The 72,089-nt window shown below is 39.4% G+C and overlaps 1 protein-coding gene and 1 long non-coding RNA gene across 2 annotated transcripts; one reads left to right on the top strand and one right to left on the bottom strand.

Annotated features, from left to right (window-relative positions):
- Positions 1 to 15,903: 15,903 nt before the first annotated feature.
- Positions 15,904 to 25,566, top strand: 1700041A01Rik (RIKEN cDNA 1700041A01 gene). Its single transcript, NR_126428.1, has 3 exons — positions 15,904 to 15,943; positions 21,942 to 22,107; positions 25,404 to 25,566. It is a non-coding gene; the product is annotated as an RIKEN cDNA 1700041A01 gene (long non-coding RNA).
- An 8,525-nt stretch (positions 25,567 to 34,091) lies between these two features.
- On the bottom strand, positions 34,092 to 48,008 carry Gm7714 (predicted gene 7714). The gene is made up of 3 exons (NM_001110779.1): positions 47,926 to 48,008; positions 39,796 to 39,862; positions 34,092 to 34,626 (listed from the first exon to the last, which is right to left on the bottom strand). Exons 2-3 carry the CDS (start codon positions 39,847 to 39,849, stop codon positions 34,285 to 34,287), a joined length of 396 nt encoding a protein of 131 aa, NP_001104249.1. The 5' UTR covers positions 39,850 to 39,862; positions 47,926 to 48,008; the 3' UTR covers positions 34,092 to 34,284.
- Between the last annotated feature and the right edge of the window lie 24,081 nt (positions 48,009 to 72,089).

Raw genomic sequence — 72,089 nt, 5'->3', positions numbered from 1 at the left:
CCACATGGCTAGATTTATGTATTATATCTGACATAAACAGTATGAGTTGTTTTATTTGTGAAGCCATTTATTTTGGAGGAAGGATTTTGAAGAGTGGGAAACTAAAAAGGTTTGAAAACAGCAGAAAGACTTTGGTTGTAGGAGATGAAAAAAATCAATAAAAGACATTGTTAATTAACCTTAATTTTATATTCCATTCCTAGAGGTATAACTTTACTTAAAGAAAGTATGCACACCCATTTGAGTCACTGAAATAGATAAGATGGGGATTACTGTACACATGTTTTTCTGTAGCTAGTGACAGTTTTAATTTTTAAGCATAGAAAATTTATTTTAGGTTCTGTAAACACTTGCTATTTTTATTATCTGAAAAAGATGAATAGATCCAATGCATAATAATCTCTGCAGCCTAAGAGAAGGGTAGTTACAGAAAAGTTGCCTAATCCAACTTAAATTTACATTTAGAGATCATAGCATTTTACACAATTTTATGTTTAAAATAAATCCAGGTACTGAAGGGAGGTAGCCATATGCAATGCAGTCTGCTTATTTGGGAGAAAAATCATTTTTTGCTGATTGTTAGACTTCATTCTCCAACAGCTTAAACCTGTTTAGCCCCACCAGAATAGAGATTATCCTAACCAACTCATGAAGCGTTAGCTCATGTGACCTTGTAACAACCTCTCTAAAATTATGGAATCACTATAGGAAAGAATTGAGTTAGAATTGATCTTTAGCCCCACACTTCCCCTGACTTGCTGGAGCTTTGCTAATGGGAAAGGTGGCATCTGGAACTCCAGCAAGGTTGCTGGCTTGAAGATTGTTTTGCCCGACCTGGTTGTATGTTTCCATGACCTTCTAAGCCAACACTGGGGATGTCCCGAACAGTGTGTCCTCTAGTCACAAGGCCATTTCATTAAAAAGATAAAAAGCCCTTCTTTGTGCTTGGTGTAGAAATTGTTTTGATGCCTGGATACATTTTCTGCCAACTGTTTTAAAGTGACTTATGATGGTATGGATCACTGATTGTGGAGGACATAGGATGAGTGCTGTCAGATTGAAATAGTTTCTTCATGGGTCACAGGAAGCAAAAGATTAGGCAGAACCACACTTTTATTAAAAACAAAGGCCATTACTCAAAAGTAATTTTAATTAAAATTGGCTCTGAAAGTACAATATTTGTAGTGGCAGCTGCCTTTAGCACAGGAAAATTCAAGCTGTTGATAAAGTCTAACTGTTGTTAGTAAATATGATCAGTTACTAGATAACTTTTTTTCCCTTATAAATCTGAATCAACATCAAGTGAAACTTGATTCTTTGGGCAAATTTTTTCCAATATAATTTTAACAGAGCTTTGATTACTAATAGCTAACAAGACTATCATAGACTGAATGTGGTGGAGGGTCATTTGACCAGAGATTACAGCTCCTCACTCCTCTGCTTATGCCCCTCTCTCAGCTATACTTAATTCTGCCCCAGCTGCATGTGGTCTTCTTGGGAGGTGCTAGAGTTAAAGGGAAAGTCCACCTTTCTTCTCCTTCTCCTTCTCCTTCTCCTTCTCCTTCTCCTTCTCCTTCTCCTTCTCCTTCTCCTTCTCCTTCTCCTTCTCCTTCTCCTTCTCCTTCTTCTCCTTCTCCTTCTCCTCCTTCTCCTCCTCCTCCTCCTTCTTCTCCTCCTCCTCCTCCTTCTTCTTCTTTGACTCAACACTCTTCTGTGTAAAATTTATGCTTTGAGAATTGTGTCATCTAATTATCAAAAAATAAAAAAATAAAAAGTTCTAATGATGTGTTAAGGAAGTTTACAATTTTGTGCTGAGCTCCATTCATAGTTATCCTGGGGTTCATGCAGTATGTTGAATGCTGGCTGGAAATGTGGAGGCGGGTAGAAGGTCCACTGAAGGGAGAATTCCATCCATGCGGCTTTTTGGTGCTTGCTTCAGTGAGGCAGCTAGAATGAGTTGGAATGACTTCTTTAGTTTGTTGTTGGATGTTCATTTCTCCCCAAGAGTAGGCATGAAACAAGCAGAATGGAAGTTACTGATCAATTATTGCTTCTCTGTTTTAGGAGCACCTTCTCCACCTCTTGTCTATGTGTGCTTTATGATATCAAAGAAGAGGTAAGGCCTCAGCACAATTAGGTGTGCTAATTAATATTCCAGTTGTGATGATACACCAAACACCAAGGAGCTGTCAGAAAATAATACAGGGATATTTCAAAGTATCCTTCTTCCCCCTTTCCTGTCTCTCTTTGAAAAATTCTTTTCTTTGACCAATATTTTCCTGACTTTAGGAATTTACTAAGGTCTTTGAAGTTAATTAGTAAGCATTTCTTTAAGAGTTTCTGTGATATATGCTCAGAAAGGATTTTCTGGACAGTTAAAAATTCCATAACCACTCAATCAGTATGATTCCTCAAGCTGCAGTCATGATTGGGGCATATGGGAAATATTCTGAAGCCACATCTGATCTGGTTTTGCTACATCTGTAACTGGTGGTGATAGCTGATATCACAGTAAACATAGCTTCACAGTGCTTCCATTATGAAGCAAATGTAACAAGGGAGCATTGAGGATTAGGGAAACAGGAATATCAAACAGGAAGCTTGGTGAGATCAGTTTTCATCTTTGTGAATAGACCCAAGAAATTCCTGTGGACTTTGATTTTGTAGTGAGATACAGGAATGGGTACACACAATGTCCTCTTCTTTGTGAAATTCCATTCCGAATACAATTTTATTTTTATTTGAAAGTTGTATATTTTATTTGTCCATCATAATAATGGGTGACCTTTAATTTTGCGTTTGAGCTTCCCAGGATACAAAGAACAGGAATGCTAACTATAGAAGGTGCCAGGGATATTAGTACATCAGCTTGCTTAGACTCATGGTTTTTTGCAGAAGTGTTTGTCTACCTGGCTGTGTTGTCTACATGGGACAGAGAGAGAGCAGGTGAGGCCTGGGGATGGGGGAATTTAATTGTATAAAAATCAGTGTGAATATGCTACAGAATTTTGGTTTTGTGCCAAGAATTTGAGTACTGACTGTGGATAGGCTTGAGTGATCATGTAGGCCCATCTTTAATGAGGAGCTTGTACTAAGTTACTTTATTTATCTGAGCCTCATTAAGAGAAAATAGTACATGACTTGTAAAATTGTTGATACATCTAATATATTCATATCCTAAAATTGTTGATACATCTAATATATTCATATCCTTCTAGAAATCTATGTCCTTTTTTATCTTTTACTTTTTAATGTGTTTATTATCTAATCACCTTTAAACAGAGAACAGTGTCCAATAGCTGTTAGTTGTTGCTACTCAATTTGTGAATTTTTTATTATTACTAAATATTTACTAAGTGCTATCTCTAAGTACATGTTTCTCAGCATGAGCTTAGAGGCAGAAAATGACAGTAGTTGATCTACAAATAGTAATGAGAAATTAAAAAATAAGTACAGTGTTAGGTGGGATTTAAGAGGGTATTTAATAGTGAGATCAGGAGGACTAGAGAACAAGATTCTAAAGTTTCAAGTTGGATAGGAAAGAAGTTGACAGGCTATTTGCAAATAGGAGACTAGCCAGACAGTGTGGCTGGTTCCAGCCATGCTGAAAGTGATAGTTAAAGTCTGAAAGGTAGTAGGGGGTAAAATGTGGGAGCTGACATGGGGGATCAGAACAGAACAGAGAGAGGACAAAGAGAACTTTCCGAGACATTGTTCTAGATGGCGAATTTGACTTAGATGAGGAAATAGAAGTAATAAATGATCATTAAAGAAGAGGAATTAATAAATGGTAGCAAAACCAGGCTCTAGATGTGGCTTAAGATAGCAAAGCAAGCAAAATATGCATGCACTCAATGAGTTAGATACTAAATTTAAAAGTATAACTTTTGCTGTTTTTTAGTTGACACATAATTACATATGCCTTCCTCTTTGCTTCCTCCTTTGTCATTCTGTGAGGTCATCACTGTATGATCTCTACAGTGCCATCTCTGCTTAGTACATTTGCTTTCTTCCAGCGTATGGGCTTAAAATCCAACATTCTCTTCTTTTTTCTTTCTTTCTTTTTCCAAAAACAATTTTTTATGAGATATTTTCTGCATTTACACTCCAAATACTATCCCAAAAGTTCCCTATACACCTCTGGCCCTGCTCCCGAAGCAACATTCTTTTCTTATTACAAATTCTTCCAAAGTAATTCCTTAGACATTATCATTCCCAATAACTGCATTGTCTCAAGGTGTCAACTTGAAATATTAAATATGCTTACTTCAGTATATTTTTCATTTAAAAATCACTAGGAATTGAGAATCTCCAATACTGGTAAACTTGTTTGTCTACTGTCTGAAGCATGACTGAAGTCTTGATCAGATGTATAGGAGAGATGTGTAGGCAGCTCAAAATGATGATGCCTATAACTTCCAGATAGGAAGGAACCTATCTCTACCCTTATCTTGATTTCATCCATGGGAACTAAAGAAGCACTAATTCATGCCATGGTAGAGATATCTGACCTATTCAATTATGAGATATAGCAAGACTTATAAAGGGCTAAGTTTGTTATATTATCATACTATGTGAAAAAATATAACAGAAATTAAAGGGGGATTTTAACCTTAACAAATCCAAATGCAGAACTTAGAATATTCTGAATCATTGTGCCCTGAGGTGGAAATTTAAGATTCTTTGGAACGTTGGTTAGATGGTCTTTTGCTGGGACAAAGATGTGAAGGAACTTTTTTAAAAAAAGTGGATACAGGTGTGAAGAGGTAAGACAAACTTGTGAAGGAATGTTTTGCTGAAGTAGATGTAGGAGAGAGGATGTTCTGCTAACATAAACCACTATAAATGGAGTGACAGAGGCTGAGCTTGGCTTGCTGGTACAGCTAGCAGTACAATGCTTGTGGATCTGGTGTCTTCACTTATCTTTTCTTCCCTGAGAGAGGCACAGCCAAGAACTTCTCCTGGTGTTCCTGTTGGTCCCTCCTGAGCACTCTAGTCAAGGCTGAGGCCTGGCTGTGTTTACTAGGTCCTGTCACCACTGTTGCTAACCTGACTCTATGGAACAGGATGGTTGGTGTATCTGTGAGGTGTTTTCAAGTGGACTGAGCTGCTGCTACCTGCTAGCCTGTGAACTGAACTGCCAATTTCCAGATAAGACAGACAGAAATTGCTCCAAAGAACCTTTATAAACAGGCCCACTTCCCCCAAATCCTTTCTTTTTACTACTTATGGTGGGTGGTGTGTTATATGGAATTTTAAAGTGTAGCCTCCCCCAGCCTGAAGTGGGCTGATGCAAACCTTGGTGCCACTGAGAATGAGACCACCTGGGGTGGAGCCTTCAGACCTAGATGGCTCTATTGTTCTGTCAGCTGCTGCTGCTCTCCTCCAAGACACTGCTACCTGCTGAGAGGCCCCTGAGATACTCTGGAGTCACATCCTATCCTGCAGGCTGGCTCCAGGCATCAAGAATGGATTGGCAGGTGATAGACTTTCCCCTTTTTAAGCACAGTCTCTGAGTAAAGTCTCGGGCCTTGATCAGAACATTTGTCTTGGCGTCATTATCTTTTCTAGCAGTCTAAGTGTCTATCAGCCCCAGCCTGCCTTCAGAAATACCCGGTTCATGTAGGCTCTGGGCCGGCTTACAACATTAAAGCATTTACAGAACCATCATTAAAAATAGGATTTGAAAAAAATTAAAATTACAGTGCCCTGATGTTTATTGGAATTTCCCATCTCATTAAATGAAATGATTGTTACATGGTAAAGAGTTGACCCAACCAGCAGGTCCAGTTATTCGAGGGTCTCGAGGGGACCTTCTCCTAAGAACCAAATTGGGTGAGGGAGAGATGGAAACCAAGTTGCAGGTGTGGAGTTTGGATTGTATGTAAAATTACCATGATAATAATTACAGTGGGACTAACTTGCATTGAATTATCCATGGAACTCAAACCCACAAGTTATTTATACAGCTATATTTTATATATGTTATAATTGTTATAAATATACCTTATATGAACCTTAATTATGTTTCTACATACAATTCTTTACACAACAATTTAATAAAGAAAATGTGCACATAAACTTTACACACTAGAATTTGTAAGTTAAAAATGGTAAGATGACCTTCTGGTCGGTGTCAGCACCGTGTCACCATGGGCGCACAGTTGGCAGACATCCCCAAGGTCACTAGAGGACTCACCACACGATCTTAGGACCACTGACCAGAGAGCTCCACGCTCCTCAAAGGAGACAACACTTCCAGGCACTGTAACATGCCTAGGATCTCTGAGAACAGGATCCCAGGATAAAAAGAGCTTGGTCACACCAGTATTTCAGGGTCTCAGAGGAACTTGACAGCTAAGAACTCTGACAAATCCAGAAACTCCAGTTCACAGGAACCCACAAGCAAAAGATCACAAAAAAAAGCTGGACACTGAGGAGTCCTGAATCAACTGGGATTATAGGAAGGACAGGCTCCAATTAGATATATTAAGGGCAACAAATACTTGAGATAATCAGATGGCAGGAGGCAAGCATAAGAACAGAACCAACAGAAACCAAGGTTACTTGGCATCATCAGAACCAAACTCTCCCATCATAGCAAGTCCTGGATACACCATCACACCAGAAGAGCAAGACATGGATCTAAAGTCACTTCTTATGATGATGAGAGAGGACTTTAAGAAGGAAATACAGGAAAATACAGGTAAACAGCTAGAAGCCTTTAAAGAGGAAACACAAAATGCCTTACAGAGTTACAGGAAAATAATACCAAAACGGAGATGGAATTGAACAAAACCATCCAGGATCTAAAAAGGGAAATAGAAACAGTAAAGAAAGCCCAAAGGTAGACAACTATGGAGATAGAAACCCTAGGAAAGAAATCAGGAACCATAGATGTGAGCATCAGCAACAGAATACAAGAGATGGGAGAGAGACTCCCAGGTGCAGAAGATTCCATAGGGAACATGGACACAACAATAAAAGAAAATTCAAAATGCAAAAATATCCTAACTCAAAACATCCAGGAAATCCAGGACACAATGAGAAGACCAAACCTACGGATAATAACAGTAGATGAGAGTGAAGATTTTTCAACTTAAAGAGCCAGCAAATATCTTCAACAAAATTATAGAAGAAAACTTCCCATTCCTAAAGAAAGAGATGCCCATGAACATACAAGAAGCCTACAGAACTCCAAATAGACTAGACCAGAAAAGAAGTAACTCCCGATACATAATAATCAGAAGAAACAATGCACTAAATAAAGACAAAATATTAAAAGTAGCAAGGGAAAAAGGTCAAGTAACATATAAAGGCAGGCCTATTAGAATTACTCTAGATTTCTCAACAAAGACTGTGAAAGCCAGAAGATCCTGGACAGATGTTATTTAGACCCTAAGAGAACACAAATGCCAGCCCAGGCTACTATACCCAGCCAAACTCTCAATTACCATAGAGGTAGAAACCAAAGTATTCTATGACAAAACCAAATTCACACAATATCTGCATGAATCCAGCCCTTCAAAGGATAATAACAGAAAAAAACCAATACAAGGACAGAAACTACGCCCTAGAAAAAGCAAGAAAGTAATCCTTCAACAAACCTAAAAAAAGACAGCCACAATAACAGAATGCCAACTCTAACAACAAAAGTGATAGGAAGCAATAATTACTTTTCCTTAATATCTCTTAATATCAATGGGCTCAATTCCTTAATAAAAAGACATAGACTTACAGAATGGTAACATAAACAGGACCCAGCATTTTGCTGCTTACAGGAAACCCATCTCAGGGAAAAAGACAGACACTACCTCAGAGTGAAAGGCTGGAAAACAATTTTCCAAGCAAATGGTCTGAAGAAAAAAGCTGGAGTAGCCATTCTAATATCGAATATAATGGACTTCCAACCCAAAGTTATCAAAAAAGACAAGAAGGGGCACTTCATACTCATCAAAGGTAAAATCTTCCAAGAGGAACTCTCAATTCTGAATATCTATGCTCCAAATGCAAGGGCAACCACATTCATTAAAGAAACTTTAGTAAATCTCAAAGCACACATTGCACTTCACACAATAATAGTGGGAGATTTCAACAGCACTCTTTCATCAATGGACAGATCGTGGAAACAGAAACTAAACAGAGACACAGTCAAACTAACAGAAGTTAGGAAACAAATGGATTCAACCGATATCTACAGAACATTTTATCCTAAAACAAAAGGATATACCTTCTTCTCAACATATCATGGTACCTTCTCCAAAATTGACCATATAAACTGGCTTCAACAGATACAAAAATATTGAAATTGTCCCATGCATCCTATCAGATCACCATGGACTAAGGCTGATCTTCAATAACAACATAAATTATAGAAAGCCAATATTCATGTGGAAATGGAACAACACTCTCCTCAATGATGCCTTGGTCAAGGAATAAAGGAAGAAATTAAAGACTTTTTTGAGTTCAATGAAAATGAAGCCACAACATACTCAAACTCATGGGACACAATGAAAGCATTTCTAAGAGGAAAACTCATAGCTCTCAGTGCCTCCAAAAAGAAAATAGAGAGAGGATACACTGGCAGCTTGACAACACACTTAAAAGCTCTAGAACAAAAAGAAGAAAATTCATAGAAGAGGAGTAGAGTGCAGGAAATAGTCAAACTCAAGGGCAAAATCAACAAAGTAGAAGCAAAAACTACTCAAAGAATCAACCAAATGAGGAGCTGGTTCTTTGGGAAAATCAACAAGATATATAAACCCTTAGCCTGACTCACTAGAGGGTACAGGGTCAGTATCATAATTAACAAAATAAGAAATGAAAAGGAAGACATAACAACTTATCCTGAAGAAATCCAAAACACCATCAGATGCTTCTACAAAAGGCTATACTTAACAAAACTGGAAAACCTGGATGAAATGGACAAATTTCTAGACAGATACCAGGTACCAAAGTTAAACCAGGATCAAGTTAATGATCTAAACAGTCCCATATCCCCTAAAGAAATAGAAGCAGTCATTAATGGTCTCCCAACCAATAAAAGCCCAGGACCAGATGGGTTTAGTGCAGAGTTCTATCAGACCTTCAAAGAAGATCTAATTCCAGTTCTCCTCAAACTATTCCACAAAATAGAAACAGAAGGTATTCTAACCAATTCATTCTGTTACCTAATCCACAGAAAGACCCAACAAATATAGAGAACTTCAGACCCTTATGAATATCAATGGAAAAATACTCAATAAAATTCTTGCTAACCGAAACCAAGCACACATCAAAACAATCATCCATCCTGACCAGGTACAGTTCATTCCAGGGATGCAGGGATGGATTAATATATGGAAATCCATCAACATAATCCACTATATAAACAAACTCAAAAACAAAAACCACATTGTCATCTTGTTTGATGTTGAGAAAGCATTTGACAAAATCCAACACCTCTTCATGATAAAAGTCTTGGAAAGGTCAGGAATTCAAGGCCCATACGTAAAGATGATAAAAGCAATCTATAGCAAACCAGTAGAGAACATCAAAGTAAATGGTGAGAAGCTGGAAGAAATCCTACTAAAATCAGGGACTAGACAAGGCTGCCCACTTTCTCCCTACCTATTAAATATAGTACTTGAAGTCCTAGCTAGAGCAATTAGACATCAAAAGGAGATCAAGGGGATACAAATTGGAAAGGAAGAAGTCAAAATATCACTATTTGCAGATGATATGATAGTTTACATAAGTGACCCTAATAATTCCACCAGAGAACTCCTAAACCTGATAAACAGCTTCAGTGAAGTAGCTGGATACAAAATTAACTCAAACAAGTCAATGGCCTTTCTCTACACAAAGGATAAACAGGCTGGGAAACTAATCAAGGAAACAACACCCTTCACAATAGTCACAAATAATATAAAATACCTTGATGTGACACTAACTAAGGAAGTGTAAGATCTTTATGATAAGAACTTCAAGTCTCTGAAGAAAGAAATTAAAGAAGATCTCAGAAGATGGAAAGATCTCCCATGCTCATGGATTGGCAGGATCAATATAGTAAAAATGGCTATCTTGCCAAAAGCATTCTACACATTCAATGCAATCCCCATCAAAATTCCAACTCAATTCCTCAATGAATGAGAAAGGGCAATTTGCAAATTCATCTGGAATAACAAAAAAACCTAGGATAGCAAAAACTCTTCTCAATGATAAAAGAACCTCTGGTGGAATCACCATGCCTGACTTAAAGCTGTGCTACAAAAACTGCCTGGTACTGGTAGAGCGACAGACAAGTAGACCAGTGGAATAGAATTGAAGACCTAGAAATGAACCCACACACCTATGGTCACTTGATCTTTGACAAGGGAGCTAAAACCATCCAGTGGAAAAAAGACAGCATTTTCAACAAATGGTTCTGGCACAACTGGTGGTTATCATGTAGAAGAATGCGAATTGTTCCATTCTTATCTCCTTTGTACCAAGGTAAAATCTAAGTGGATCAAGGAACTCCACATAAAACCAGAGACAGTGAACCTTATAGAGGAGAAAGTGGGGGAAAGCCTCGAAGATATGGGCACAGGGGAAATGTTCCTGAATAGAACAGCAATGGCTTGTGCTGTAAGATCGAGAATCAACAAATGGGACCTCATAAAATTGCAAAGCTTATGTAAGGCAAAAGAAACTGTCAATAAGACAAAAAGGTCACCAACAGATTCAGAAAGGATCTTTACCAATCCTATTCAGATAGGGGGCTAATATCCAATATATATAAAGAACTCAAGAAGGTGGACTCCAGAAAATCAAATAACCCCATAAAAAATGGGGCTCAGAGCTAAACAAAGAATTCACAACTAAGCAATACCGAATGGCTGAGAAGTACCTGAAAAAATGTTCAGCATCCTTAATCATCAGGGAAATGCAAATCAAAACAACCCTGAAATTCCATTTCATAACAGTCAGAATGGCTAAGTTCAAAAATTCAGGTGACAGCAGATGTTGGTGTGGATGTGGAACAAGAGGAACACTCCTCCATTGCTGGTAGGATTACAAGCTGGTACAACCACTATGGAAATCAGTCTGGTGGTTCCTCAGAAAATTGGACATAGCACTACTGGAAGACCCTGCAATACCTCTCCTGGGCATATATTCAGAAGATGTTCCAACTAGTAAGAAGGACAAATGCTCCACTATGTTCATAGCAGTCTTATTTATAATAGCCAGAAGCTGGAAAGAACCCAGATGTCACTCAACAGAGGAATGGATACAGAAAATGTGGTACATTTACATAATGGAATACTACTCAGCTGTTCAAAACAATGAATTTATGTAATTCTTGGGCAAATGGATGTATCTGGAGGATATCATCCTGAGTGAGGTAACCCAATCACAAAAGAAGTCATTAGATAGGTACTCATTGATAAGTGGATATTAGTCCAGAAATTTAGAATACCCAAGATACAATTTGTAAAACACAAGAAATTCAAGAAGAAGGAAGACCAAAGTGTAGATACACCATTCCTCCTTAGAATAGGGAACAAAATACCCATGAAAGGAGTTACAGAGACAAAATTTTGGTCTAAGACAAAAGGGTGGACTATCCAGAGACTACCCTACTAGGGGGTCCATCACATAATCAGCCAGGCACTATAACATATGCCAGCAAGATTTTGCTGAAGGGACTCTGGTAAATACAGAAGTGGATGCTCACAGTCATCTATAGGATGGAACACAGGGCCCCCAATGTTGAAGCTAGAGAAATACCTAAGGAGCTGAAGGGGTCTGCAATCCTATAGGTGGAACAACAATATGAACTAACCAGTACCCCCAGAGCTCATGTCTCTATCTGCATATGTAGCAGAAGATGGCCTAATTGGCCATCATTTGGAAGAGGCTCCTTGGTATTGCAAACTTTATATGCCCCTGTTCAGGGGAATGCCATGGCCAGGAATTGTTTGGGTAGGAGAGCAGGGCCGGGTGGAGGGTATAGGGAACTTTAGGGATAGCATTTGAAATGTAAATAAAGAAAATATCTAATTAAAAACGTGGTAGGAATAGCTCTTCACTTAGATAACCTGCCTAAGCACTGTCTGTTTTTTTTTTTCCTCATGGATTATGCCAAGGATTATGTTGTCATACAGGCACATATGCACACGTATACCTCACACATACAGTGTGTATGCATGCACAAAGCTAATACCCAAATACATTGCATTTTCTTATACTTTGGTTTGCTTGTCTTCTTATAGCTTGCCACTCAAGCTTCCTCTGAGACCCTGAGATCCTCATGTGACCAAACTGCTGTTATCCTGGGATCCTGTTGTCAAAGATCCTGGGCATGTTACAGCACTGGGAAATGATGTGTCCTCTGAGGACTGTGGGACTTTCTGGTGTGTTCGAAACCAGAGTGTACCAGTACCAATCAGAAGGAACCTGATCCACTGGTCAGACAAGGCTTCTGTGTCCTTGCTCCTGCTATCACAGGCTTGTTAAAATTGGTTTGGAACAGATGTTGTGTTCCTCTCACCAGTGATCCTAAGATCCTCTGGGGACTGTGGGACCTTCCCCCAAGTCCACACCCAAGGTGACCCAGAGCTGGCGCCAACCAGAAGGGATTTGTGTCCCTGGTCAGGCAGGTTTTCTGCTTCCATGCTGCTGACTCAGGCCCAGTGCGATTGTATTGGAACCGATGTTGTTTTCCACTCATCAGTGATCCTAAGATCACGTGGAGAGTCCTCTGGGGACAGTGGGACTGTCCTCAGAATTTGCTCCCAAGGTGTCCTGGAGCTGGTGCCAATCGGAAGAGCTCAATAAAGTTCTTGCAAACCAAATCCAATAACATGTCAAAACAATCATTCACAACAATCAAGTAGGCTTCATCCCAGGGATGCAAGGTTGGTTCAATATAAGAATATCCATCAATGTAATCCACTATATAAACAAACTCAAAGAAAAAAAATCCCAAGATCAACTCCTTAGATGCAGAAAACACAGTTGACAAAACACAACCCCCTATCCTCCATGTTAAAAGTATTAGAGAGATCAGGAGTTCAAGGCCCATGCCTATTTGTAATAAAAGTAATTTGCTGTAAATCAATAGCCAATATCAAATTAAATGGAGAGACACTTGAAGCAATCTCACTAAAAGCCACTGTGGAAATCAATCTGGAGGTTCCTCAGAAAATTAGAAATAGATCTACCTGAAGATTCAAAATACCACTCTTGGGCATATACCCAAAGATGCCCCACCATGCCACAGGTGCATTTAATCCCCTATGTTCCTAGAGGCCTTGTTATAGCCAGAAGTTGGATACAACCAGTTGTCCCACAACAGAAGAATGGATACAGAAACTGTGATTCATTTCACAATGTCATACAACTCAGCCAGTAAGACTGAGGACAACCTGAGCTTTGCAGGCAAATGGATTGAACAAGAAAATATCATCCTGAGTGCTGTAACTCATACCCAAAAGACATGCATAGCATGTAATCACTAATAAGTGAATATTAGCCAAAAAAAATACAGAATACCCAAGATACAGTTCACAGATCTCAAAAAGTTTAACAAGCTGAAGGACCCAAGTGAGAATGCTTCAGTTCCATTTGGGAGGGAGAAGAAAGCAATCACAAGGTGGGTGGGAGTGAGGGATCTGAGAGGGAAAGTGGACAGGTGTTGGGGTAAGAGGAGAATGTAATCTTGTATTGGGTGCGGAAAAAGGACTGAAGCCCTGAGGACTGGCACAAAGAATGGAAACAGGCAACCTTGGGAGGTAGGAGGTTGAGGGGACTCTCCAGAACATACCAGAGAACTGGGCGATGAGAGGTTCTCAAGACTCAAAGGAAGGGACCTTAGATGAAATGCTCTACAGTGGGGAGAAGGAACTTATAGAGCCCACTTCCAGCAGAAAGACAGGGCATTAAGTGAGTGATGGGATTGCCATCCCACAGTCAAAACTGCCCAATAATTGTTCCTGTTTGAAAGAACTGCAGGGACGGAAATTGAGAGGAGCCTGAGGAAAAGACGGTCCAGCAACAGGCCCAAAGTTGCATCCAGCTGGAGGGGATGCCCCAAGGCCTGTCATTATTAATGAGGCTAAGGAGTGCTCTCAAAAAGAGACCTATCATGACTGCCCTCCAAAAGACCCATCAAGCAGCTGAAAGGCTCAGATGCAGATATTTGCACCCAACCAATGGACAGAAGCTGGTGACTATTATGGTTGAATTAGAGAAAAGCTGGAAGAACCCGAGGAGGGGGCAACCCTATAGGAGGACCAGCAGTCTCAATTAACCTGGACACCCACGATTTCTCAAACACTGGACCACCATCCAGGCAGCATACACCAGCTGATATGAGACCCCTAACACGTATACATCAGAGGATTTCTGGGTGTGTGTTCATTCAGATATGATGCACCAACCCTTAAGAGACTGGAGGCCCCAGGTAGTTTAGAGATCTGGTAGGGTTGATGGTAGGGACATCCTTGTGGAGACAGGGATGCGAGGAGGATGTATGTGATGTGGAACAGTCAGATGGTGGCCCATGAGGGGAATAAAATCTGGAGTGTTAAATAAATAAATAAAATATTAACAAAAATAAAAGGAGATGAGTTATTTATTCTGATTGCTATTTTATTAGATATTTTCTTTATTTACATTGCAAATGTTATCCCCTTTCCTAGTTTCCCCTCCAAAAATCTCCTATCACCTCCCCCTTCCCCCTGCTTCCCAATCCACCCACTCCCATTCCCGGTCCTCGCATTCCCCTATATTGGGGCATAGAGCCTTCACAGGACCAAGAGCCTCTCCTCCCATTGATGACCAACTAGACCATCCTCTGCTACAAATATAGCTAGAGCCACAAGTTCCACCATGTGTTTTCTTTGACTGGTGGTATAGTTCCAAAGAGCCTTGAGGGTACTGGTTAGTTCATATTGATGTTCCTTCTATGGGGCTTCAGTCCCCTTCAGCTCCCTGGGTATTTCTCTGGCTCCTTCATTGGGGACCTTGTGCTCCATACAAAGGATGACTATGAGCACCCACTTCTGTATTTGCCAGGCACTGGCAGAATCTCACAGGAGACAACTATATCAGGCTCATGTATTCTGATTGGTCTTATAGGACATCTTTTCTTATGTGTTAATCTCATGTTATATGATATGTTATTTTAAAAATAAATGGTATGTGGGAAGTACAAACATTTAAAAAGTTGAATTTTCTTGTGATTGTAAGAAACTATTCAGTAAGAATAAAGATAAAGAGCAGTAAGCTCACTATTGAATAGTTGTTGCTCTATTGCTAGTCACATATTCTCTGTCTCCGTCTCTCTGTCTCCCTGTCTCTCTTTCTGTCTCTCTCTGTCTCTGTCTGTCTGTCTGTCTCTCTGTCAGTCTGTCTGACTGTCTGTCTGTCTGTCTGTCCGTCCGTCCGTCTGTCTGTCTGTCTGTCAAGGCATAAGACTCTAGTGAATTCTTGGAGGAAACCATATCTCTGCTTCTCATCCTCAGCTATGTATTTCTCAGTTTCTTGGGCCATGCACTCAATATCCTCCTTTCTCAAGAGGCTCTTGTCTTTGGTGATTATGATCTTGTTCTCCTTCCTTGTTGTCCTCTGGGTGCTCTGTGACACTCACCAGAAAGTGGGAGAAAGAAAATAAACAACTTTAAATTAGATATTTCCACAAAGAATTGTTAGCATATACACTTTCTTAGCAAGGCATAATTTTAGAGTTCTTCTTAAAGTTCTACTCTTCCAAGACTTGTGTTGGCCTGAGTTTTTCAGTTAAGTTTTTTTTTTTTTTTTTAATATCCTGTAACCCTGGAAGCAGGAGAATTTAGATATTTCATGTTGCAGAACAAGTCTTTTGACTTATAATAAAGGTTCTTTGTACTGGAGAGAAGCATGTAACAATTAGGCTTTATGAGATCAGAGTGACCTCAGGCTCATGACCTGCAAAAAGGTGGGTTGCTTCCAATGGCCTCTTTTTGCTGGCTTAGTCTTTACCCATATTTACCCTGACCTTAATACACTCATCGTTAATGAGAGAGAATACATGGTATTTGCCTTCTGAACATAGGTTTCTATGCTTACTACATTTTCTAGCTCCACCTGTGTTTCTGAAATTATCATATTGTATTTCTTTTAAAATTAAAAGTAAACTTGAAGGGAAATTGGTGGGGATTCACTAGAAATAAAAAGGAATGATGCTGAGTAAACATAGTCCAGTGTGGGTAAGGGGATCATGGATCTGGGTTAGGGGAGACTAGTGTGAGGTCAAGGAAAATCCACCCAACTGGAATATGAAAAATCCCACACAGGAGCTTGTGACTTCATGTTCATTAAATATTATTAAACCAAATTGGGGCCACTCAGCATTATGAAACTGGGTGTAATTTCATGAATTGTGAAAGGATGTTAGTCCTATTTGCCAAATTCACTCTCACGTCCCCTCACAGTTCTGTTTGTCTCTTGCCCCACCTTACAGCGTACCTCTTTTATTGATATGTTAATGAAATATAATATTTCTAGACACATCTATGGGACTATTTGTCTCTTCATTGTCAGTACTTCACTGAATCATGGCAGGCATTAGCTACGAGGAATTCCATTTCAGAGGCTGATCACCCTGGGTCAAGTCCAGGATTTCAATTCTAGTTGCCATGGATAAAATTCTCAGTGTGGGTAAGATTCCTCACATTATTTTTATTGTTGCTGCAACTAAGGGATTAGCTGAAAAATTCCCATTTCCTAAGGATATTCTGATATTATTCTTAATCATATGTATTGATAATCATTTTGGATACATGTATCATTTTCTTGTTTATTGTTTAAATACTTTTATTTACTCATAGTAAAACTTGAGACTGTAGTTTCCTTAGTAACTAAAAAGCAGTCTCTACTTAGAAAAATCCATGACCAATATTCTAACTTGAGATTTATCATTAGCCCATTAGTCACTATTATTTCATATCCAAATTTTTTAATTGGATATTTTATTTGTTTACATTTCATATGATAACCCCTTTTCCAGTTTCCCCTCTGGAAACTCCCTATCCCATCACTTCTTACCCTGCTTCTTTGAGGATATTCACACTACCCATCCACTCCTGCTTCATTGCCCTAGCATTCCTCTACACTGGGGCATCTAGCCTTCAGAGGTCCAAAGGCCTCCCCTCCCATTGATCCAGAGAAGGCCCCTTCAGCTCCTTCATTCCTTCCCCTAACTCTTCCATTGGGGTTCCTGTGCTAAGTTCCATGTTTGGCTGTGAGCATCTGCATCTGCATCTGGCAGAGCCACTCAGGAGACAGCTGTATCTGGCTCCTCCTGTCAGCAAGCACTTCTTGGCATCAACAATAGTATCTGGGTTTGGTGTCTGCATGTGGGATGGGTCCCCATATGTGGCAGTCTCTGGATGGCATTTCCTTCAGTCTCTGTTGCACTCTTTGACCCTGTATTTCCTTTAGACAGGAGCATTCTTGGTTAAAAGTTTGGAGATGTGTGTGTGGTCACAACCCTCAATGGGGGGTGGGTGTGGAGGGGGATACTTAATATTTAGATATGGTTTTGATATGTTCTCCCTCTCCTTTTTGGGGAATTTCATCTAATGTAATCCTCATGGTATCCTGGGAGGCTCTTGCTATCCTGGCATCTGGGAATTTCTGATTGCTAGCCCCAGGTCCACATCGCCCATTGCTACACACCTCTGTTCATTTTCCTGACCCTCTGTACATCTCCTCCATCACTTCCCATACCTGATTCTTCCCGTCTTTCCCCTACCCTTCCTTTGTTCCTTCCAAGTCCCTCCAACCCTCTACTTCCCTTGATTACATTGTTTCCCCTTCTAAGTAGGACTGAATCATCCACTCATTGGTCTTTGTTCCTCTTGAACTTCATATGGTCGCTAGTTGTATTGTGGATATAGCATGCTCTCTGCCTAATATCCACTTAGAAGTGAGCACATACCATGTGAGTTTTTTTTTTTTTTGACTGAATTACCTCATTCAGTATGATTTTTTCTAGGTCCATCCATTTGCCTGTGAAGTTTGTGAAGTCATTGTTTTAGTAGCTTAGTGGGACTCCATTGTGTAAATGTACCACATTTTCTGTATCCATTCCTCTGTTGAGGGACATCTGGGTTCTTTCCAGCTTCTGGTTATTATAAATATGAATGCTGTAAACAGCGGAGCATGAGTCCTTATATGTTGGAGCATCTTCTAGTTATATACCTAGGAATGGCATAGCTCGGTCTTCAGGTAATTCTATGAGCAATTTTCTAAGGAACCACCAGTTTGATTTATGTATCCACTCTGTTAGCCTGTCTTTTTATTGGGGAATTGAGTCCATAGATGTAAAGCGATGTTAAGGAATAGTGATTGTTACTTCCTATTATTTTCGTTGTTAGAAGTATAATTATGTTTGGGTGATTATCTTCTTTCTAGCTATTTTTAGGGCATAGTTTCCCTTCTTGTTTTGGAGTTTTCAATCTAGTATCCTTTGTAGGGCTGGATATGTGGAGAGATATTTTGTAAATTTCATTTTGTCACAGAATATCTTGTTTTAATCTATGGTAATTGAGAGTTTTGCTGAGTATAGTTGCCTGGGCTGACATTTGTGTTCTTTTATGATTTTTATGACATCTAACCAGGATCTTTTGCTTTCATAGTCTCTGTTGAGAAGTCTGGTGTAATTCTGATAGGTCTGCCTTTATATGTTTCTTCACCTTTTCACATTAGTGCTTTTAATAGTCTTTGTGTGTGTGTGTGCGTGCGTGCACATGCACACATTTGGAGTTTTGACTATGATATGATGGGAGGAAAACTTTTCTGGTCCAATCTATTTGGAGTTCTGTAGGCTTCTTGTATGTTCATGAGCATCTCTTTCTTTAGGCTAGCAAAATTTTCTTCTATTGTTTTATTGAAGATATTTACTGGCTCTTTAAGTTGAGAATCTTCAACCTGTTTGATACCTATTATTCAGTTTGGTCTTCTCATTGTGTCCTAGATTTCCTGGATGTTTTGGGCTTGGAGCTTTTTGCTTTTTGTATTTTTTGACTGTTGTGTTAATGTTTTCTATGGTATCTTCTGCACATGAGATTCTCTCTTCTATCACTTGTATTCTGTTGGTGATATTCACATCTATGACTCCTGATCTCTTTCCTACGTTTTTCAACTCTGGAGTTGTTTCCCTTTGTGATTTCTTTATTGTTTCTATTTCTATGTTTAGATACTGGATGGTTATGTTCGATACCTTCAACTGCCTGTTTGTATTTTTTCATATTTTTTCAAGAAAATTTTCTGTTTCCTCTTCTAGGGTTTCTAGGTATTTACCTGTGTTCTCTCTTGAAGGGAGTTATTTAGGTCCTTCTTAAAGTCTTCTCACATCATCATGAGATGTGATTTTAAATCAGGTATTGCTTTTCTGGTATGTTAGGGTATCCAGGGCTTGCTGTGGCAGGAGAAATGGGTTCCAATGATACCAAGTATCCTTGGTTTCTGTTGCTTACGTTTTTGCACTCACCTTTCACCATCTGGTTATCTGTGGTGTTAGCTGTTCTTGCTGTCACTGACTGTGTCATGTCTATCCTGTAAGCCTGTGTGTTAGCACTACTGGGAGACTAGCTCTCTCTGGGCAGAATTTGGGTATGGAGAGCTCTGGCACAGGGTTAGCTTCAGATTGCATATGGAAAACTGAGGGATCCTTTCCCCAGTTGTTGCTTGGTTCCTGTGTTCTGGGGGCTCTGGGCTTGCCTTCATTTTGCCATGAATTTGAGCAGAAGTAGTGGTTTCATCTGTGCTCTCAGGTGTGTCATCACTCCTGGGTGATCAGTTCTCTCCAGGAGGGATTTGGGTATGGAGCTTATTATTTTCTTTTTTCTTTTTTTTTTCTTCTTTCCCTCCAATTCCTGTGATTATTTCCTTTCCTCTTTTTATTAATTTATTTTTTAAATTAGGTATTTTCTCCATTTACATTTCAAATGCTAGCCCAAAAGTCTCCCAGACCCTCCCCTCCACTACCCTACCCACCTACTCCCACTTCATGGCCCTGGAGTTCCCCTGTATTGGGGCATATAAAGTTTGCAAGACCAAGGGGCCTCTCTTCCCAATGATGGCCAACTAGGCCATCTTCTGCTACATATGCAGCTAGAGACACTAGCTCTGGGGGTACTGGTTAGTTCATATTGTTGTTCCACCAATAGGGTTGCAGACACCTTTAGCTATTTGGGTACTTTCTCTAGCTCCTCCATTTGGGGCCCTGTGTTCCATCCAACAGCTGACTGTGAGCATCCACTTCTGTGTTTGCCAGGCACCGGTATAGCCTCACAAGAGACAGCTATATCAGGGTCCTTTCAGCAAAGTCTTGCTGGCATATGCAATGGTGTCTGCGTTTGGAGGCTGATTATGGGATGGATCCCCGGGTGTGGCAGTCTCTAGATGATCCAACTTTTCGTCTCAGCTCCAAACTTTGTCTCTGTAACTCCTTCCATGGGTGCTTTGTTCCCAATTCTAAGAAGTGGCAAAGTGACCACACTTTGCTCTTCTTTCTTCTTGAGTTTCATGTGTTTTGCAACTTGTATCTTGGGTATTCTAAGTTTCTGGGCTAATATCTACTTATCAGTGAGTATATATCATGTGAGTTCTTTTGTGATTGGGTTACCTCACTCAGGATGATGCCCTCCAGGTCCATCCATTTGCCTAGGAATTTCATAAATTCATTCTTTTTAATAGCTGAGTAGTACTCCATTGTGTAAATGTACCACATTTTCTGTATCCATTCCTCTGTTTAGGGGCATCTGGGTTCTTTCCAGCTTCTGGCTATTATAAATAAGGCTGTTATGAACATAGTGGAGCACGTGTCCTTCTTATCAGTTGGAATATCTTCTGGATATATGCCCCGGAGAGGTATTTTGGGATCCAAATTTTTTCAGGAACCGCCAGACTGATTTCCATAGTGGTTTTACCAGCTTGTCATCCCACCAGCAATGGAGGAGTATTCCTCTTTCTCCACATCCTCGCCAGCATCTGCTGTCACCTGAATTTTCAAACTTAGCTATTCTGACTGGTGTGAGGTGGAATCTTAGGGTTGTTTTGATTTGCATTTCCCTGATGATTAAGGATGCTGAACATTTTTTTCAGGTGCTTCTCAGCCATTCAGTATTCCTTAGGTGAGAATTCTTTGTTTAGCTCTGTACCCATTTTTTAATGGGGTTATTTGATTTTCTGGAGTCACCTTCTTGAGTTCTTAATATATATTGGATATTAGTCCCCTATCTGATTTAGGATTGGTAAAGATTCTTTCCCAATCTGTTGGTGGCCTTTTTGTCTTATTGACAGTGTCTTTTGCCTTACAGAATCTTTGCAATTTTATGAGGTCTCATTTGTCCATTCTCGATCTTACAGCACAAGCCATTGCTGTTCTATTCAGGAATTTTTCCCCTGTGCCCATATCTTTGAGGCTTTCCCCCACTTTCTCCTCTAGAAGTTTCAGGGTCTCTGGTTTTATGTCGTATTCCTTGATCCACTTAGATTTGACCTTAGTACAAGGAGATAAGAATGGATCAATTTGCATTCTTCTACAGGATAACTGACAGTTGTTGTATCCTCCCATAAGCCTGAAGCAGGCTAAGCCAGAATTTGACCTTGCTGCCCCTATGGAGATTATCTCAGGCGGAGCCTTCCTCCCTAGATCACTCTATTGTTTTGCCACTGCTGCTGTTCCTCTTCAAGATACTGCTACCTCCTGAGAGGCCCAGGAGCTATTCTGGAGACTATACCCTATCCTGCATCTGTCATCACCTGCAGTTGGTTTCAGGCTCCAAGGATGAATTGGCAGAATGGACTTTCCCCCCGCCCCCCGCTTTTATAAAGCGTGTCTGTCATTAAAAATTTGAACCTTGAGCAGACTAGTTGTCTTGGTTCCATTATTTCTCAACCCGCTTAGGCTCTCTCTTTTCTTCCAGATTCCAAGATGCTTTCCAGGCTCAAACCCAGACATGAGAGCCTCAGGCAACAAATTGGTGAACCAACGCAGGGCCTGAGAAAGGCAGAGGACATTTGGAAGAAGCACTGCTGGTTTGGAGCTCCATGGAAGAAGAAAAGAATTAAAGAAAATTAATATCAGAGAAGGTTGGTCTGGGCTAAGCCAGATCAGCACTAAACCCATGCGCTGGATTCATTTAGGTTCAGCAATGAGTTATCGGGAACTAGGAACTCAACAGGCAGGCAGTGGGCTGAAGCTCCCAGAAGCTGCTTTTTTAGGCAAGAGAAATATAAGGGTTTAATAAAAGGGATTTTATAATCAGGTGGATGGCCGCAGTTGGAAACTGCATCAGGCGGGAGGAAAGTAGATTTTGAAACTCTCCCAGGGACAGAGAGAAAATTGGGGAATCTCTTCTTGTGTGCGTGCTGGCCAGTGTCTTCATTCTGAGTGTCTGTCTTATGTTTCCGGAAAGGAACATGTGCTTGTTGTGTTGGTTTGTTGTCTGTGTTTTGTCCCGTGTCTCTGAAACATGGCGCAGCCTGAGTTTAGATCTGCCTGAGTTTGGTTTCTTTGGTGTTTATAGATGATGGGGTTTTCTGAAACACACTCTTGGTATTTGCAGCTGTCCCTTAGGGCTATAGGGACCGGAGGACTATGGTCAGCAGATGTGCTAGTGAAAGACTCCGAGAGGAGCCCCTCGCTCAGGCCTCAGGACAATAGTGGACACCCAAGAACTCACGAGAGACCAAGCTTGACGCAAACCACATGAGGCTTTATTCGGGAAAGCCAGAGCTCTGGGGATGACTCATATCCCACGCAGGGGTAGAGGAGTTGACCTTGAGGGGAAAGAGGTCCCACTTTTTATAGGCCCCCAGGGGGGAAGGAGAAGGGGGGAGTAGGGGATTTCCAGATCTAAACAATGTCTATTCTCAAGAAATGGGTATGGGAGGGGTACAAGGAAAGAGTCTAATGCAGGTGTAACATTTCAGGATTGGCCGGGCTGTGGTTGCTAGGGAGATATTCCGACTCTTCCCCAGCAACCAATATCACAAACACCTGGCAATGGGCTTCATCAGTGGGCACACACATGGGTTCAAGGAACAGTCAAAACATTGGCAGACACACAGGTTCAAGGAGTGTCCAGAGCATTGTGCACCTCTATTTTTCTAAATCAGTGAAGCTAGTTCTGGTAGCAATGAAATCTATTTTGCCAATTTCAGGGCTTCTGTGACCTTTTACATTCTGTCAGGATCTTTCACTAGGAAGACTTTCACCTCACCAGGGGATGCCCTGGGGATTGGGGAGAGCCAGAGAGTCGTCTGGCAGTCTCCAGAGATTGGTCAGAGGGACCAAGTTTTGTTTATGAAATGGAAGCTTACCCTTCTAATTCTTTTGCCTGCTCATGGAGGATGAATAAGAGTCGCATGTGTCTGGATCTGTTGGTTTCTGTTTTGAGTGTTTTGTGTATGTGTTTAGAGCTATATGAAGCTAGAGAAGTGCTAGTGTGACTGGAACAGCCCTGCTGGGAGCTGATTGCAAATGCAGCTCCTAAAGGGGCAGGCAGCCTTTTGCTTGTAACAGAAAGTTAGCTTAAAATTGGTAACTCAGAGTTAGAGCCATTCTAAACAACATGTGGCAGGAGGGAACCCAGGAAAACAGGTCTTTAAAGATACTTCAAAATAGGGATAAGCTTTGGGCCTGGACTCTGGTAGAGTGCTCAGATTGAGAAATGTTTGTGCTTGGGTAGATGCGGAGCTCAGCTCGGGAGCAGCCTCAGGGAGGTTTGTGTGGCATTTCTTTCTTTCTTTTTTTTTAATTAGGTATTTTCCTCATTTACATTTCCAATGCTATACCAAAAGTCCCCCATACCCTCCCCACCACTCCCCTACCCACCCACTCCCACTTTTTGGCCCTGGCGTTCCCCTGTACTGGGGCATATAAAGTTTGCAAGTCCAATGTGCCTCTCTTTCCAGTGATGGCCGACTAGGCCATCTTTTAATACATATGCAGCTAGAGTCAAGAACTCCGGGGTACTGGTTAGTTCATAATGTTGTTCCACCTATAGGGTTGATTATGGGATGGATCCCTGGATATGGCAGTCTCTAGATGGTTCATCCTTTTGTCTCAGCTCCAAACTTTGTCTCTGTAACTCCTTCCATGGGTGTTTTGTTCCCAATTCTAAGAAGGGTCAAAGTGTCCACACATTTGTCTTTGTTCTTCTTGAGTTTCATGTGTTTTGCAAATTGTAACTTATATCTTGGCATTTCTTTTGCTTCACAAACCGTGACTGGGGAACCTCACCTCTCCCTGCCTTTAGGGAAGATTCCTTAAGATTCAGGGGCAATATCTTTCAATACTTAGGTTTTTACCTATACTAGAAAATTGTGGTCCAGAAAATCTAAGAAGGAAAATTTGATTTGCTTCAAAATTTTATTTTCAAAAGCTTCCAGGAGATGTTAATTGGCTAAGACCTCACCTTAAACTCACTACAGGAGAACTTAAGTTTTTGTCAGATGCTATTAAGTGAGACACAAATTAACTGGCAAAGAACAAAAGGCCTTGCAGAAATTAAAGAAAACTTTTATAGCTGTTATCAATTATAATCAATGCTAATTAAATCTTAGCTGCCTATTTTAGTTATTGGTTATTAAATGTGCCCACAACAATTCCTTGGCTAGAGAAAACATTGTTGTAAAATCATCCTTCTTTAACTCAAAGTAAAGTTTCAGCATCCTATTAAGCTGCTGTGGTGCTAACAAAGAATTGTAAGATAAATTCATATATTTTAGAAAAACTATAACAAAAATTGTGTCTTAAAAACCTAAGTGTCTGTTCCTTGTTCCAAATAGCAATTAATCTGGTTATTACAGGATATTAATATTTGATGTATTGCATATCATCATTTTAAACAAAATTGACATTCTCCCAAAGATAAGTTAAAAAATTGTTTTTATGCATGCTTTTGTATCCTCTATAAATTCATGCATGCATACATCCTAATTATTGTGTTTTAAATCAGCCCTCTTAAGGGAGAAAAGTATATGTGAATTGGATCACACGCTTATTCTTTTGAGCTTCCCCCTGCTTCAACACAGATAATTAAATTGTGTGCTGTATATGGTGTTTTAAAATGTTGATTAACCAAGCTTAATTTGTATCTTTATTAATATATATCTCAGAGCTTACAATTGCTTCTGCTACTCATAAGAAAAAATACTGTTCCTTTAAAAAGACTGTTTTTGCTCCTCTTTGCATTTTCCATCATGCTCTTCAGTCCAGCTTTTTAAAAATATTAATAACAGGGAGGAGATGTAGCCTCCCATAAGCCTGAAGCAGGCTAAGCCAGAACTTGACCTTGCTGCCACTAAGGAGATTATCTAGGGTGGAGCCTTCCTCCCTAGATCACTCTATTGTTCAGCCACTGCCACTGTTCCTCTTCAAGATACTGCTACCTGCTGAGAGGCCCTGGAACTATTCTGGAGACTGTGCCCTATCCTGCATCTGTCATCACCTGCTGCTGGTTCCAGGCTCCAAAGATGAATTGGAGAAATGGACTTTCCCCCTGCTTTTATAAAGCTTGTCTGCCATTAAAAATTTGAACCTTGAGCAGACTAGTTGTCTTGGTTCCATTATTTCTCAACCTGCCTAGGTTCTCTCATTTATTCCAGATTCCAAGATGCCTTCCAGCCTCGAACCCGGACATGAGAGCTGCAGGACGGTCCCAACAAGTTGTGCCAGCACCATTTGTTGAAAATACTATCTTTTTTCCACTGGATGGTTTTAGCTCCCTTGTCAAAGATCACGTGACCATAGGTGTGTGGGTTCATTTCTGGGTCTTCAATTCTATTCCATTGGTCTTCTTGTCTGTTGCTATACCAGTCCCATGAAGTTTTTTTATCACAATACAGCTTTAGGTCAGGCATGGTGTTTCCACCAGAGGTTCTTTTATCATTGAGAAGAGTTTTTGCTATCCTCGGTTTTTTGTTATTCCAGATGAATTTGCAGATTGTCCTTTCTAATTGGTTGAAGAATTGAGTTGGAATTTTGATGGGGATTGCATTGAGTCTGTAGATTGCTTTTGGCAAGATAGCCATTTTTACAATGTTGATCCTGCCAATCCATGAGCATGGGAGATCTTTCCATCGTCTGAGATCTTCTTTAATTTCTTTCTTAAGAGACTTGAAGTTCTTATCATACAGATCTTTCACTTCCTTAGTTAGAGTCATGCCAAGATATTTTATATTATTTATGACTATTGAGAAGGGTGTTGATTCCCTAATTTCTTTCTCAGCCTGTTTATTCTTTGTGTAGAGAAAGGCCACTGACTTATTTGAGTTTATTTTATATCCAGCTACTTCACCTAAGCTGTTTATATCAGGTTTAGGTGTTCTCTGGTGGAATTTTTAGGGTCACGTATATATACTATCATATCATCTGCAAATAGTGATATTTTGACTTCTTCCTTTCCAATTTGTATCCCCTTGATCTCCTTTTGCTGTCTAATTGCTCTAGCTAGGACTTCAAGTACTATATTGAATAGGTAGGGAGAAAGTGGGCAGCCTTGTTTAGTACCCGATTTTAGTGGGATTTCTTCCAGCTTCTCACCATTTACTTTGATGTTGGCTACTGGTTTGCTGTAGATTGCTTTTTATCATGTTTAGGTATGGGCCTTGAATTCCTGATCTTTCTAAGACTTTTATCATGAATGGGTGTTGTATTTTGTCAAATGCTTTCTCAGCATCTAACGAGATGATCATGTGGTTTTTGTCTTTGAGTTTGTTTATATAGTGGATTACGTTGATGGATTTCCGTATATTAAACCATCCCTGCATCCCTGGAATGAAACCTACTTGGTCAGGATGGATGATTGTTTCGATATGTTCTTGGATTCAGTTATCGAGAATTTTACTGAGTATTTTTGCATCGATATTCATAAGGGAAATTGGGAAGTTCTCTATATTTGCTGGGTCTTTCTGTGGTTTAGGTATCAGAGTAATTGTGGCTTCATAGCTTATTATTTTCTTCATGCTTTGAGCTCTTGCGGTGCTAACCTCAACTCACATTTGTGGATTAAGGTAATGGTTTAAGTATGATGAAAAATTGCTATTGGAAAAAAATTCTATCACATGTATTGTTATTGAAGGTAATACTTTTCTTTTACATTAAAGAACAGTATAGTTAACACACAGATTCATTAGATATACATTTTCATCTTAATCTCAAAAATTGCCATTTTCTCATCTTAACTATCAGGTTAAATGAGATCACACACGATCACCTGAGCATTGCAGGTAATAAGTACTCAAGAGATTATTAGCCATTTCTCTGCTTATATACAGAGAATATATTTTCTGAATTGAAGACAGCATTTATTAGTTTTCTTCATTAATTAATTTTTTCTCATCACTTTACATCCTTCTCATTGCCTCCCTACCATTCACTCATGCCATCATTCCTTCCCTCACCCCTCCTTCCCTTCTTCTGTGAGTGCATGGATTTCTCCATGGCTATTTCCCAGCCCTGGCACTTACAGCCTCTGTGAGATTAGACATTTCATCTCCCACTGAGGTCAGACAGGGCAGCCCAGCTAGAAAAGCACAATCAATGGACAGTCAACAACTTTGTATACTCCTGTTGTTCAGAACCCACATTAAAACCAAGTTGCATATCTGCTATTTATGTGCAGGACGTCTAGATCCAGCCAATGTTCATTGGTGGTGCTTCCATCTCTGATATCCCCAAGGATCAAGGTTAGATAATTCTATTGGACTTCCTATGGAGGTGCTATCCCCTTAGGGGGCTGCAATCCTTCCTCCTATTGGTCCATAAGAGGCTCCAAGCTTCATCCACTGTGGCTGTGGGTGTCTGCATCCATATGAGTCAGTTAGGTGAGTGAAGTCTCTCAGAGATCAGACATGTTAGACTTCTGTCTGCAAGCATAACAGAGTATCATTGATAGTGTCATGGATTGGGGCTTGGCCATGGGATGCGTCTCAAGTTGGACTAATTATTAGTTCGCCATTCCCCCAGTCTCTGCTCTATTCCCAATCTCTGCAATTCTTGTAGACATGATAAGTTTTGGGTCAGAATTTTATGGGTGGGTTTGTAGTTGTTTTTTTTTTTTTTTTTTTTTTTTTTTTGATTCACCAGTGCTTCTTCCTGGACACATAAGGCAACCTCCTTAGGCTCCATATCTCCAATGCTGTGAGTCAGAGCTAATGACACCCCCATAGATTCTTGGGCACCTCCTCTATCCCAGGTCTCTCTCTTCTTTGAGATACTCTCTATGTCCCAATCTGCAGACTTTCATTCATTATGGCAATCAGGCCCTACCCCTCTTATAATTTCTCCCCCTCTCTACACCTAACCCTAAATATAGCTCTCCTCTTGAGGCCTCCTTCCCATTCCAATCTTTGTGTTTCTGAACTGTAGCATGATTGTCTTTTACTTTACAATTAATTTCTACTCATAAGTGGGTACATACCATGTTTGTTTTTTAATTTCGGGTTACGTTTCTCTGGATGACTTTTTTCTAGTTCCATCCATTTACCTGCAAATCTTATTGTGTAATTATTTTTAACAGCTGAGTAATACTCTTTTGTGTAAATGTACTTCATTTTCTTTATTCATTCTTCAGTTGAAGAACAACAATTTTGTTTCAGCTCTCTGGCTATTGCAAATCAAGCTTCTATGAGCATAGTCCAGCAAGTGTCCTTGAATCAGAACAGACTATCTTTGGCATACATGCCCAGGAATACTATAGCTGAGTCTTGAGTTAGATGCTTCCTAATTTTATGAGATACCAGCATATTGGTAAGTAAAGTGGTTGTACAAGTGTGCATTGCCATCAGTGTTGGGAGAATGTTCCCCTTGGTCTACATGCTTGCCAGCATGAGTGGTCATTTGAGTTTTTTATCTTAGCTATTCTGACAGGTGATGGATAGACTGTCAGAGTGGTTTTGATTTTCAATTCCATGATAGCTAATTGTATTGAGCATTTCCTTAAAAGTTCATGTCTATTTGAAATTCTTCTGTTGAGAACACTGTTTAGCATTTTGTGGTTTGTTGATGTCTAGTTTCTTGAGTTCTGTATATATTTTGAAAATTAGCTTTCTGTAGGATTGCTGCCATTTTGTGCCACTGATGGTTTCTTTATCCTTGCAGAAGCTTTTCAGTTTCATGAGGTCCCATTTATTAACTGTTGTTCTTCCTGCCTGCTCTATTGGTGTTCTGTTTTGAAAGGTGTCTCCGATGACAATGTGTTCAATGCTCTTCACTACTTTCTTTTAGATTCGGTGCATCTTGTTTTATGTTGAGTTCTTTGAACCATTTGCAGTTGAGTTTTGTTCAAGGTGATTGATATAGATCTGTTTGTATTCGTCTCCATGCAGACTTCTAGTTAGATCAATACCATTTATTTTCATTGCAAAAGTCTGCCATCTTTATCAAATTCTATCCTTGTGTATCCTTAGGTCTATGGAACTATGTCTGGGTCTTCTACTCTATTCCACTGATCTACCTCTCTGTTTTAATGCTAATAGCATGCATTTTTTATTAACTGCAGCTTGAAATCTCCAAAATTCTTTTATTGTACTATATTAATTTATATATCCTGGGATTTTGTTTCTCCATATAAAATAAAATATTTCTCTTTCAAGGTCTGTAAATAATTATGTCTGAATTTATATGGAGATTGTGTTGAATCACTACATTGCCTTTGTAGAATATTAATTCTCCAGATCAGATACGTGAACATGGGAGATCTTTCCATTACTGTTATAGTATTCAATTTCTTTCTTCAAAGACTTGAAATTCTGGTTATATAGGTATTTTACTCCAAGATATTTTATTTTATTTGTATATATTGTGAAGGGTGTTGTTTTCTGATTTCTGTCTTAGCCCAGTTTTCATTTATATTTGGGAGATCTACTGATTTTTTTTTTAGTTAATATTGTGTCCAGCCATTTTGCTGATGGTGTTTATCAACTGTAGGAGTTCTGTGGTAGAATTTTTGGGTCACTTATGTATGTTATTATATCAGCTGTAAATGATACTTTTTTTTTCTTCCTTTACAGTTCTCATCTACTTGATTTCCTTTAGCCTTCTTACTACTGTAGCTAAAATTTCAAGTTCAATATTGAATAGATATGGAAAGAGTGGACAGCCCTGTGTTATTCCAGATTTTAGTGGATTTGCTTAGAGTTTCTCCACATTTAATTTGATATTTGCCTTTCTTATGTTTAGTTATGTTTCTTGTATCTCCAATATCCCCAAGACTTTTTTCTTGGGTGTTGGATTTTGTCAAAGGCTTTTTAGCCTCTAATGAGATGATCATGTGGTTTTTCTCTCTTAAGTTCCTTTATATGATGGATTACATGGACAAACTGTCATAGGTTGTAGCATCCCTGCATGTCTGAATACAGCTTATTTATCATGATGGATGATATTTTATGGATGATATTTTATGTATAAAATACTCAGTCTGTGAGTCTTTTTTGTTTGTTTGTTTGTTTTTTCCAGGCAGGGTTTCTCTGTGTATCCCTGGCTATCCTGGAACTCACTTTGTAGATCAGGCTGGCCTAGAACTCAGAAATCTGCCTGCCTCTGCCTCCCGAGTGCTGGGATTAAAGCTGTGCACCACCATGCCCGGCTCCTGTGAGTCTTTTATTGAGTATTTTTGTATCATTCTCACAAGAGAAATGGGTTTGTAATTTTCTTTCATTTTTTGTTGTTGAGTCTTTGTATAGTTTGGGTATAATGATGACTGTGACCTTATAAAATGAATTGGGTAAATTTTCTTAGCACTGCTTCCTTTGTGTTCCAATATTTTGTATTAATTTCCATTGTATTTTAGGAAGCCTTTAACTTCTTTCTTATTTATTCTTTGACCAAGTAGTCTTTCAGTAGAGAATTGTTCAGTTTCTATGAGTTTGTAATATGTCAATATTTTCTTGTATCTGTTGAGACTTGCTCTGTGACAGAGTATGTTGTCAAATCTGGTAATATTCTGTGAAGCACTGTGAAAAAGTTATATTCTCTTGTGTTAATGTGAAATATCTATATGTATCTTATATAGCTATATTTTATATATAATTGTTAGAAATACAAAAATAAATAGAAATATTTTAAATGTTTATATAAGACTTAATTTTATGTGCACATCTGTTGGATGGAATACAGGGCCCCCAATGAAGGATCTAGAGAAAGTACCCAAGGAGCTAAAGGGGTCTGCAACCCTATAGGAGGAACAACAATATAAACTAACCAGTACCATCCAGAACTTGTGTCTCTAGTTGCATAGGTAGCAGAGGATAGCCTAGTAGGCCATCAATGGTAGGAGAGGCCCTTGGTCTCACAAAGAGTATATGCCCCAGTACAGGTTAATGCCAGGGTCAGGAAGCAGGAGTGGGTCGGTTGGAGAGCAGGGTGTGGGGAGGGTATAGGGGACTTTTGGGATAGCATTTGAAATGTAAATAAAGAAAATATCTAATAAAAAACAAATTAATATGTTACCTCACTCAGGATGATGCCCTCCAGGTCCATCCATTTGGCTAGGAATTTCATAAATTCATTCTTTTTAATAGCTGAGTAGTACTCCATTGTGTAGATGTACCACATTTTCTGTATCCATTCCTCTGTTGAGGGGCATCTGGGTTCTTTCCAGCTTCTGGCTATTATAAATAAGGCTGCTATGAACATAGTGGAGCATGTGTCCTTCTTACCAGTTGGGGCATCTTCTGGAGCTCTTGACTCTAGCTGCATATATATCAAAAGATGGCCTAGTCGGCCATCACTGGAAAGAGAGGCCCATTGGACTTGCAAACTATATGCCCCAGTACAGGGGAACGCCAGGGTCAAAAAGGGGGAGTGGGTGGGCAGGGGAGTGGGGGTGGGTGGGTATGGGGGACTTTTGGTATAGCATTGGAAATGTAAATGAGCTAAATACCTAATTAAAAAAATAAATAAATAAAATAAGAAAAAAAAAACAAGTTAATAAATAAAAAAGTGGCTATGAATTTTAAAGACTAGATTTTTTTCAAATAGAAAGGCTAACAAGAGCTCCTCACTTAGATAATGTGCCAAGGTACTGTCATTTTCTTTTCATTAATTGTGCCAAGGAAGCTGTTGACACAAAAGCACATATGAACATATATACCTCAAACATATACTGTGTACGAATGGAGAAATCTAGTTAGAAAATATGTTGGAATTTTTATTGGGTATTTTATTTATTTACATTTCAAGTGTTATCTCCTGTCCTGATTTCTCCTCCAAAACCCCCTAATGCCAACCCCTCTTCCTCTGCTTCTTTTAGGGTACCCCCCCATCTACCCATCCACTCCCACCTCACCACCCTATTATTCCCCTACACTGGGGCATTGAGCCTTCACAGGACGAGGGTCTCTCCTCCCACTGATACCGGATAAGAACATCCTCTTCTACATATGCAGCTGTAGTCATGGGCCCCTCCATGTGTACTCTTTGGTTTGTGGTTTAGTTCCTGGGAGCTCTGAGGTGTCTGGTTGGTTGATGTTGTTGTTGTTCTTATGGGGTTGCAAACCCCTTCATCTCCTCCCATCCTTTCCCTAACTCCTTCACTGGGGTTCCTGTGCTCAGTCTAATGGTTGGCTTCAAGCATCCACATTTGTATTTGGTATGTACTCACTGATAAGTGGATATTAGGCAAAAAGCTCAGAATACCCATGATATTAGTCATAAAATATATGATGCCTAAGAAGTAGGAAGATCAAAGAGTGGATGTTTCAGTCCTTCTTAGAATGGGGGACAAAATACTCACAAGAGGTTGAGGGTAGGAGAGATTTGGGAGGAAGAAATGAGTGGGAGGGGAAAAAGAGGGGAAGAATCTGGTATGGGAGGAGATACAGGAGATGTACAGAAGGTCAGGAGTTTGACCAGAGGTCTGTAGCAATGGAGAATGGGGAGCTGGGGATAGCCACTAGACAGTTCCTGATACCAGGAAAGCAAGAGGCTCCCAGGACCCAAAAAGGATGAAATTAGCTGATATACACAATAAAGGGCAGGGAGAACCTGTAGAGGCCATATCCAGAAAATATACAATGACCCTGTTTGAGTGAAGATGTCACCCAGTCATATCAAAATTTCTAACTCAAAATTGCTTGTGTATAGGAAATACAGGGACAAAGGGTAGAGCAGAGACTGATGGACAGTCTATCCAGAGGCTGCCTCACCTAGAGATCCATCCCACATATAGACACTAAAGCCAGAAAATATTTCAGACACCAAGAATTGCTTCCTGACAGGAGCCTAATACAGCTGTCTCTGGAGAGGCTCTGCCAGAGCCTGACAAATATATATGTGGAAGTTTTTTTAAACTAAAATTTGTCCTGTCTGCCTGTATACTGACCATCTTAAATTGTAGAGAAACATGCCCTTTAGTGCTGCCATTCACAGAATGTGTGATGAAATCTCTACCTGTTGCACAGTGGAAGGTAATTTATATAGCAGTTGGAGTATTGTTATTTGTAGCAGTTGGATTACTGTTTGTAGAAGTTGGTGTGATGTTATCTGAAGCATATGTGGTATTGCCTCCTGCCTCACTATCATCTTTGGTAGTTGAGATAGTCTCAGCTGCACAACATTTGTGGAAGTATCAGGCTGGATGCTGCTAGGAGGAGTGATGGCATTGGCATCTCTACATTTGCTGACAGAAGCAGAAGAATTGGTTGTGATGGCAACCATAGTTGTTGTAGCAAAAGTGGCTTCCACATTGTGAGCTGAGAGGGTGGCTTGCAGTGCTGGATCCTTGGGTGGTTAGGAGAAGAGGAGACAAAAGAGAAAAGGAGGACTGTAAAGTATCTATGACATGAGCCTAAGAGTGAAGAACAAGGGTTTGTGTTTCCAAGAGAACAGGAAGCAGGTAGTAGTTAGTGTTCTGATTTCTCAGACCCTTTCATGGCACTTGCTTCCACATAGCCATTAGATTTTCATGAGGTGTGTTTTCATTTGTTTTCATGATTGTATATTACAGTTTTATTTCCCCTAAGGAACACTATGTCTTCTGGAACAAGGTTAGGCTTCTGGAAGAATTAAATTTAGGCAAATAACACAGTAGGAGGTATGGTAGTCACAATGAGGACTGCAGGAGATGCTTTATAATGGTGATCATCTCTTTATTTTCATTTTGTATAATACTTGGTAAAAGTTGTTTCTTAAACCTTTAAAGATTATTTCTCCCAAAATCCCACAGTGCTTAGGTTTATACTATCCTGACTGCCAAAAGGAATTTATTATTTTCCACTATCATCAAAAACTACCAGTGGAATTTGGAGCAGTAGCAGTAGCTATTCAGCTATTGTCTCTGGTATTGTATTTGCTTTTACTGTGGGAGGAGGTCGGGCAGGAGAATTTCTTTGAGGGCTAATCGCTCTCATTTGTCCTAAAATACTACCAAGAATATGAACTGTATAACTAGGAGGCTGTACTTTTACTTCAAAGGAAGGACTATAAAGGGTAAAAGAACTTGTTTTCCCAAATCCTGAACTCATGGGTAGAAAGGGTGGTAGACCAAATTGTCCATGCTTGGGATCTGGCTGAGTGTGACGACTATGAGGATGATGAGTTGAAGGAGCGAGTGGTTTTCTAGGGTCACGCTGTCCTCTGGGTCCTCTGTGACACTCACCAGACTGTGGATGAAAGAAAATAAACAATTTTAGATTAGATATTTCAGAGTGCATTTTTAGCATATATACTTTCTGAGCAAGGTGTAATTGTCTAAGAGACCTGCTCTTCCAAGACACGGGCTGTCCCGGGGTAATCAGCTATTATCTTAAAAAATTCTCTAACACTGGAAGCAGATGAAGTTAGAGATTTAATTTTGCAGAAAAAAGTCCTTAGACTTATAATAAAGGATTTTGTACCAAAGAGAAGCATATGGCAGTTAGGCTATATAAGATCAGAGTGGCCTCTGGGTCATGACACCCCCCCCCCCAAAAAAAAAAAAACAAACAAACAAAAAAAACAGGGATGCTTCTCAATTTCCCTTTCTACTGTCTTGGCCTTTGCACATAATTAATCTGAATTTGTTGACTCATTGATGATACAGTCCTGTAAGTAAGAGAGAGAATACATGGTATCTGTCTTCTGAGCATGGGTTACTGTGCTTACTACATTTTCCTGTTCTACTTGTGTTTCTGAATTTTATTTTATATTTCTTTTAAAATCAAAATATAAACTTTATGGGAAACTGGTGTGGATTCAATAGAAATAAAAAAAATGATACTGAGTACACATAGTCCAGTATGCCTAAGAGGATTATGGGTCTGGGTTGGGGGAGACTAATGTGAGGTCAAGGTAAATCCACTGATTTAGAATATGAAAATCCCACTCAGAAGCTTGTTACTTCTTGTTCATTCAATATAAATAAACCCAATTTTGGCCACTCAGCACTATGATACTGGATGGAATTGTGTGAACCATGAAGAGGACATCCTAGGTATGAGGATGGAACTGCCTTCCAGGTTTCTCTTCTGCTTTTTGAGTCACTTGAAAAAAAGCACATATTTATGCCACGTGTAGACTATGCTATGACAAAAAGGGTACTCACAGTCCTATTTTGTGTTAATTCAGTTTGCAGCAAAAGAAACTTAATAAATGTCCTCAAAGTAAAAGTCCTCAAAGACATTCTGAGAAAATGTTTCCCCTTTAGTTCTGAGCATACAGGTTCTCAGTGAAAGCTTAGATGGCATTGAATGGAAAGAAAATATGATGACTGAACTATCTATAAAGCTGTGGCTTTATAGATGTGGTCACTGAAATCAATCCCAAATGGAAGTAGTTGCCATACAAACTGGGAATTATCTTGTCATGAAAGAGCTTAGAATTGTTCTGGGTTTTAATTACAATGATGTTTCAAAACCTGTTACAGATTCTGTACTTTAAGAAATAAGACAGAATCATCTGACCCATGATGTTGAATTAAGGATGGCTGAAAGAAGCTGAGGAGAAGGGCAACCCTGTATGAGGACCAGCATTATCAATTAATCTGGACCCTTGAGGTCTCTCAAACCCTGGATCACCAAGCAGGCAGCATACACCAGTTGATATGAGACCCCCAAGACACATACATTTGAGAATTGCTGAGTTTGTGTTCATTCAGAGAGGATACACCCAACCCTCAAGAGACTGGATGCCCCAGGGAATTTAGAATTCAGGTGGTGTAGAAGGTGAAGACATCCACATGGAGACAGGGTAGTGAAGAGGAGATATGGGATGTGGTACTGTTGGATGGTGGTTGTGGGGAATAAAATATAAGTGTAAAATAAACAAACAAACAAATAAGAATAAAGAAATAAATGTTTAGCCTAGCATCTGGGAAGTCCATATGTGTTTCATGTGACTATATAGACTGAGTAGTTACAATAAAAGATGTTTTAAATATAGGCGAAGAGATGCTGAATAGTTGTCTCTGTATTGAAAATGATGTGGTTATATTATGTACCACCAGAATGATTAAAGAAATCTCTGTTATTTTATCCCTTTGGAAAATGATAGTCATACCTGTTTCTACCTCCTGGAGTCATAAGATTATTTGTATGATGATATTCATGCCTGAGTCCTATTCAGAGCACATTTTTTTCCTTAGGTTTAGCATTAAAAATGAACACAGCTGAAAAGTGTTGAGGAACACAAATGCTTTAGGAAGTTGGAGTGCTTTGGATAGATGAAAGGTGAAGAATTGCTTAAGTTGCAGGGAAGTATTTGAAGTGAGGTGGGAAGAATATAGAACACAAAGGACCAACCAGAGGGACAGTATGTGCTCTTGTTCCTGTGCTGCTGATTCCAAGTCAAGCTGGTCTGGAGCTGATATTTTGGAGAATATACTCATTTATTCATTCACTCATTTGTTGAGTTCTTTTCCTAATTTGTCATCTGACACATTGTCGTCAGCAATTCCAAAGTTTAGGCTAAACTTAAAAGCATGTCTCTTCATGGTCACTTTCGTAATGATGTACAATTTTCTTTTAACTTCTGTAGATTCATGTGTATATTAAACAAACTTTGTATTTGTGTAATTCCCATAGTAATATGAATGCTTTGTAATATAGGTGCTATGGATTATTGAAGGAATCAAGGTAGAATAGAACATGCTCAGTATACAGTCTAACTCCAAAACTTGCCCTTTCATGGTCAGTTTTGTGAGCTGTGGTAAAATATGCCATGGACCATTTATGGCCAGATTTTTGCATCCTTAGACACTACCTTGTAATCCTTTCAAGTTTCTTTGGTCTGCCCTCTCCAGTTTTACTGAGACTTTTAACATTCCATGTTGACACCAATTTAATTTCTCTTGGTTTTCTACCTCATCCTGAGCCCTCATATCTATTTGCAGATGGCTCCTCTTTTAGTTCACCGAGAGGTCACCGAGAGGTTACACCATGCAGACTGTAATATCACATTAATTAAGAGAATGACTTCTTTATTTTTGACTAGGGGACTTGTTTTTTGCTGTTGTTGTTGTTTGTTTTTGTCTTTTTTTTCCTCTGTAACTGTATGTTACTTCATTTAACTAGCACACTTCATTTACTAAATAATCAAACCTATGTTCAATCACTCAATACCATCCAGAGGATTGCTCCTGCTCCTCAATTCTGTTTTGCCTGCTCTCACCTTCCCTCAACTTTTATGTATTATATTTGTATCATTATAATGAGTTTTTACAAAACCAGAACTGGTTGGTTTAAGGTAGAATCTAAGGGTCATTTTGATTTGCATTTCTCTGATCACTAAGGATTTTGAACATTTCTTTAGGTGATTCTCAGCCATTTGAGAATCCTCAGTTGTGAAATCTCAGTTTAGTTCTATACCCCATTTTTGATTGGGTTGTTTGGTTTTTTTTTTTGGTGATTAGCTTTTTGTGTCCTATATCTATTTTGGATATTAGCCCTCTCTCAAATGTGGGGTTAGTGAAGATATTTTTCCCAATCTGTAGGTTGCCAATTTTTCTTATTGACTATGTCCTCTGTCTTACAGAAGCTTTCCAGTTTCATGAGATCCCATTTATCAATTCTTGATCTTAAAGCATGAGCCATTGGAGTTCTGTTTAGGATATTTCCCCCCGTGGTGATGAGTTCAAGGCTCTTTACCACTACTTGTTCTATTAGAACCAGTATATCTGGTTTTATGTTGAGGTCCTTGATCCACTTGGACTTGAGCAAGGAAGAGGGGATTCTGATCTGGTATTGGGTGAGGAAAAAGAATGAAACCATGAAGGCCATCAGAAAGAATGGAAACAGGAAACCTTGGGAGATAGGAGTTTGGAGGGACCCTCCAGAATACACCAGGGACCAGGGAGGTGAGAGATTCTCAGGAATTAAAGGGAGGGACCTTAGGTGAAATGTTGGACAGTAGGGATAGGGAATTTATAGAGTTCAGCTCCAGCAGGAAGACAGGGCAACAAATGACGGAGAAGAGGGCCATCCCACAGTCACCACTCTGACCCATAATTGTTCCTGTCTGAAAGACTAACAGGGATGGAAATGGAGAGGGGGCTGAGGAAAAGAAGGTCCAGTGATAGGCCTAAAATGTGATCCAGCTATAGGTGAGGTCCCAAGGCCAGATACTATTACTTAGGCCATGGATTGGGACCTATCATGATTGTACTATAGAAGACCCAACAAGCAGTTGAAAGAATTAGATGCAGATATTTGCACCCAATCAATGGACAGAAGCTGTTGACCCTGTTGTTGAAATAGGGAAGGTTGAAAGAAGCTGAAGAGAAGGGCGATCCTTTAGGAGGACCAGCAATCTCAATTATTTTGGACCCCCAAGATCTCTCAAACACTGTACCACCAACCTGGCAGCATATACCAGCTGATATGACATACATACAGTAGAGGAATGCCAGGTCTGTGTTCATTTAGAGATGATGCACCTAACCCTCAAGAGACTAGAGGTACCAGAGGTTTAGAGGTCAGGTGGCTTGGGGAGGAGTCATGGCATGGTAACAGTTGGAGGGTGTCTGGGGGTGGGATGTAATATGGATTGTAAAAAAATAAACAAAAATATTTTAAAAAACCCTAAACTGTGCCTTCTATTTTTGCATCTGTCTTAACTATAGTGTGAAGACAATAAAGGTACTCCTCAGAAAATGAACATCAATTAACCTAATACCCATTTTAAGATCTTGATCACCAGGATCTTTCTGTGCTAGCTTTTTTTCCTGACCCCATCCTTTCTTTGCATCTCTGTAGTAAAGGTCATGCATGTATGCCCTATTCAATCCCCATAGCTCCTCACAGTTCTGTTTGTCTCTTTCCTTCTAGATGCCACATAACTTTTACTCATATTATTGATGGACTATATTATTTTAATACACATCTATGTTACTAGTGCTCTCTCTATCTTATTAGTTCATTGACTCATCGCAGACATTAGATGCAAGGTGTTCATTTTAAATATTGGTCATTGCATGTAAGGTCATTCAGAATTTAAGTTTTAATTACCTAGGCATAAACTGGAGGAAAAATATGTCACACTATTTTTATTTTTGATGTACCAAAGATTTTGCTGAATATTTTTGTGTTTCCTTTTGGACATTCTATATTGATATTGATATTATGCAGTAGTAAACTTTCTTTGATATATCTGTTATTTTCCTAATGATTTATTATAATCACTGTGACTATTAAATTAAAACACATTTTTAAAATTGGAAGTCATAGCACTTAATTGCAATTCTTCAGTAATTTGCACCTTGTATATATTAGGAAATGCAGATTTAAAAAGCTACAATGTCTTATATAAAAGTTAATAATAGAAGATGAAGGCTTGTGGTAGGGACAATTGATACTCACCAGGAAGCATCCTATAAGAAGCCAGAGGCCAAAGACTACATACAGTGGCTTCATGTTTTCATAGACTCTGAAAGTTAGCACAATGTCTGGTTAGCACAATTGCACTATTTTTTTTAATGAAATGGCATTATTTTGAACATGTTCTAACACATGGTGTGTACATTTTTGCAGTGTATCTTAAAATAATTTTCTTATTCTTATGGGCGAAGGGTCATTAGTGGCATAATATTGTTCAGCTCATAATATTTGACTCTCAAATGATAGGGATAGATTTTCATTTTGCGTTTTGAACCAATGAGGGAAAAATTGCCCGTATTTGTCCTTAAAGACTCTGAGCAACAGAGGGTTTAAAAAAAGAAATCTTTTGTTGTAACAGTAATTATTTTGCCATGGACAGTTTTTAATTTTGCATTTCTTTTTACTTTAAAATTGCAGTTCTGATCTGTACCCTGGAGCTAAAGCTGTTCCACAGTCTTGGGTACATAGATTCCTCCAGGGGAGAGCTGGTCTCCCAGGAGTGCTCCCACTCACAGGTTCAGAGGTGATATAGCCACTTTCTATCTAATAACTGTCTAAAGTGGGACTGGCAAGGAGCTCACAGGTTACAGGAACAGTGGAGCAGCTGGGACAGGATCCTTCCTGTCACTATCTGCATCCGATGCTAAGGCTGTTTTACAGCCCTCTGTACAAATGTCTCACCAGGAGAGAGCTGGTATGGCAGGTATGTTGACACAGGCTAACAGGCCCACAGGAGGAACAATCTCCAGCTAGAAACAGCAAAAACAACTAACACCAGAGATAAACAGATGGTGAAAGACAAGCATAATAACCTTACCAACAAAAACCAAGGCTAATTGGCATAATCAGAACTCAGTTCTCCCACTTCAGCAAGTCCTGGATAAACTAACACACTGGAAAAGCAGAATTTGGACTTATAGTCACATCTCATAATGTTGACAGAGGATTTTAAGAAAGACATAAGTAACTTCCATAAAGAAATGCAGGAAACACAGGTGTACAGGTAGAAGCCCTTAAAGAGAAAACACAAACATGTCATAAAGAAGTACAGGAAAATACAATCAAACAGGTGAAGGAATTGAACAAAACCATCCAGGATTTAAAAATGGAAGTAGAAACAATAAAGAAATTACAAAGTGAGGCAACCCTGGAGTTTGAAAGCCTAGGAAATAGATCATTAGTACCAGATGCGAGAATTACCCACAGAATACAAGAAATAGAAGAGAAATCTCAGGTTCAGAAGATACCATAGAGAACATTGACACAACAGTCAAAGAAAATGCAAAACGCAAAAAACTCCTAATATAAAACATCCAGGAAATCCAGGACACAATGAGGACACCAAACCCCAAGGATAATGGGCAAAGAAGAGTGTGAAGATTCCCAACTTAAAGAGACAGTAAATATTCCCAATAAAATTATAGAAGAAAACTTCTGTAACCTAAAGAAAGAGATGCCTATGAATATACAAGAAGCCTACAGAGGTCCAAACAGATTGAACCAGAAAAGATTCATATAATAATCAAATCACCAAATGCACAAAACAAAGAAAAGATATTGAAAGCAGTAAGGGAAAGAGGTCAGGAAAAATATAAAGGCAGACCTATCAGAATTACACCAGACTTCTCAGTAGAGACTGTGAAGCCAGAAGATCCTGGGTATATATCATACAGACCCTAAAATAAAAATGCCAGCCCAGGCTTCTATACCCAGCAAATATCTCAATTATCATAGATGTAGAAACCAAGATGTTCCATGACAAAAATAAAATTACACAATATCTTTCCACAAATCCAGCCCTTCAAAGGAGAGTAAATGTAAAACTCCAACACAGGGAGGAAAACTACACTTTAGAAAAAGCAAGAAAATATTTTTCTTTTAACAAACCCAAAAGAAAACAGCTACATAAACATAATTCTACCTCTAACAACAAAACTAACAGGAAGCAACAATCACCGTTCCTTAACATCTCTTAATATCAATGAACTCACTTTCTGCAATCAAAAGACATAGACTTCAGACTGGATAGGTAAATAGTACTCTACATTTTGCTGCATACAGGACACCCACCTCAGTGGCAAAAAAGCCCTGGACCCAATGGCTTTATTCAGAGTTCTATCAGACCTTCAAAAAAGACTTATTACCAATGTTCTTCAAACTATTTCACAAAAGAGAAACAGAAGGAATACTACCTAATTGGTTCTATGAAACCATAATTATTCTGATACCTAAACCCCACAAAGACCCAACAAAGGAGAACTTCAGAGCAATTTCTCCTATGAATATCAGTGAAATAATACTCAATAAAATTCTCACAAACTGTATCCAGGGATACATCAAAAGTATCATGCACCGTGATCAAGTAGGCTTTGTCCCAGGGATGCAGGGATTTAATCAACATAATCTGCTATATTTCAAACTCAACAACAACAAAAAAAAAACCACATGATCAATTCATTAGATGCTGAGAATGCATTTGAAAAATCCACACCCCTTCTTAATAAAAGTCTTGGAGAGACCGGTATTTCAAGACCCATACATAAACACAGTAAAAGCAATATACGACAAACCAGTAGCCAACATCAAATTTATTGGATAGAAACTTGAAGCAGTTCCACTAAAATCAGGGATTAGACAAGGCCCAGGTGGGGCAGTCTCTGGATGGTCTTTCCTTCTGTCTTAGCACCAAAGTTTGTCTCTGCAACTCCTTCCATGGGTATTTTGTTCCCCATTCTAAGAAAGAGCGAAGTATTCACACTTTGGTCTTCCTTCTTTTGAGTTTCATGTGTTTTGCAAATTGTATTTTGGATATTCCAAGTTTCTGGGCTAATATCTGCTTATCAGTGAGTGCATATTTGTGGTTTTTTTTTTTTTTTTTTTTTTTTTTTTTTTTTTTTTTTTTGTGATTGGGTTACCTCACTCAGGATGGTATCCTCTGATGTATCCATTTGCCTAAGAATTTCATGAATTCATTGTTTTTAACTGCTGAGTAGTACTCCATTGTGTAAATGTACCACATTTTCTGTATCCATTCCTCTGTTGAGGGACATTTGGGTTCTTTCCAGCTTCTGGCTATTATAAATAAGGCTTCTATGAACATAGTTGAGCATGTGTCCTTCTTTCAAGTTGGAACATCTTCTGGGTTTATGCCCAGGAGAGGAATGCTGAATCTTCTGGTAGTACTATGTCTAATATTCTGAGGAACCACCAGACTGATTTCCAGAGTGGTTGTACCAGCTTGCAGTCCAACCAACAATGGAGGAGTGTCCCTCTTTCTTCACATCCTCATTAGCATCTGCTGTCACCTGAATTTTTGATCTTAGCCATTCTGACTGGTGTGAGGTAGAATCTTAGGATTGTTTTGATTTGTATTTCGCTGATTATTAAGGATGCTGAACATTTTTTCAGGTGCTTCTCAGCCATTTGGTATTCCTCAGTTGAAAATTCTTTGTTTAGCTCTATATCCCATTTTTTAAATAGGGTTATTTGATTTTCTAGAGTCCATCTTCTTGAGTTCTTTATATATATTGGATATTAGTCCCCGATATGATTTAGGATTGGTAAAGATCCTTTCCCAATCTGTTGGTAGCCTTTGTACAAATCCATTCTTATCTCCTTGTACAAAGCTCAACTCCAAGTGGATCAAGGACCTTCACATAAAACCAAATACACTGAAAGTGTCTATTAAAGAAATTGGGAAAGAGACTTGAGCACATGGGCACAGGGGAACATTTCCTGAACAGAACACCAATAGCCTATGCTATAAGATCAAGAACTGAGAAATGGGATCTCATAAAATTGCAAAGGAAAAGAACACTGTTAATAGGACAAAATGACAACCAACAGATTAGGAAAAGATATTTACCAACCCTACATCTGATAGAGGGTCTATATCCAGTATATACAAAGAACTCAAGAAGTTAGACTCCAGAGAACCAAATAATTCTATTAAAATTGGGGTACAGAGCTAAACAAAGAATTCTCAACTGACAAATATTGAATGGCTGAGAAACACCTAAAGAAACACCTAAAGAAAGAGTGGGTCAGAGGCTTATGCCCACAGGGAGATGAGTGGAAAGTGTATGGCAACTCTCCCATGCCCGACTGACCAGAGAATATGTGAAACTCTGGTGGGGTATGGGTTTTTCCTCTCCCTCTTCCCCCATCCCCCTTTTTAAGTTCCAAAAATTCCTCCATTCCTGGTAGGATTGCAAGCTGGTACAACTACGCTGGAAAGCAGTTTCATGGCTCCTCAGAAGTGGACATAGTCCTACCTGAGAACCCAACTATACAACTCCTGGGCATATACCCAGAAGATACTTCAATATGTAATAACCCAGATGTCCCTCAACAGAGGAATGGATACAGAAAATGTGGTACATTTACACAGTGGAGTACCACTCAGCTATTAAAAGCAGCGAATTCACAAAATTCTTAGGCAAATGGATGGAACTAGAAAATACCATCCTGAGTGATGTAACCCAATCACAAAAGAACACACATGGTATGCACTCACTGATAAGTGGATATTAGCCCAGAACCTCAAAATATCCAAGATAAAATCCACAGACCAAATGAAACTCAAGAAGAAGGAGGCCAAAGTATCGATACTTAAGTCCTTCTAAGAAGGGGGAACAAAATACCCATGGGAGTAGATGCAAAGACAAAGTGTGGAGCAGAGACTTATGGAAAGGCCACCCATAGACTGACCACCTGGGGATCCATTCCATATACAGCCACCAAACGAAGACACTATTTTGGATGCCAACATGCACTTACTGACAGGATCCTCATATAGCTGTCTATTGATAGGCTATGCCAATTTCTAACAAATACAGAGGTGGTTGCTTTCAGCCAACCATTGGACTGAGCACAGGGTCTCCAGTGGAAGAGCTGCAGAAAATACCCAAGGAGTTGAAGGGGTTTGCAACCCCATATGAGGAGAAACGATATGAACTTGCCAGTACCTCCAGAGCTCCCAGGGACTAACCACCAAACATAGGATACACATGGAGGAACTCATGGATTTAGCTGCATATGTAGTAGAGGATGGCCTTGGAGGTCATCAATGGGAGGAAAGGCCATTGGTCCTGTGAAGACTTGATATCCCAGTGTAGGGAAATTCCAGGATGAGGAAGCAGGAGAGGCTGGGTTGGTGAGCTGGGGCAGGTGGGAGGGGATAGGGGTTTTCAGAGGGCAAACCAGGAAGGGGGATAGCATTTGAAATGTAAATAAAGAAAATATCTAATAAAAATTTAAAAATTGCAGTTCTATAGCAACAAGTTTCTGTACACTCATATTTGAGTTGTTACCAGTTTTGCTTGATCATACTTAATTTTAATGAGTAGTAATAGATAAGGACGAAGACTTCCTATTAAATACAGCAAAAATCAAAGCATGAAGTAATATACAGACTAGTTTTAACAGTGTACTGACTCATTTTGTGTACAACAAATTATCTCAAATCTGCTTTGTATTATCAACTATGTTCCATGGTAACTATGACAGAACCAAACAGAAGTGTTTAGGTCCACTGTTTTTCAGGTTTCTTAAGGGTTATGATAAATATCTTGAGCTAGATGGCCTGAATTCTTTTATACCAGTGCAGATAGTGGCCTGTCAGATCCTCTAGTCAACCCCATTGGCAACTTTAATGTGGCCATAGTCAATAAGACAAATCGGCAACCTACAGATTGGGAAAAGATCTTGATTAATCCCACATTTGATAGAGGGCTAATATCCAAAATATATAAAGAACTCAAGAAACTAATCACCAAAACCCAAAGAATCCAATCAAAATATGGGGTATAGAACTAAACCAAGTTTACACACCTGAGGAATCTCAAATGGCTGAGAAGCACCTAAAGAAATGTTTAAAACCCATAGTGATCAGAGAAATGCAGATCAAAATGACCCTGGAATTTAATCTTACACCAATAGAATGGCTAAAACCCAAACCTCATGTGACAAGACATGTTGGAGAGGATGTGGAGAAAAAGGAATGCTCCTCCATTGCTTATGGTTTTACAAACTTGTGCAACCACTCTGGAAATCAATCTGGAGGTTCCCTAGAAAATTGGAAATAGATCTACCTGAAGACCTAGCTCTACCACTCCTGGAAATGTACCTAATAGATGCTCTACCATGCTACAGGGGCATGTTTACCACTATGTTCATAGTAGCCTTATTTGTGATCTCTGATCCAGCCAGAAGCTGGAAACAACCTAGATGTCCCACAAGAGAAGAATGGATACAGAAAATGTGGTTCATTTACTCAATGCAACAGTACTCATCTATTAAGAATGAGGACATCCTGAGTTTTGCAGGCAAATGGATGGAACTAGTAAATATCATACTGAGTGAGGTAACTCCGATCCAAAAGGACATAAATGGTATGTACTCATTAATAAGTGGACATTAGTCAAAGAAAAGTGCAGAATACTCAATATACAGTCCACAGAACTCAAAAAGGTCAACAAGCTGAAGGGCCCAAGTGATGATGCCTCAGTCCCACTTGGGAGAGAGTAGAAAGCAATCACAAGTGGTGAGGGAGGGAGGAACCTGGGACAGAAAGTGGACAGCAGGGGTAGTTGAGAGAGGGGAAGCTTATCTGGTATTGGGTAAGGAAAAAGGACTGAAGCCCTGAGGGCCAACAGAAAGAATGGAAACAGGCAACCTCAGTAAATAGGAGGTTTAGGGGACCCTCCAGAAACACCAGAGACCAGGGAGGGAAGAGAATCTCAGGAATCAAAGGGTGGTCAACAGTAGGAAGAGGGAACATATAGAGCCCACTTCCAGCATGAAGACAGAGCATCAGGTGAGAGATGGGGTTGCTATCCCACAGTCACATCTCTGACCCATAATTGTTCCTATCTGAAAGAAATACAGTGATGGAAATTGAGAGGAGGCTGAGGAAAAAACAGTCCAGAGACAGGATCAAAGTGGGATCCAGCTCAAGGTGAGGTCCCAAGGCCTGACACTGTTACTGAGGCTATGGAGAACTCACAAAATGGGACCTAATATGACTGCCCCCTGAAAGACCCAAGAAGTAGCTGGAAAAGTCAGATACAGATATTTGTACCCAACCAATTGACAGAAGCAGCTGACTCTTGGTGGTGAATTAGGGAAGGCTGAAAGAAGCTGAGGAGGAGGGCAACCCTGTGGGAGGACCAGCAGCCTCAATTAATCTGGATCTCTGGGATCTCTCAAACATTGGTTCACCAAACAGACAGCCTGCACCAGCTGATATGAGGCCCCCAGCAAACATACAGTATAGAACTTCTGGGTCTGTGTTCACTTAGAGATGATTCACCTAACCCTTAAGAGACTGGAGGCCCCAGGGAGTTTAGAGGTCAGGTGGGGTGGAGGTTGGGGACATCCACGTGGAGACAGGGTGTTGGGGAGGAGGTGTGGGATGTGGAGCAGTCATAGTTTGGATGGGTGGATGTGAGGAATAGACTATGGAGTGTAAAAACTAAATTAAATTATAAAATAGTTATAATATCTATCTTTTCGTGATAAGTAAAAGAAACTGAATATGTAATGAAATAAACAGTTCTTTATAATTTCTTATACTTTACACTTTCTCTTCTATATGTAGAGTCATTGTGATTAAAGAAACAAGGCTTTGGATGTAAAAAAAAAATGCGGGAGCTGAACAATGCAAACCTTGAAAGAATCTTAGGAACAGTTTCTCACTATGTATTATGAGCTAATGTCACCTATCAGATTTTTCCTTAGCTATATTTCATATGAAACTCAAAAACATGCAAAATTAGTAGTAAATATACACTTTAGAATAAATCTCTTTCAGAATACATATGAGAGCAGCCCATCACTAAGAATGTTAAAGAACTCTAAGGTAGGGAAAGAGAAAAGGGAATTGCAGAGTTTGGTGGATTCACTATCCTACATGATCAACATGAACATTTTTTGTTGCTTGCATAAGTTCTCAAAATGCAATACATCTTATGAGTCACTGTTTTGTGTAGTTACTTATTTTCACAGCAATGAACTTAAAATATCTTATAAGCAGCCCATTGAAATGCTACCTCTGAAGTTTGGAGAACATTTTATATGAAGATATAAGGCTTCATACTCCCAGGCACCTACCTTGGAGAAGCTTCTTTGCTGGTGAATGTGCTGGTCAGAAGCAGTCTGGTCAATTATTTTTGAGTGGTGAAATGCAGTGGACCAGAAGTCTCAGCTCTTATATATGTTATATCATTTTATTGGCAATAAAGAAACAGAAGTCCAAAGATAAAGCAACTTTGGCTGATGCTTTACAGACAGGAAGCATCATTGCCAATTTGGCAGTGTGCTCCTGCATGTGTTTATTTCTGAATATACTCAGTCACTAAGTGGTTGAGGCTTCCTTAGGATGCTGTACAGTGAGTGTACCGTGAGTCAAAATGTGATTTTGTTCAGATAAATACAGGGGGACCTGGGGTGCACTTTTTTTTATTTTAAGAAAGAAAATGTTGAGTTGTTTGTTGATTACTTTATGTGACATCTTTCCTTCTGTGTTAATCTTATGGTATTGCCTATGTAATTTTAAAAATAATTGTTTCCATCGAACTGAGCACATGAACCCTGATATAGGAGTTAGAGAAAGCACTGAAGGAGTTGAAAGGTTTTGCAACCCCATAGGAAGTACAACAATATCAATGAAGACTCAATCCTAGACAAAGAACTACAGAAAACTAAGGAGTGCTGAGAGTGGGTAAATTGTTTTGCTCAGGGAAGAATTGGATAAGCAATCCAAAACAGTCATCCGTGAGTTCATGTATATAGAAGTTATACTACACAGACTGAGGAGGTGTTATTTGTATACATTGGAATACATGTTACAACAGCTAATCAGACACGAAGCCATGAATTTTACAGAGATAAAAGAAGGGAATTTGGAAAGCTCTGGCAAGAGTTAAGTGAAGTATGAAAATGAGATGATTATAATTCTGAAAAATAAAATTTACCATTTAATGTGGTCTACTAGGAATTTGAAATATTTCTTAGAAGATATGGAAATCAGTTTGTCTGGTCCTCAGAAAATTGAACACAGTAATACCTGAGGACCCAGGTATAGCACTCCTGGGCCTATACCCAGAAGACGCTCCAACATGTAATAAGGACAGAAGCTCCACTATGTTCATAGCAGCCTTATTTATAAAATGTCTTTCAGCAGAGGAATGGATACAGAAAATGTGGTACATTTACACAATGGAGTATTACTCAGCTATTAAAAATGATAAATTCATGAAATTCTTAGACAAATGGATAGAAGTAGAAAATATCATCCTGAGTGAGGTAACCCAATCAGCAAAGAACACACATGGTATGCACTCACTGGTAAATGGATATTTTCCCAAAATCTCCAAATACCTAAGATACAATTCACAGATCACATACCTCTCAAGAAGAAGGAAGACCAAAGTGTGGATGCTTCAGTCCTTCTTAGAAGGACAACAAAATACAGGAGTAAATATGGGGAGATAAAGTATAGAGCAGAGATTGAAGGAAAGGTCATCTAGAGACTGCCCCATCTGGGGATCTATCCCACATAAGGTTACCAAACCCAAACACTATTGTGGATGCAAGGAAGTGCATGGTGAAAGGTATAGCTGTCTCCTGAGATGCCCTGCCAGAACCTTACAAATTCAGAGATGGATGCTTGCAGCCAAGCATTAGACTGAGCACTGGGTCCCTAATAGAGAAGTTAGAGAAAGGACTGAAGTAGTCGAAGGGGATTGCAACCCCACAGGAAGTACAATATCAACCAACCAGTCTCCCCAGAGCTCCTAGGGACTAAGTCAATTACAAAGGAGTATACATGGCTCCAGTTACATATGCACAGACGATGGCCTTGTCATGCATTAGCGGGAGGAGAGATCCTTGGTGCTATGAAGGCTTGTTAGATGCCCCAGTGTAGGGAAATTGAGGGCAGGGAGGTAGGAGTATGTGGGCAGGTAGGAGGAGGAACACCCTCAGAGAAAGAGGGGAAAGGAAGATGGGATGGGGGTCTCCAGTGGGTGTGTAAACTGTGAAAGGGGATAACATTTGAAATGTAAATTAAGAAAATATCAAAGAAAAAAAAGAAAAAAGAAAAGGAAAAAAGTTATGTATATGCTATATTCACTTTGCATGGCACTTGAAGGGATTTGAGTATTTATTGCATTAAGTATTGTTGGCAGGTTCTCAGAAGATTATAGAACTGAAAGGACCATGTTAACTGGAGGCGCAGTATGTGTTCTTGTTCCTGTGCTGCTGATCCTAAGTCAAGCTGGTCTGGGCCAAAGCATTGACTTATCTGTTATGTTCTTTTCCTAATTTGTCATCTGACACATTGCCTTTATCGATTCAAAAGTTTAAGATAACCCTATAAACTTGTCCTATTAAAGTCAATTTCTTGAACAGTGGTAGAAGATGCCATGGGCAATTTATGGCCAGACTTGTTCTAAGTCATTGCCTTGTAATCCTTTCAAGTTTCTTTGTCAGCCATCTCCGGTTTGGGAGAGGTTTATAATGATCTATGTTGATGTACAGTTTCTTTCTCTCATTTTTCTACCTCATCCTGATGCCCCATATTTACCTGCAGTTGACTCCCATCTTAGTTTACCAAGAGGTCACAGCAGGTAGGAATGAACTCCCTGTCCAGGTCATGGAGCCTGTACTGTCATTGATGAGTTCAGAGAACTTCTCCACTCTTTCCTTGTGGACCTGGGTTTTTTGTTTTTCTTTTACACTGTCACTGTATGTCACTTCATTTAACTAGCACACTTTATTTAGAAAATGACCACACCTATGGCCAATCACCCAACACCATCCTAGAGGTTTGAGCATACTCCTCAATTCTGTTTTGCATGCTCTCAGAGTCTCTCATTTTTCCTGATTTTTATTCAAATCATTATAATGACTTTTAAAAAACCTGGACTCATAATATACTTTTTCTTCTCTTGTAGTTAAAGTGCACAGAGTTTAAAGACATTCTTCAGAAGATGAAAATCCATTAACATCACTGCCCACTTTAAAGTTCCTGCTCTCCAGTATCTTCATACAGCCTACATTTGCTTTGACCTCATTCTCTCTTTGCATCTCTGTAGTAAAGGTCAATTCAGGTACATATGCCCTGTTCACTACTCATGGCCCTTCACTGTTTTGTTTGTCTTTTCTCCCAACATGCTATATAATTTTCACTCATATTACTGGTGAACTATTATTTCCACAACACATCTGTTACTACAAATACTCTATCTTAATTAGTTCATTGACTCATGGCAGACATGAGATACAAGGTGTTGCATTTTAAATGTTGCTCAGTGCATGCAACTTCATTCAGAATTTTATTGTTAATTATGTAGGAATAAAGTATGGGAAAAATAATTCACATTATTTTATTTTTGATGAAACTTAATAACAAGCTGGACATATCTGTGTTTCACCTTTCGACATCCTTATATTGATCTGAACATTATGCAGCTGCAAACTTTCTTGAGTATATCTGTTATTATTCTAATGATTTATTATAATCTTTGTTACTATTAAATTAAAATAGATTTTCTTTTTTTTTCTTTTTTCTTTTTTTTTCTTTCCATTTTTTATTAGGTATTTAGCTCATTTACATTTCCAGTGCTATACCAAAAGTCCCCCATACCCACCCACCCCCACTCCCCTACCCGCCCACTCCCCCTTTTTGGCCCTGGCGTTCCCCTGTTCTGGGGCATATAAAGTTTGTGTGTCCAATGGGCCTCTCTTTCCAGTGATGGCTGACTAGGCCATCTTTTGATACATATGCAGCTAGAGTCAAGAGCTCCGGGGTACTGGTTAGTTCATAATGTTGATCCACCTATAGGGTTGCAGATCCCTTTAGCTCCTTGGGTACTTTCTCTAGCTCCTCCATTGGGAGCCCTGTGATCCATCCATTAGCTGACTGTGGGCATCCACTTCTGTGTTTGCTAGGCCCCGGCATAGTCTCACAAGAGACAGCTACATCTGGGTCCTTTTGATAAAATCTTGCTAGTGTATGCAATGGTGTCAGCGTTTGGATGCTGATTATGGGGTGAATCCCTGGATAAGGCAGTCTCTACATGGTCCATCCTTTCATCTCAGCTCCAAACTTTGTCTCTGTAACTCCTTCCAAGGGTGTTTTGTTCCCACTTCTAAGGAGGGGCATAGTGTCCACCCTTCAGTCTTCATTTTTCTTGAGTTTCATGTGTTTAGGAAATTGTATCTTATATCTTGGGTATCCTAGGTTTTGGGCTAATATCCACTTATCAGTGAGTACATATTGTGTGAGTTCCTTTGTGAATGTGTTACCTCACTCAGGATGATGCCCTCCAGGTCCATCCATTTGGCTAGGAATTTCATAAATTCATTCTTTTTAATAGCTGAGTAGTACTCCATTGTGTAGATGTACCACATTTTCTGTATCCATTCCTCTGTTGAGGGGCATCTGGGTTCTTTCCAGCTTCTGGCTATTATAAATAAGGCTGCTATGAACATAGTGGAGCATGTGTCCTTCTTACCAGTTGGGGCATCTTCTGGATATATGCCCAGGCGAGGTATTGCTGGATCCTCCGGTAGTACTATGTCCAATTTTCTGAGGAACCGCCAGACGGATTTCCAGAGTGGTTGTACAAGCCTGCAATCCCACCAACAATGGAGGAGTGTTCCTCTTTCTCCACATCCTCGCCAGCATCTGCTGTCACCTGAATTTTTGATCTTAGACATTCTGACTGGTGTGAGGTGGAATCTCAGGGTTGTTTTGATTTGCATTTCCCTGATGATTAAGGATGTTGAACATTTTTTCAGGTGCTTCTCTGCCATTCGGTATTCCTCAGGTGAGAATTCTTTGTTCAGTTCTGAGCCCCATTTTTTAATGGGGTTATTTGATTTTCTGAAGTCCACCTTCTTGAGTTCTTTATATATGTTGGATATTAGTCCCCTATCTGATTTAGGATAGGTTAAGATCCTTTCCCAATCTGTTTGTGGTCTTTTTGTCTTATTGACGGTGTCTTTTGCCTTGCAGAAACTTTGGAGTTTCATTAGGTCCCATTTGTCAATTCTCGATCTTACAGCACAAGCCATTGCTGTTCTGTTCAGGAATTTTTCCCCTGTGCCCATATCTTCAAGGCTTTTCCCCACTTTCTCCTCTATAAGTTTCAGTGTCTCTGGTTTTATGTGAAGTTCTTTGATCCATTTAGATTTGACCTTAGTACAAGGAGATAAGTATGGATCGATTCACATTCTTCTACATGATAACAACCAGTTGTGCCAGCACCAATTGTTGAAAATGCTGTCTTTCTTCCACTGGATGGTTTTAGCTCCCTTGTCGAAGATCAAGTGACCATAAGTGTGTGGGTTCATTTCTGGGTCTTCAATTCCATTCCATTGGTCTACTTGTCTGTCTCTATACCAGTACCATGCAGTTTTTACCACAATTGCTCTGTAGTAAAGCTTTAGGTCAGGCATGGTGATTCCACCAGAGGTTCTTTTATCCTTGAGAAGAGTTTTTGCTATCCTAGGTTTTTTGTTATTCCAGATGAATTTGCAAATTGCTCCTTCTAATTCGTTGAAGAATTGAGTTGGAATTTTGATGGGGATTGCATTGAATCTGTAGATTGCTTTTGGCAAGATAGCCATTTTTACAATGTTGATCCTGCCAATCCATGAGCATGGGAGATCTTTCCATCTTCTGAGATCTTCTTTAATTTCTTTCTTCAGAGACTTGAAGTTTTTATCATACAGATCTTTCACTTCCTTAGTTAGAGTCACGCCGAGATATTTTATATTATTTGTGACTATTGAGAAGGGTGTTGTTTCCCTAATTTCTTTCTCAGCCTGTTTATTCTTTGTGTAGAGAAAGGCCATTGACTTGTTTGAGTTAATTTTATATCCAGCTACTTCACCGAAGCTGTTTATCAGGTTTAGGAGTTCTCTGGTGGAATTTTTAGGGTCACTTATATATAGTATCATATCATCTGCAAAAAGTGATATTTTGAGTTCCTCCTTTCCAATTTGTATCCCCTTGATCTCCTTTTGTTGTCGAATTGCTCTGGCTATAACTTCAAGTACTATGTTGAAAAGGTAGGGAGAAAGTGGGCAGCCTTGTCTAGTCCCTGATTTTAGTAGGATTGCTTCCAGCTTCTCTCCATTTACTTTGATGTTGGCTACTGGTTTGCTGTAGATTGCTTTTATCATGTTTAGGTATGGGCCTTGAATTCCTGATCTTTCCAGAACTTGAATGGGTGTTGGATCTTGTCAAATGCTTTTTCTGCATCTAACGAGATGATCATGTGGTTTTTGTCTTTGAGTTTGTTTATATAGTGGATTACATTGATGGATTTTCGTATATTAAACCATCCCTGCATCCCTGGAATAAAACCTACTTGGTCAGGATGGATGATTGCTTTAATGTGTTCTTGGATTCGGTTAGCAAGAATTTTATTGAGGATTTTTGCATCGATATTCATAAGAGAAATTGGTCTGTAGTTCTCTATCTTTGTTGGATCTTTCTGTGGTTTAGGTATCAGAGTAATAGTGGCTTCATAAAATGAGTTGGGTAGAGTACTTTCTACTTCTATCTTGTGAAAAAGTTTGTGCAGAACTGGAATTAGATCTTCTTTGAAGGTCTGATAGAACTCTGCACTAAACCTGTCTAGTCCTGGGCTTTTTTTTGGCTGGGAGACTATTTATAACTGCTTCTATTTCTTTAGGGGATATGGGACTGTTTAGAAGGTCAACTTGATCCTGATTCAACTTTGGTACGTGGTATCTGTCCAGAAATTTGTCCATTTCGTCCAGGTTTTCCAGTTTTGTTGAGTATAGCCTTTTGTAGAAGGATCTGATGGTGTTTTGGATTTCTTCAGGATCTGTTGTTATGTCTCCCTTTTCAGTTCTGATTTTGTTAATTAGGATTTTGTCTCTGTGCCCTCTAGTGAGTCTAGCTAAGGGTTTATTTATCTTGTTGATTTTCTCAAAGAACCAACTCCTCGTTTGGTTAATTCTTTGAATAGTTCTTCTTGTTTCCACTTGGTTGATTTCACCCCTGAGTTTGATTATTTCCTGCCGTCTACTCCTCTTGGGTGAATTTGCTTCCTTTTTTTCTAGAGCTTTTAGATGTGTTGTCAAGCTGCTAGTATGTGCTCTCTCCCGTTTCTTCATGGAGGCACTCAGAGCTATGAGTTTCCCTCTTAGAAATGCTTTCATTGTGTCCCAAAGGTTTGGGTATGTTGTGGCTTCATTTTCATTAAAGTCTAAAAAGTCTTTAATTTCTTTCTTTATTCCTTCCTTGACCAAGGTATCATTGAGAAGAGTGTTGTTCAGTTTCCACGTGAGTGTTGGCTTTCTGTTATTTTATTTGTTATTGAAGATCAGTCTTAGTGCATGGTGATTTGATAGGATACATGGGACAATTTCAATATTTTTGAATCTGTTGAGGCCTGTTTTGTGACCTATTATGTGGTCAATTTTGGAGAAGGTACCATGAGGTGCTGAGAAGAAGGTATATCCTTTTGTTTTAGGATAAAATGTTCTGTAGATATCTGTCAGATCCATTTGTTTCATCACTTCTGTTAGTTTCAGTGTGTCCCTGTTTAGTTTCTGTTTCCATGGTCTGTCCATTGCTGAAAGTGGTGTGTTGAAATCTCCCACTATTATTGTGTGAGGTGCAATGTGTGCTTTGAGCTTTACTAAAGTTTCTTTAATGAATGTGGCTGCCCTTGTATTTGGAGCATAGATATTCAGAATTGAGAGTTCCTCTTGGAGGATTTTACCTTTGATGAGAACGAAGTGCCCCTCCTTGTCTTTTTTGATGACTTTGGGTTGGAAGTCAATCTTATCAGATATTAGGATGGCTACTCCAGCTTGTTTCCTCATACCATTTGCTTGGAAAATTGTTTTCCAGCCTTTTATTCTGAGGTAGTGTCTATCTTTTTCTCTGAGATGTGTCTCCTGTAAACAGCAAAATGTTGGGTATTGTTTGTGTAGCCAGTTTGTTAGTCTATGTCTTTTTAATGGGGAGTTGAGACCATTGATGTTAAGAGATATTAAGGAAAAGTAATTGTTGCGTCCTGTTATTTTTGTTGTTAAAGTTGGCATTCTGTTCTTGTAGCTGTCTTCTTTTAGGTTTGTTGAGGGATTACCTTCTTGTTTTTTCTAGGGCATTGTTCCCATTCTTGTATTGGTTTTTTTCTGTTATTAACCTTTGAAGGGCTGGATTCGTGGAGAGATAATGTGTGAATTTGGTTTTGTCGTGGAATACTTTGGTTTCTCCATCTATGGTAATTGAGAGTTTGGCTGGGTATAGTAGCCTGGGCTGGAATTTGTGTTCTCTTAGTGTCTGTATAACATCTGTCCAGGCTCTTCTGGCTTTCATAGTCTCTGGTGAAAAATCTGGTGTAATTCTGATAGGCTTGCCTTTGTATGTTACTTGACCTTTTTCCCTTACTGCTTTTAGTATTCTATCTTTATTTAGTGCATTTGTTGTTCTGATTATTATGTGTCGGGAGGAATTTCTTTTCTGGTCCAGTCTATTTGGAGTTCTGTAGGCTTCTTGTATGTTCATAGGTATCTCTTTCTTTATATTTGGGAAGTTTTCTTCAATAATTTTGTTGAAGATGTTTGCTGGTCCTTTGAGTCGAAAATCTTCATTCTCATCCACTCCTATTATCCGTAGGTTTGGTCTTCTCATTATGTCCTGGATTTCCTGGATATTTTGAGTTAGGATCTTTTTGCATTTTCCATTTTCTTTGATTGTTGTGCCGATGTTCTCTATGGAATCTTCTGCACCTGAGATTCTCTCTTCCATCTCTTGTATTCTGTTGCTGATGCTCAAATCTATGGTTCCAGATTTCTTTCCTAGGGTTTCTATCTCCAGTGTTGCCTCACTTTGAGTTTTCTTTATTGTTTCTACTTCCCTTTTTAGGTCTAGTATGGTTTTGTTCATTTCCATCACCTGTTTGTATGTTTTTTCCTCTTTTTCTGTAAGGACTTCTACCTGTTTGATTGTGTTTTCCTGTTTTTCTTTAAGGACTTGTAACTCTTTAGCAGTGTTCTCCTGTATTTCTTTAAGTGATTTATTAAAGTCCTTCTTGATGTCCTCTACCATCATCATGAGATATGCTTTTAAATCTAGGTCTAGGTTTTCGGGTGTGTTGGGGTGCCCTGGACTGGGCGAAGTGGGAGTGCTGGGTTCTGATGATGGTGAGTGGTCTTGGTTCCTGTTAGTAGGATTCCTACGTTTACCTTTCACCATCTGGTAATCTCTGGAGTTAGTAGTTATAGTTGACTCTGTTTAGAGATTGTTCTTCTGGTGATTCTGTTACCGTCTATCAGCAGACCTGGGAGACAGATTCTCTCCTCTGAGTTTCAGTGCTCAGAGCACTCTCTGCTGGCAAGCTCTCTTACAGGGAAGGTGCGCAGATATCTTGTTTTTGGACCTCCTCCTGGTCAAAGAAGAAGGCCCAAAACAGGGCCTCTCTCAGAAGCTGTGTTGCTTTGGCAGTTCCCAGAAGCTGTCAGCTTCTGTGGTGCAGACTCTCACCTGTGCAGACTAAATTCCTAAGTTCCAGGGAGTCCTGGAACCAAGATGGCGACCGCTGCTCCTGAGGCTGAGGCCGCCTCCCGAGCCAGGCGGACACCTGTCCTCTGGTCCGGACGGTGGCCGGCTGTCTGCGGCCCGCCAAGGGTGCTGCCTCAGCGGCTCTGTGCTTCCGCCCGTCCCAGAAGCTGTCCGGTTCTCTGGCGCACCCTCTAACATGTTCAGACTAATTTCCTAGGTCCCGCGGAGTCCTGGAACCCAGATGGCGACCGCTGCTGCTGAGGCTGAGGCCCTAAAATAGATTTTCAAAGTGGGAATTAAAGCACTTGATTGGCATTTCCTTGGTAATTTGTAACTTGTATATATTAGGAATTGCAGAAAAATAAAGTCAAATACTCTGACGTAACAGAAAAAAAGAGAAGATGATGGTTTATTGTAGAGACAATTGATACTCACCAGGAAGCGTGCTACAAGAACCCAGAGTCCAAATCCAAATACAGTGACTCCCATCTTAGGTAGCCCCTGATAGATCACAATGCCTGCTTAGCACTATTTAAAAAATAAGATATTATTTGTAACATGTTTTAACACCTGTTGTATATGTAGTACAGTGTGTCTTAAAATAATTTTCTGATTCATATTTTGGAGTCAGTATTAGTGGCAGAAGGTTGCTCAGCTCATAACCTTTGACTCTTAAATGCTAGGGCTATTTTACCTTTTTGAGTTGTGAACTGATGAGGGAAAAAAACCATATGTTTGTTCTTGATGAGTCTGAACAACAGAAGATTTTAAAAAATTTTTTATTAGATATTTTCTTCATTTACATTTCAAATGCTATTCCAAAAGTCCCCTATACCCTCCTCCCACCTTGCTTCCCTACCCACCCACTCCCACTTCTTGGCCCCGGAGTTCCCCTGTACTGGGGCATATAAAGTTTGCAAGACTAAGCGACCTCTCTTCCCAATGATGGCCAACTAGGCCATCTTCTGCTACATATGCAGCTGGAGACACCAGCTCTTGGGGGTACTGGTTAGTTCATATTTTTGTTCCACCTATAGGGTTGCAGACCCCTTCAGCTCCTTGAAGAAAGCATTTGACTTAACAGGAGTTATTTTGAAATGGATTCTTTTCATTTGTGCATTTCATTTTACTTTCTTCTGAGACTTGAAGTTTGTGTCACAGAACTTGTTACTTGTCTGGTTAGAGTCACAATAAGATATTTTATATTGTTTGACTGCTGTGAAGGGTCCATTTCCTAATTTCTTTCTCAGCCCATTTATCCTTTGAGTAGAGGAAGGCTACTGATTTGTTTGAGGTAATTTTATATCCAGCCACTTTACTGAGTTGTTTATCAGACTTAGGAGTTCTGTGGTGGAATTCTTGGGTTCACTTAAGTACTTTCATATCATCTGCAAATAGAGTGAAAATTTTGACTTTTTCCTGTCCAATTTATATCCCTTTGGTTTTCTTTTGTTGTTTAATTGCTCTAACTAGAATTTTGAGTACTACATTGAATAGATAGGGAGAGAGTAGTCAGCCTTTTTTAGTCCCTGATTTCAGTGGAATTCTCTGGATTTATTTTGATGTTGGCTTCTGGTTACTGTATATTGCTTTTACTATGTTTAGGTATGGCCCTTGAATTCCTGATCTTTCCAAAACTTTTACCATGAAGGAGTGTTGAATTTTGTCAAGTGCTTTTCATGCATCTAATGATATGATCATGCCTTTTTTTTTGAGTTTGTTTATATAGTGGAACGTGTTGATGGATTTCCATATATTGAACCATCCTTGCATTCCTGGGATGAAGCCTATTTGACCGTGGTAAATGATCATTTAGAACTGGGTTTTAATGATGCCATGTAGCCTTTGTTTCTGTTGATTGTGTTCTTGTACTTGCCTCTTGCCATCTGGTTATCTGTGGTATTATCTGGTCTTGCTGTCTCTGACTGTGTTTTGTCCCTGCTGTAAGTCTGTTTTTCAGCACTCCTGGGAGACTAGCTCCCTCCTGGCAGAATTTGTGTATGGAGAGCTGTGGCACAATGTCAACTCTGAATCACAGATGGAAACCAGAAGGATCCTGTCCCTGGCTGTTCCTTGGTTCCAGTGTCCTGATGGTGCTGGGTAGGTCCTCTTGAGTCAGGAATTTGACCAGATATGGTTGGTGGTCTCACTTGTGCTCTTAGGTATGTCTTCACGCTTGGAAGACCAGCTCTGTCATGGCCCATTTAACAAGGGGGCAATCACAGCTTGGACTGGGTCTTTGTCAGTGCTCAAGTCTAGAGAATTCAGGATTTTTTTTTTAGGAGAACATATAGCCATCACTTTAGTAAGACACAGTAATCCCAAACTATATGCTTAATATTCATGCATCTACACAAAGGTCAGTGAAGTTCTCACTTCTCACAAAACATTTCTCTTTTTAAATGATGGAGAACATTACAGAAAACCAATCTAGATCGCAATGCAGAGAGCAAGACCCTGTGTGTTGCTCAGTCACATCTGAAAACCAAGCATCACAGCTCCTATACTAAGACTCAGGGATCATTGCAGAAGATGGAGATGAAAGAATGTCAGTGCCAGAGGAACAGAATGCTTTCTGTGGGATTGAGTTTCTTTTTTCTTTTTTTCTTTTTACATTGTCAACTTGCCTTTTCAGTTTAATTGCTGGGCACTACTATCTCCCACCAGGGAACTTGCCCTTATCATTACTTTTAGCTCTTTACCTCCCAATTTGTGTACTCTTTGGGATATTGTTACTTGTACCAGTTGGAGTACTGTCTTTAGAAGTTGGAGTGATGATATCTGAAACATATGGGGTATTGCTTTCTGCCTCAGTTGGAGTAGTGTCAGTTGGTAGTTGAGATCGCCTTGGCTGCCACACCATTTGTGGAAATATCAAGCTGGAGGCTGGAAGGAGGACAGATGGTATTGGCATCTATACAGTTGCTGACAGAAACAACAGAAGTGGTTATGATGGCAACCATTGTTGAAAAAGCAGAAGTGGATTCCACTTTGTCTGAGGGTGGCTGGCAGTGCTTGTTCTTGGATGTTTAGAAGAGGAGTCAGAAGAGAAAAGGAGGGCTGCAGGGTATCTAAGACAAGAGCCTATGATTGAAAGACAAGGGTTCATGTTTCTAAGAGAACAATGCCATGGACCGACCTCAGTTGGCCTTTCTCAATCCGTGGCAAATAATTTCAGGGTTCTATTATAGGCGGGCATGGAGTTGGTGAGAAAAAGGTGATAAATGGACAAGACACAAGGAAGTGTGGTATCTGAATGTATTTTTTTTCTAAGCAAACACCTGGATTTTAGTACAGAAGAAAAACAAAAAGGCTAGGGGAATAAATCCAACAAGGTACACTGCTTCTTAACACAAAACAAAGAAAATGTATACATAAAAATTGGCGGGAGCCAGGCCTTGTTCACAACTGAGAATAGGAGCAACTCTAATTAAGATCAGCTAAACACAGGAGCCAAGTGAATGCTCTGATACAATGATAGTCTATTGTTAAATCCACTGCCAGGGGTCCTTTAGTAAATACCAGATTATGCTATTCCTCTGGGCCTAGTGAAGAAACCTGCACAAGGGGAATTCCATTCTACTAGCCCTTTCATAAATAGTACTAAGACCTACCTATTGCCTAGGCCATTGTGTATTCCTGTGTATGGGTGTGACTTGGCTATTGTTTTAAGTAATTACTATGTAGACTACCCTTGAGCTTTCTAGGTTTATTGAAGTAAATTGTAATGCCTGATTATTTTCATTGTCTCTACCAGAGGTAAATTTGAATGTTACTGAATAGGTAACATTCTTACTGAATTCCAACCTCAGGGTTGGCTTAAGGACTTTCTAGAACATTGGAACATTGGTGGAGGCTTAGCTATATATCAAAATCAATCCTTAAAGGCACTTATAACAAAACAATACTTAAAGAGAGCACATGGATCCTTATACCAAACTAACGTGGGGACAGGGTTTGAGTATAAGGGCTAAGAGAATGCCAAGGTTGCAGGAGGCTAAGTTTCTGTGAAACTCTTTGCCTCAGGACTGCTTCCAGGTTTCTAAACCTGTCAAGCAGACTTCACTGGAGTGGATGTAGCAGAACAGGAAGCAGTTAGTGGCTTAGGCCAAGTACTTAGAGTGTTTATAGATCCCAGATACTTTAAGGTTTATTTATTTTCCCATAGATGTAGGTTTTTCATGAGGTTTGGATTTAGATAGGTTAACTTGCTCTTCAGAAATATGAGTAGTCTTCAGAGTGAGAATACAAACAGAAGAAAACAAAAGTCAATTATATTCCAATATATGACCAATTTCAATTTGTTCTTCTTGGAATATGCTTCTTCTTTATAGTTGAAACTTTTTTTGAAAGTTTGTTAGGAGCAATATAGTCTCTTGGTAACTTTGGGGGCCAGTTCCTATAGTTTCTGTGTGTGCTATGAATTGTACATATTAAACACTTTATTTAAAATGATGTACGATTTTCTTTTATCTTCTATAGGTTTTTAGACATATTGAACAAACTTTGGATTGTTGACAATACACATGTTCACATGAATGGTGTGTAATATAGCTTCTATGGATTATTGAAGGATTCATGGTAGAATGGAACATGTGTGCTCAGTACACATGCAATATATATTTTGAAACTTTTTGCATTCCAGGTTGGTTTTAACCATGGATGTAGAATCCTCTTTGAGTTAAGTATAATGATGACACCTTATCCCTTAATTGTCAGGAAATTCTGTGTATATACATACCACCATGCTCTGTAATTCATAATTATTTGATGGGTGACACTCAGGGGACATTTTATCATCTTTTCATCTGCTTTCATGATTGTACATTGCAGTTGTATTTTCCTGATAACCAGTTGGCTTCCTGGAACAAGCTTAGGTTTCTGGAAGGATTAATTGTATGCAAATAACACAGTAGATGGTATAGTAGTTATAATGACTGCAAGTGCGTGCTTTATAGTGCTGCTCAGATCTTCATTTTCATTTTGTGTAATGCTTGTGTAAAGGTTGTTTCCTTTAAAGATGATTTCTCTCCAAATTCCACAGTGCTTTGATTTATTTTATTCTGACCTCAAATTCATTTTGTGTTTTCCTCCAGGTCCAAAATTTTATAGGGAAATTTGATAGAGGAGGTTGATTTATTAAGGTATTGGTGGGTTGTATTGGTTTGCTTTACTATCAGACAAGGCAGAGGAGTAGTATTGTTTGGACGTCTAGGAAGTAGAGAAAGACTTATCTAAGGATAATGAAAACCAAAAAGAGGAAGAGGTGGTGCTGGATATAATCCTAGACCAAAGGGTAGATGGGGTCATTGACCACAGAGGATAAGATGAAGACAAGGATGAGGAGAAGGAGGAGGAGGAAGTGAAGGAAGAGGAAGAGGAGGAGGAGGAGGAGGAGGAGGAGGAAGAGGGAGAGGAGAATGAGGAAGAGTATAAGGAGGAGGAGGAAGAGAATGGGAGCTAGTGTTTGAAGAAGCTAGTATTCTTTTAGGGTTATGTTTTCCCCTGGGGCCTTTTTGACAGTCACCAGATTGTGGGAGAAAGACAATAAACAATTTTAATTTAGATATTTCACAGAAAATTATTAGCGTATAAACTTTCTGAGCAAGTTGTAATATTAAATGGCTTCTAAAAGACCTACTCTCCCAAAACATTTGCTGACCTGAGTTTATCATCTATGTTCTTTTAAAAAAATCTGTAATACTGGAAGCAGAATAAGTTAGAGATTTCATGTTGAAGAAAATGTTCTTTTGACTTGTAGTAAAGGTTCTTTGTACTGGAGAGAAGCATGTAACAATTAGGCTATATGGGATCAGAGTGGCCTCTTGATCATGACCTACAAAAATTAGGGATTTTTTAAAATTTTTATTTCTTTTAATTTCATTTGTAATTTACCTTTTACACTCCATATTCTATTCCTGAAGCCCATCTTCCCTCTGATTGCTTCACATCCCATATCTCCTCTCCAGCCCAACCCATCTCGGAGTGGGTTTCCACACCAGCTGACCTCTAAAGACCCTGGGGCCTCCAGTCTCTTGAGGGTTACTTGCATGGGCTGTAGAGATAGCTCATCTGATAAAGGCTAGCCTCACAATCAAAACTCAGGGAGTCTTTTTTTGGACACTTTCTACAATCTTGGTCTTTACCCATATTTACCCTGACCTTTATATACTAATTGACATTTCAGCCTAGGAAGTAAGAGAGAATATATTGTGTTAGTCTTCTGAGCATGGGTTACTGTGCTTACGATATTTTGTACTTCCACCTCTATTTCTGAAATTTTCATATTATAATTCTTTAAAAAAACAACAAACCAAAGTTCCAGAGAAACTGGTTGCGATTTAATAGAAACAAAGGCGAATTACTCAGAGTACACATAGTCCAGTATAGATGAGGGGATTATGGATCTCTGTTGGGGAAGACTGATGTGCAGTTAAGGAAAATCCAACCACATTGTATATGAAAATCCCACAGAAAGCTTGTTACTTCTTGTTAATTAAATATTAATAAGCCAAATTGCAGCTTGTCAGCACCATGATGCACAATAACATTTTATGAAGTATGAAAGGATTGCCTTGGGATGGGGATATAACTACCTTCCAAGTTCTTCTTCAGCCTCTTGAGTCACTTGAGAAAAAGAAATGTCTATGCTAAGTATACACCAAGTATAGACTAACAGACTCTCTAAAGTCCTATTTTGTGGTAATTTATTTTCCAGCAACAGAAACCTATTACATTTTTTAAAGTAAAAGTCCTCAAAGACACTCGGAGAAAACATTTCACCTTTTGTTTTGAGCATACAAGTTCTCAGCGAAAGCCCAGATGACATTTAATGGAAAGTAAATATTATGAATGAACTCTTAAACTGGCTCTTTGTAGATGTCCTCATTAAAATCAATCCCAAAAGGAAGTAGAGGCCATAAATACTGGGAAAGTTCTCTGTCACTTTAATAAGTGACTGTAAAATGATGGGGCTCATTTTTACATTTTTATATTGTATATAACAATTATGAACAAGCAAAATGAATTATAAATATATACATTAAAATAAATTCTCTTTCAGAGTACATTTGAGTAACTCATCATTATGAACCTTAAAAAACAATAAGGTACAGGTAAAAGAAAAAATAAAAGTGTGTCACCCTTTGCCCACTCAGTTCCTCAGAGTCTGAACTGCCAGTGTTTCCTTATTCATTGTGAGGAGATCTTGCTTTGTTTCCTTACTGTTGTTTTTCTATTCTTCTCTCATATATTGTTACATCTCAACTGAAGTTTCTTTTTGCTCCCCTCCCTCTAAGCTCTCTCCCCAAACTTATGTCTCCCATAGAGCCAGCACACCCAGCTCTTGTATCACATCAGAATAGAAGAGGCTTCCCAGGGACATCAACAAAATGAGGCAAAGTAAGCTACAATAAGGCACATAGATTCACATGAAGGCTGGTCAAGGCAATTGAGTAGGAAGACAAGGGATATCTCCCTGTCTCAATCTTCTGGATTCCATAGCCACTGTGCCTCAAGATCTCTAAATCAAGATCCAGGTCAGAAACTTCTATCTCCCAGCCCCTGATAGGGTAACTGGTGAGCTTTCCACATATAGTCACATTGACAGACATTAATAGCCACTGCCCTAGTTACTGAAGATGAATCTTTCAGGCCCCATGTGACTAGAATCTTTGCTATGCTCACTCTCCATGGTGTAAGCATTCTATGGAGTTACCATCACACTAGCTTCCTACCTCAACCCCAAAATGCTCCCTCCCCTCAAGTCCAATCTTTTCTGTTGTCCCTTCCTAGGGTGATCCTTGCCTCCCCGCTTAAGCACTCATTGTAATTTTTTTATTAGGTATTTTCCTCGTTTACATTTTCAATGCTATCCCAAAGGTCCCCCATACCCACCCCCCCAATCCCCTACCCACCCACTCCCCCTTTTTTGCCCTGGCATTCCCCTGTACTGGGGCATATAAAGTTTGCAAGTCCAGTGGGCCTCTCTTTGCAGTGATGGCCGACTAGGCCATCTTTTGATACATATGCAGCTAGAGACAAGAGCTCCCGGGCACTGTTTAGTTCATATTGTTGTTCCACCTATAGGGTTGCAGTTCCCTTTAGCTCCTTGGGTAATTTCTCTAGCTCCTCCATTGGGGGACGTGTGACCCATCCAATAGCTGACTGTGATCATCCACTTCTGTGTTTGCTAGGCCCCGGCATAGTCTCACAAGAGAGAGCTATATCTGGGTCCTTTCAGCAAAAACTTGCTAGTGTATGCAGTGGTGTCAGCATTTGGAAGCTGATTATGGGATGGATCCCTGGATATGGCAATCACTAGATGGTCCATCCTTTCGTCACAGCTCCAAATTTTGTCTCTGTAACTCCTTCCATGGGTGTTTTGTTCCCATTTCTAAGAAAGGGTGAAGTGTCCACACTTTGGTGTTCATTCTTTTTGAATTTCATGCGTTTGGTAAGTTGTATCTTATATCTTGGGTATCCTAAGATTCTGGGCTAATATCCACTTATCAGTGAGTACATATTGTGCGAATTCCTTTGTGTTTGGGTTACATCACTCAGGATGATACCCTCCAGGTCCATCCATTTGCCTAGGAATTTCATAAATTCATTTTTTTAATAGCTGAGTAGTATTCCATTGTGTAAATGTACCACATTTTCTGTATCCATTCCTCTGTTGAGGGGCATCTGGGTTCTTTCCAGCTTCTGGCTATTATAAACAAGGCTGCTATGAACATAGTGGAGCATGTGTTCTTCTTACCGTTTAGGACATCTTCTGGATATATGCCCAGGAGAGGTATTGCTGGATCCTCCGGTAGTACTATGTCCAATTTTCTGAGGAACTGCCAGACTGATTTCCAGAGTGGTTGTACAAGCTTGCAATCCCACCAATAATGGAGGAGTGTTCCCCTTTCTCCACATCCTCGCCAGCATCTGCTGTCACCTGAGTTTTTGATCTTAGCCATTCTGACTGGAGTGAAGTGGAATCTCATTGTTGTTTTGATTTGCATTTCCCTGATGATTAAGGATGTTAAACATTTTTTCAGGTGCTTCTCTGCCATTTGGTATTCCTCAGATGAGAATTCTTTGTTCAGCTCTGAACCCCATTTTTTAATGGGGTTATTTGATTTTCTGGAGTCCACCTTCTAGAGTTCTTTATATATATTGGATATTAGTCCCCTATCTGATTTGGGATAGGCAAAGACCCTTTCCCAATCTGTTGGTGGCCTTTTTGTCTTATTGACAGTGTCTTTTGCCTTACAGAAGCTTTGCAATTTTATGAGGTCCCATTTGTTGATTCTCTATCTTACAGCACAAGCCATTGCTGTTCAACTTAGGAATTTTTCCCCTGTGCCCATATCTTCAAGGCTTTTCCCCACTTTCTCCTCTATAAGTTTCACTGTCTCTGGTTTTATGTGGAGTTCCTTGATCCACTTAGATTTGACCTTAGTACAAGGAGATAGTAATGGATCAATTTGCATTCTTCTACATGATAACCGCCAGTTGTGCCAGCACCATTTGTTGAAAATGCTGTCTTTTTTCCACTGGATTGTTTTAGCTCCTTTGTTAAAAATCAAGTGACCATAGGTGTGTGGGCTCATTTCTGGGTCTTCAGTTCTATTCCATTGTTCTACTTGTCTGTCGCTATACCAATACCACTGGAGTAGCCATTCTAATATCGAATAAAATAGACTTCCAACCCAAAGTTATCAAAAAAAAAAAAAAAAAGGAGGGGCACTTCATACTCATCAAAGGTAAAATCTTCCAAGAGGAACTCTCAATTCTGAATATCTATGCTCCAAATACAAGGGCAGCCACATTCATTAAAGAAACTTTAGTAAAGCTCAAAACACACATTGCACCTCACACAATAATAGTGGGAGACTTCAACACACCACTCTCATCAATGAACAGATCGTGGAAACAGAAACTAAACAGGGACACAGTGAAACTAACAGAAGTTATGAAACAAATGGAATTATCAGATCTCTACAGAACATTTTATCCTAAAACAAAAGGATATACCTGTTTCTCAGCACCTAATGGTACCTTCTCCAAAATTGACCATATAATTGGTCACAAAACAGGCCTCAACAGATAGAAAAATATTGAAATTGTTCCATGCATCCTATCATCTGAATATTTTTAAGGCTAGTCATTTAATATTTGATAACCAATTAGGTGGATCTTTCCTGAGAAAGACTGACTCACCTTCTCTACACTGTCATTAATTGTCTGTAGATCTTCATCTATTGGTAGGACCCTGTGAAATTTGCTCCATCCAGGTTGGCATATCAACAGGTATTGTGATTTGTGTAGGTTTTCTTCACGTATTGTTAAGATGCCATGGGTGCAGCTCCCTGTCAAATATAGAAGATATCATCTCACAGAAAATGCATGGTCCTCTCATTCTTAGAAAATTTACTTTCCTTCTTAGGTGTTCCCAGAGCCTTAACTGTAAGGGCTGTATTGCACATGTACCACTTGTGACTAGGCACCCCACCCCACAGAGCATTGGTCTCTGCATTTTGACAAGTTGTGAATTTCTGTAATGATCTCCATCTGCTGAAAAATCAGCTTCTTTGATGAGGGACTAGATTATACTTTTTTTTGTGGTATAAGGATAAGTATTTGGAACGTGAATAGGAATTATATTGGTTAAAAAAATGGCAATATTAGGTTATATAGATTGACTGGCTTCACTGGCCACAGGTAGTTGGCTAAGTTTACAGTGCTAGGCATGAACTTGCTCCTATTATATGGCCCTGTGCTGGCTAGTGTTATGTTAGTTTGACACAAGCTTGAGTTATCAGAAAGGACCTGGGTGAGAGGTATTTCTTAAATTAGTGATTGGGGGTAAAAGCCCAGTCCATTTTAGTTGGTGCCATTCCTGGGCTGATGGTGGCCCTTTGGGTTCTTTAAGAAGGTAGGCTGATCAAGGCAGTAAGCTGCACCTTCCATGTCCTCTGCTTCTGCTCCTGTCTCCAGGTTCCAGGAATGCATGAGTTCCTATCCTGACTTCTTTCAGTAACGCACCATTATCTCACAGTATTACCCAACTGAACTCTTCTTTCCATCTTGTTTTTAGTCAGTGTTTCACTATAGCAATAGTAACCTTAACTAAAATAAGTTTGTACCAGGATAGTGGGGTATTGCTGTGACAGAATTGATCATATTATTTTGGGGGGAATTTTGGAAGGACTTTGGAATGTAAACCTCTAAAATTCATTAAGTGTTCAGAGATCAGTGAGCTATGTGGAGAGCTGTGCCAGGAGCAATCATTGTGGAGAGCCATGTGTGCTGAGAGCAATCTCCATTATAAGATGGTGCTGCACATTGCACCTCACACAATAATAGTGGGAGACTTCAACACACCACTTTCATCAAGGGACAGATCGTGGAAACAGAAACTAAACAGGGACACAGTGAAACTAAGAGAAGTTATGAAACAAATGGACCTAACAGATATCTACAGAACATTTTATCCTAAAACAAAAGAATATACCTTCTTCTCAGCACCTCACGGGACCTTCTCCAAAACTGACCATATAATTGGCCACAAAACAGGCATTAACAGATACAAAAATATTGAAATTGTCCCATGTATCCTATCAGACCACCATGGCCTAAGACTGATCTTCAATAACAACATAAATAATGGAAAGCCAACATTCACGTGGAAACTGAACAACACTCTTCTCAATGATACCTTGGTCAAGGAAGGAATAAAGAAAGAAATTAAAGACTTTTTAGAGTTTAATGAAAATGAAGCCACAACGTACCCAAACCTTTGGGACACAATGAAAGCATTTCTAAGAGGGAAACTCATAGCTCTGAGTGCCTCCAAGAAGAAACGGGAGAGAGCACATACTAGCAGCTTGACAACACATCTAAAAGCTCTAGAAAAAAAGGAAGCAAATTCACCCAAGAGGAGTAGACGGCAGGAAATAATCAAACTCAGAGGTGAAATCAACCAAGTGGAAACAAGAAGAACTATTCAAAGAATTAACCAAACGAGGAGTTGGTTCTTTGAGAAAATCAACAAGATAGATAAACCCTTAGCTAGACTCACTAGAGGGCACAGGGACAAAATCCTAATTAACAAAATCAGAAATGAAAAGGGAGACATAACAACAGATCCTGAAGAAATCCAAAACACCATCAGATCCTTCTACAAAAGTTTATACTCAACAAAACTGGAAAACCTGGACGAAATGGATAAATTTCTGGACAGATACCAGGTACCAAAGTTGAGTCAGGATAAAGTTGACCATCTAAACAGTCCCATATCACCTAAAGAAATAGAAGCAGTTATTAATAGTCTCCCAGCCAAAAAAAGCCCAGGACCAGACGGGTTTAGTGCAGAGTTCTATCAGACCTTCAAAGAAGATCTAATTCCAGTTCTGCACAAACTATTTCACAAAATAGAAGTAGAAGGTACTCTACCCAACTCATTTTATGAAGCCACTATTACTCTGATACCTAAACCACAGAAAGATTCAACAAAGATAGAGAACTTCAGACCAATTTCTCTTATGAATATCGATGCAAAAATCCTCAATAAAATTTTTGCTAACCGAATCCAAGAACATATTAAAGCAATCATCCATCCTGACCAAGTAGGTTTTATTCCAGGAATGCAGGGATGGTTTAATATACGAAAATCCATCAATGTAATCCATTATATAAACAAACTCAAAGACAAAAACCACATGATCATCTCGTTAGATGCAGTAAAAGCATTTGACAAGATTCAACACCCATTCATGATAAAAGTTTTGGAGAGATCAGGAATTCAAGGCCCATACCTAAACATGATAAAAGCAATCTACAGCAAACCAGTAGCCAACATCAAAGTAAATGGAGAGAAGCTGGAAGCAATCCCACTAAAATCAGGGACTAGACAAGGCTGCCCACTTTCTCCCTACCTTTTCAACATAGTACTTGAAGTATTAGCCAGAGCAATTCGACAACAAAAGGAGATCAAGGGGATACAAATTGGAAAAGAGGAAGTCAAAATATCACTTTTTGCAGATGATATGATAGTATATATAAATGACCCTAAAAATTCTACCAGAGAACTCTTAAACCTGATAAGCAGCTTCGGTGAAGTAGCTGGATATAAAATTAACTCAAACAAGTCAATGGACTTTCTCTATACAAAGAATAAACAGGCTGAGAAAGAAATTAGGGAAACAACACCCTTCTCAATAGTCACAAATAGTATAAAATATCTTGGCGTAACTCTGAGGAGGTGAAAGATCTGTATGATAAAAACTTCAAATCTCTGAAGAAAGAAATTAAAGAAGATCTCAGAAGATGGAAAGATCTCCCATGCTCATGGATTGGCAGGATCAACATTGTAAAAATGGCTATCTTGCCAAAAGCAATCTACAGATTCAATGCAATCCCCATCAAAATTCCAACTCAATTCTTCAACGAATTAGAAGGAGCAATTTGCAAATTCATCTGGAATAACAAAAAACCTAGGATAGCAAAAAGTCTTCTCAAGGATAAAAGAACCTCTGGTGGAATCACCATGCCTGACCTAAAGCTTTACTACAGAGCAATTGTGATAAAAACTGCATGGTACTGGTATAGAAACAGACAAGTAGACCAATGGAATAGAATTGAAGACCCAGAAATGAACCCACAAACCTATGGTCACTTGATCTTCGACAAGGGAGCTAAAACCATCCAGTGGAAGAAAGACAGCATTTTCAACAATTGGTGCTGGCACAACTGGTTGTTATCATGTAGAAGAATTCGAATCGATCCATACTTATCTCCTTGTACTAAGGTCAAATCTAAGTGGATCAAGGAACTTCACATAAAATCAGAGACACTGAAACTTATAGAGGAGAAAGTGGGGAAAAGCCTTGAAGATATGGGCACAGGGGAAAAATTCCTGAACAGAAACAGCAATGGCTTGTGCTGTAAGATCGAGAATTGACAAATGGGACCTAATGAAACTCCAAAGTTTCTGCAAGGCAAAAGACACCGTCAATAAGACAAAGAGACCACCAACAGATTGGGAAAGGATCTTTACCTATCCTAAATCAGATAAGGGGCTAATATCCAACATATATAAAGAACTCAAGAAGGTGGACTTCAGAAAATCGAACAACCCCATTAAAAAATGGGGCTCAGAACTGAACAAAGAATTCTCACCTGAGGAATACCGAATGGCAGAGAAGCACCTGAAAAAATGTTCAACATCCTTAATCATCAGGGAAATGCAAATCAAAACAACCCTGAGATTCCACCTCACACCAGTCAGAATGGCTAAGATCAAAAATTCAGGTGACAGAAGATGCTGGTGTGGATGTGGAGAAAGAGGAACACTCCTCCATTGTTGGTGGGATTGCAAGCTTGTACAACCACTCTGGAAATCAGTCTGGCGGTTCCTCAGAAAATTGGACATAGTACTACCGGAGGATCCAGCAATACCTCTCCTGGGCATTTATCCAGAAGATGCCCCAACTGGTAAGAAGGACACATGCTCCACTATGTTCATAGCAGCCTTATTTATAATAGCCAGAAGCTGGAAAGAACCCAGATGCCCCTCAACAGAGGAATGGATACAGAAAATGTGGTACATCTACACAATGGAGTACTACTCAGCTATTAAAAAGAATGAATTTATGAAATTCCTAGCCAAATGGATGGACCTGGAGGGCATCATCCTGAGTGAGGTAACACATTCACAAAGGAACTC

The sequence above is a fragment of the Mus musculus genome, chromosome 5 (genome assembly GCF_000001635.26).
Source record: "Mus musculus strain C57BL/6J chromosome 5, GRCm38.p6 C57BL/6J".
In the NCBI taxonomy this organism is placed as follows: domain Eukaryota; kingdom Metazoa; phylum Chordata; class Mammalia; order Rodentia; family Muridae; genus Mus; species Mus musculus.
Note: the sequence above shows the minus strand (reverse complement) of the source record. Positions and strands in the feature narration are given on the sequence as shown.

Coding starts and splice junctions, on each gene's coding strand:
- Gm7714 (NM_001110779.1), bottom strand. CDS start 39,849: ATGAAGCCACTGTATGTAGTCTTTGGCCTCTGGCTTCTTATAGGATGC. Junction 34,627..39,795: donor TTCTTATAGGATGCTTCCTG/GTGAGTATCAAT, acceptor TTTCATCCACAG/TCTGGTGAGTGTCACAGAGG.